Here is a 72,089-nt window from a genome sequence, read left to right as displayed (position 1 = left end):
AAAATTATTTACTGTATGTTCAGATTGCGTGCTGATGGGATAAATATGACTGACATTTTTGTTTTTGAGAGTAAAAATATTCTGCAAAATACGCTTAGTCTATGCTTTGAATTTAGCTGTGCAATACGTTTCCTGCTGATATGATATATAGAATAGCCTCCTTACCAATGTATTTATTTGTTCAGTACTAAATTCTAAACTTACATTGCATTATCTCATTAATATTTATAACATTGACCCAATAGTTGCCTTATGTTTATAAATAATTCAAAGAAAATATGTAATGTGGATAATTACACTTACAGGAAATCCCAAAACTTTGCAAACGGTTTTATTCAACATATATAGTGTGACTAGTGCTGAAATGAGAGGGAAGCATTTGCTCTATCCCTTAGAGCATGATCATACTTTTGTTGTGATATCAGTGTCTTTATCAGTGTCTTTCTTTCCATCTCTGTAGCTAGATCCTTCTGTATGTTACCTCTAACTGTTGGTTAAATACAAACTTAAATATAGTGCGAAATGGCCATTCTGCAAAATGCTGAAGCAAATGTGGAACTCGAAGAATCTAGAACTTTTAACCTGTTCCACCATAAAATATTATTTACGCAATTATTTTGCTGCACCTTTGCTTGCTGATTCCAAATGACAAACATCACAGCAAATAAAAACAAACAATGTTTGTCTCCTAAATCAAGATAATCCAAAGTAGTGGATCCCAGCATTCCGTCACAGTCAGCCATATGGTTCCCATACTGTAGGTCACACAGCTGAGTTATGATAATGAAGGAAGACTATATCAATCTATGGCTTCTACCACCAATTATGTTACCGGACAACTTTGAAAATATGTTAAGGGTAATCTCTGAAAAATAATAAATGCACTGGGCCTCTAGTGATGTAAACTCAGACGACTGCACCAGATAGATTAACCCAGATCCACCCATCGCAGTTACCACAGTAAATCAAACCAACACTACAATAAACATGGTAAAAATGGTTCATGTACACAATGACAGTCTATCAACTTGCCACATAATAAAATGACTAAGTATGTGTATGGAATAAAAAAAACACCGTTTTAGTTACTGGGCCAAGCCCTGTTCCGAGCCAGTTACAATTAAAGCCTTAACAGATTGACTGCTATGGAAAATAAAAATGTGTGCCAGTAAAGGCCCCCTCTCAGTGACACTGGTCTTTGCAAAATGTTCAATTTTTTTTGCTTTTTTAACGGAAGTGTATATATACAAAGTTCCCCCTGGGCATCACTGCTGTTAGTATTTTTTTCTTTCCTGTAGACAGAGTATGATACAGATGAAATTATACTTGAAAGGGGCTATATAACCTCCCTCTTTGTAAATGTCACTATTTCTTTTGACAGCGACCAGTGAAGTGACAAACATTGCTGTAAAGGGCAGCATATGATTGGGCGTGAGCCTAATTCCTTTTCAAAGCTCCGTTGCTGAACCTCTTCTCCAGCAAAGAGAGAGGCGTTTACAACCCCTTTAAAAGTTTATACCTAAGCTCACTCTGTAGTGTTTCTATCTTTTATTTTTAATTGGTAGAAGTCAACCTATAACTGTGCCTCCTTGTATAAAATGGACATGGTTGGTGCAAAAGACATCCCAATGAAAGTACAGATTGACGCTCTATCTTCACCTCGTTCGAGGTCTTGTAAAAGTGAAGTCTTTTTGTAAGGAGAAAAAAAAAAAAAAGACCAAGGCTACCACCTTATTTGGTACCTCTCCCTCCAAAATGGACAGCTTCCATCCCTAGATGCAAATTTCAATATCTGATCCCAATGTGGGCACAATAGAAGAGGCAATCCTGTGATTGTCCCACATTTAGCAAGAAACCCTGCCCAGCATGACCAATCAGAAGGAGCTTAATTTGCACTCTTGCAGTCAATGACATCTTGACACACTAATCTGTGTATTGTACTCACAAAGGGCCCAATAGCAAGTAAAGAAGCGAATGACATCACAAATTGCTATTTCCTCTAGGATTTTAGTTTTTATACCATCTTAAGAATCTCTTTCTTGCCCTTATTCATTTTGACTGTGATATGTCCATTTATGAACTGTATGGGTAACACACTTCACTGCATATTCAGGTTGAGCTTTTGTCTTAGAGGTTCATTCAGTTAGTATACAATATACTGTATATAATACTGGGCTGCTCACAGCTACATAAAAAAAGATTTACTTAAAAGTGCTACATTTGTTACATATACAACCGTTTTGTGAAATGCTTCAGTAATTCTGACTTTGTTTTACAGAAAAGGAACACAAAGATAATTGGATTGCTTGGCTAGATAATTGTCAGAATAGGAATGCAGATTCCAGTCTAAGTTAAGGTTTAAGAACCATAAAAATGGTGCAGAATCCACTTTGTGTGCAAGTATGCTCAACACATTACAAGGTGCACTCCCACTTTAGGAACTAGCTTTAAGGATTTGCTGATCAACCTGAAAATGCACCTTATGGAAAGATTTAAATACAAAAAGGGAAGAACGATGTAAAAAGACCATTTGCACTGCATTTGTAAATGATCCTTAGGGCTAGATTTACTAAAGAGCGGTTTGATGAAACCAACAAATTTTGCACCACTTTAAAACCGCCAGATTTGCTAAAGTCTAAACCACAGTTTAACAAGGCACCACATTACAAATCTCCATTACAATTTTTAATGTAAAAATACAAAGTGATTGATTTACTAAGCTGCCGTTTGCTAAACTGCTGAAAAAAACCACCAGAAAAAAAGTTGTGGTTGTGAGAGGTAAGATTACTCAAATAGCATTGCATGCTTCAGAACAGGAGCAGGTTAACCTGACTTATAAATGATGGGGGCAATCATTATGTATTGATTATGGAGACAAAATTTATTTATAATTAACTTATGGGGCAAATTAAAATGTTTATTATATTAAGGGGGCAATATGAATATATTTCTATAGATTGTAAGCTTGAGCGCAGGGTCCTCTTACCTCTCTGTCTGTATTACACAGTATTTTTTTATTATGGTGGTTGTTACCATTGTAAAGAACTACAGAATATGCTGGTGTTCTATAAATCGTTATGATGATAATTATATTAAGTGGGCAACATCATTATAACAATTATTTCATGAAGGCGGCACCATTTATACTATACACAGGTGGCACTACAAGTACCAGCATGCACATAGGCACATGTGGGGGCTTATTCTGAGAGAGGCTTATTCCCCTATAAGAGGGGTGTGTTCATGTGGCATGGGGTGCAGCATTGAAGGGGCATCTTCCAAAGTCCTGATCCACGAGATGGTGGGACTAGCCACCCTAAATTGGGACTGTTAGTAGGTACGGAATAAACAGGGTTACAACTATACCTATATATGCATTCTTGCCAACTTTAAATATCTCCCATCTGGGAGATCCCAGTAGAGAAATCAAGTGCCACGTGCAGGGGGGGGGGGCTTGTGTGGCACCAGAAATTGCATCATGTTGGCAACACCTTTACATGACAAACACTGCATATTAATTCGGGGTCGGGCAAAAATGGTACGTTTCGCAATAAATTATGTCATTGAGGCCCCCACTTCTCTAGAAAGTTGTCGGGATCCAGGATGAAGTCCTACTCTTACGGGTATCCTGGAGAAATACCCAAAATCCGGGAGTATTCAGACATTCGGGGACAGTAGGAAAGTATGCAAAAATGGCAATACACACAGGGATTATAAGACTAATACATACACAGAGGTACACATTCATACAAAGGGATAACAAAACATAAACAAACAATCACCTGAGGGCAGCCAACCTATTGTCAACACAAAAGAGAAAAGTCAGTACCAAGACTGGGGTACCGCGACATTACCCTCTTTGATGAGAACAGAACCTGTGGTTAAATAGACACAATATGCCAGATGTACAACATCCCCAAAAGATGGTACATGAGCCCTAGAATTCCTACCATCCAGCTCCCAGCCAGCCAAGCTGTGGCATGGGATGGTGTAATGTCCTGCTGCACAGCTTAGGGTGCTACCATTGCCTTTGCACAGGGTACATTCAGAGGGACACCACGCAGACCTGTAGCCTAATCGCGGTGGCCCAACTTCTGCAGACCATTTTTATAGATGAAGGTGCCTGGCCCTACCCTGATGAACCCAAGCAAGTGGAGGGAGTGTACTGCATGGGAATTGAGGCAACCAATTCCAGGCAAGTATGGAACTATGTAATACTGGTAAGGATGAACGACAAGACCGTATAGGGGGTTGAGGGACACTATCTTTTCCATCACCTTGATGAATACCCATCTCATTCCCCAGAGATTGAGGACCCAAAGGAAGATCATGCTGGTTGTTGGGACAGCAACAGGACATCTGCATGACATGTTCCACTTGGACTGGGGGCATAGCTGTAGAGGCCATTTTGCCATTTCTAGCAACCAAACTTGAAGAGGGACCACACTGAAACATGGCAACAACACAGCTATTCCACTGCTAGATGTGCAGCAGCGAGTAAGGTGACCAGCCAGCGGTAAGTAGAACCAACAAGGACCAGGGACTAGATCTGGGTAAAAGTGGACAGGGAGAGGTTTAGCCAGGAACAACGGGTGAAGAACCAGAGCTGTGCTGTGGCCCAGTCTGACAATGGATGAGGTGGGGCCTGGATAGTCTGAGACAAGAGGCTATTGCATCAAATTACAGAGGTGCAAAACATACTGTGGACTGCCAGTCGTAAGTTGTTAGCACCCCAGACATACCATGCCTAACTGACTGCACTGGCCCATGACACCCTGTCTGGCTGATCATCATCAGCGTATATTTGCCCCAGCTCTCATGCACCGCAAGTGTTACGTATACTGACAGATGTATGTGTGTCTCTGTGCATGTCTGCCTTAAATCACAATTGCACAACTTGTTCTTACTTTACCCTCTTTGCACAAACCTTCCCTCCCCCATCCTGCCTGTCCAAGAGCAAGAAGGCACAATATCAGATATGCATACGGAAGTAGGTGAACACCTTTTTTTCAAGGCATATACAGTACAAACTAGTGTAATTTATACTAAGCAAATGGTGTACTCCCAACTCAGCATGAATCTAGTGTGGATTTTTTTTACTAGAAGATACCCATCACCTGGGAGGCCCTGGAGCAGTCAGCCTTCACCATCCCATATGGGCTCCTGTAATTTATTGTGATGCCCTTCAGGATAAAGCATGCCCCTGCCAGCTTCCAGCGGATGGTAAACTCAATGCTAACAGGCTATATGAGGCACTGGGAGGAGGCTCCACCCAACCTGAGGCAGCTGTTTGCCTTCCTGGGCACTGCTGGGTACTATTGGAAGTTTGTGGCTCAGTACATCACCCTCACTAAACTTCTAATGTAGTGTGAGGAGGCTTTCAGGTGGCTGAAAGTGGCTCGGAAGGGAGGCACAATGGTGTTGGCTCAAGACTTCCTTAAAAGGTTTATTGTACAGACCGATGCCTCCTATTCTATCCCTGAAGCAGTGGTGGACACAGCACATAGGTACCCAATAGTCTACATCTTGCGGAAGCTCCTGGGACAAAAGATTGGCCCTCAAAAAGCAACAGCCCTACTTGTATGGCTGAGTTTTTATTAGTAACCAACCAAAACCCTCTTATTTGGCCAGGGCCATCTTAACAACATTATGGGCCCCTGGGCAAAGCAGTGCACCGGGGCCCCTAGATATTTAGATGTATACAGATACATATATAGATATAGATAGATAGATGTACTTGCTCAGTGACCCTTGTAGGTTTTTTTTTTGCAGGTTTTTTCTTTTGCAGGATTATTTATTCTCTTTAAGAGCCGTGCCTATGAGGCCCCCTTGCCCATGGGGCCCCCGGGCATCCGCCCATCGTGCCCAATGGAAAAGATGTCCCTGTATTTGGCTGCACTGAACTACTGGGGATAACAGGCAAATGCTCAGGTGGAGCATTGTCCTGCAAGAATTAAACTTTTAAATTTTTAATATAAAGGACACGTCCTTTACCATCAGGAAGAGCACAAACCTGCACCCAGGACCAGACAAGTCACAGTTGGACGAAATTCGACCAGCTGCTGGCTTAAGCAACGCCACCTGATTGGGTTTAAGAATGGATGTACTGGGCATTTCTAATAAAGGTTAAGCCCACCTGGGACCCCCCTCCAGACAGTTTGGCGCATAGTTCTCAAACTCACATATGTTCCAAAAGCTTTTTTATTTTTGCAAAAGAGTTGCATGTTACTACAGTGTCCTCCCCCCCTCATCCCTTTAGACCAGAAGTGCCCAAACTCAGTCCTCAAGGGCTACCAACAGTTTATGTTTTCAGTATTTCTTTAATCATGCACAGGTGAGTTACTTTATTTAGGTGGGTTAGTATTTATCCCACCTATTTCTACAGACAGAGATCCAGAAAACATGACCCGTTGGTAGCCTTTGAGGACTGAGTTTGCACACCTCTGCTTTAGACAATTGCATGGAATTAGCTTGCATAGTGAGAACTGGGCATAAGTGTAACCCAGGTGTTTGGACTGGCATTTTGACCTGTACTTGAGTGTTCCATTTACTATTCTGGTGTCGTTAGAACCTGTAAAGTATAGAATGAATTGTGTGTCTTGTAACACTACCATGTAAAAGCTAGATGAGCAGAGGAAGTGTGACATACATCACATCGCATCGAACGAGAATCTCATGCTGTAGACTGAATGACAGTGGTCATTCAAATACATACCACTGTCATACAGTCTACAGCATGAGATCAGGGCCATCTTAACAACATTATGGGCCCCCGGGCAAAGCAGTGCACCGGGGACCCTAGATATAGATGTATACAGATATAGATATATAGAGAGGTATAGATAGATGTACTTGCTCAGTGACCCTTGTAGGTTTTTTTCTTTTGCAGGATTATTTATTCTCATTAAGAGCCGTGCCTATGGGGCCCCCTTGCCCGTGGGGCCCCCGGGCAGCTGCCCATCGTGCCCAATGGAAAAGATGGCCCTGCATGGGATTCTCGTTCTCAACATACTGCTTTGTGATCCATCCATACACACAAATAAAGCAAACCAGCACTCACAGGTCTTGTAAAAGTGCAAAATGGTATAAAATTATTCATCAACGTTTTGGATATCTTCAGGGTCCTATTTCAAGACCGTCTTTGATCACACAGCAGTCTGTGGAGAGCTAGAACCACATTCAGCGTATTGCTAAGTACACCCCCATTTCCTATTAGCATGCAAGGCAGGCAGCTCTCCTTCACAATGAAATCACAGCTCCTTTGTGTTGGGTGTTTGATTCATGCCTTATTATCTCTCAATAAACAAGAGCAACAAAGTAGATATATCACAAATAAATGGCATAGCTTCCAAATTCTATTGACTATGTAAAATAAACTCTATAGAAAAACTATCCTATATATTTACATTTGATAACTGCACTATCCAAAAACACCAGTGCTAAATCCCATCACCTGCTCTTCAGGAAGCCGCAGCTTAGCAGAGGATTAACAATTAACTACAGCAAATGTCTAAGAACGCCTCAGAGAACGTCTCAGAAAGAGGATTCTGTTCTATCTTCTCTTCCCCGATGTCTGAGCGTTCCTAGGGTACCAACCAGCAGCTGATGCCAGCTCAGCCCAACGACGGCTGGATGCTTTCTAAGAACCGAGTTACTCTCATGGCAACTTCTAATAAACCATCGTCTAATCAGTGTGCGGTGATCACACTGCAGCCGTCCGGTACTAAGGACTGACGGGACCGGACGCCCTTACAGCCCGCGCTTTGGGAGCGACGTTACTAGGACAACGAGCGCCGCCTGGGTCCCTGACTGGTCAATGAGCAGAGCCGGTGCACGGAGGAGCTGAATGGCGGCTTTAGCTGCTCATTGTAGTACAGGGGGCAGACCGGCGGCCTCGGCATGTACACGCTGCACAGAGCTGGGGTATAGCTGCTGCCTACATAAGGTAACGTGTTGTCGGTGGAATTAGCTTTTGATTAATTGCGCGCTGATTTACATGATGGTATAAGGGAAGCCACAACTAAGTATTACAGAGAAATCAATTCTGTGCAGCTTACAGAATAAGGACTGCATTACTAATCTTAGACATTTTTTTCAATTTATTATTTTGGGTTTGTGCATAAGTCATGATAATATACATTTATTATTTTTCCTTTAGGATGGGAACAGGAATGATTTTTAGTTAATTAATTTTTTTATGTGCATTTTATGGTTAAAGGGGAGCAAAAGATCAATAAGTCTCATGTTTCTTTCCTTGAATAATTTTGCAGAAAAGAGGCCAAGTGTATTCACATATGGGTGCACTCTGATAGCAGCATGTTACTTATTCAATATTAAAATTCCATATTTTATTATTTGTTATTAATGTTCTAAATCTCACAAATACCAAATACATTTTCTTGTGTAGCCACCATAGTGTTGTGTATAATGAAAGAAAAAAGTGTCAAGGCACGATTAAAAAATACATTTTAAAAAAAAAAATTGGGAATCCTTTCCTTCAACCTCTAAATAACAAGATTCTAAAATATAAATTTAACAAAATTCTCTTATAGTTTATGTAAGACTAGGAGGGGGGGGAGAATTCAGTTAAACTCATTACACTCACGAGTTACGTGGCCCGCTCACTATTACCATTACTACAGTAATTTCAACGCTGATTTTTGTTCGCAGCTCAGAGAGAAGCGAGCAGAAATCCCCGTTAAAAGTACCAACACTGTTCTATCATTGAACTACATTTTTAGTTTGGTTTAAAGATCAAATAAAACGTTATGGTGTGTTTTGGAACGATAATTGTTTATCGTTGGAGTGTACAAACTAGTGCAATATCGGGCTGAACGGACATTTATCGTGTGATTGGCCTGATAATCGGCTGAAAACCCTGTAGTGTGTTTCCAGCCTAATTCAGGTGTGTTTCCTGTGTGATCTCCGGGTTCATTTATGGTGGACAAATCTATCTGTTTATTTCTGCAATATCAGGAATGTTGCGCCAAGTTCTAAAGCTTCTGCGTTTCACATTCCCATTTATGTGTGTGTCACAATATTGTAAGCGTCACAGTCTTTTGTGAGTCTGCACCTTAATACAAAGTGTATTCTCCACTATTTAGTGTTCTTATTCCAATTGTCTTTAATCCCACAGCATAAAGTATATCATACTAGCTTGTAATTAGTATAGGAGCACAATCCTGATTACAGTGTTTCCCATTCACATTACATTTTGCATTCAAGAAAACATTTCAATCACTGTTCAGTATCATGCGTTATTAGTGATTACAAATACCACACACTTTCCACTTTATTAAGTCTTTATTATATCAGAGAAATAAGTTAGAATGATATGTAATTCAGGTGACCTCAGAGTTCATTCACAGACAAATCTATTTAATTAATCTTGCAATATCAGGTGTGCCCAGGGCTGTCAAGAGGAATTCAGGGCCCCAGTACAACAAATTCATGGGGCCCCCCTCATAGTTGAGTAAGCTAAAAAATGTTGCGATGCCTTACGGCTGCAAAATTTTTCGGGGATGTCGTCATACGATTGGGTGCGTGTCAATGCGCCATTGGGGCGTGGCTAGCACATCAAAATCACTAGGTCCTGAATTCCCCAGAGTGGGACATATGTCCCAGCACTCCTGACTTTCAAGACATCTAGCACCACAGTGTAGTAGTGAAAGAATGCAGTGTGTACAGAAAGAGTTCAGTCTTGGCCTGCACCTTACATTGGGCACAACACTCACCAAAAATTGCCATTGTCCCTACTAGAATCACAACATTTCACACACTCTGCTGCTCTCTCCAACCTGTTCTCATTTTCACCACCTGTGGCTGCTGCTTTCTTTAGTTGCGACTTGTCTGGATGCTGGAATGTTGGAGGACCTATTTGAAAGAAAAAAAATGGCTACATTTAGAAAATTACAGCCAGACCCAGCGTTAAATCAATAGCACCCACAATTAATAATTAGGCCTTCCTCCAGCCCCAACATTAAAATCATAGTATTCACATTTAATAAAGGAACCTATTTCCCTTCCTGCAAACAGCCTAGCAATACCTATTTCCCGCAACCATCACTGCCATTAAATAATTCATAGTCACATTTAGTAAATATACCTCATTCTCCCCAAACTCACCCCCACATTCAATAGCCCCCAAACCACCCAATCTTAAATTAATAGTCCCCACTTTTAAATTGCCTCACCATCACCCTACAAACAAAACAGCACCCATTAATTAGCCAACACCTACCTCACACACACTACATTGCAACAAGCCCGTTGTGCCATTACACACACATTACTGTGCCCCTTCATCACAACTACACTATGCCCTCTTATGCTAACACTATGCCCTCCATGCTGCTCTCCCCCCTTCTTTTTTACTCTGTGCCTCTCAATCCCTTCTTTACTCTGTGCCTCTCCCCCCTTCTTTATAGCACTTTCCCTTTCTCCTTACCTCTCCGTTTCTTTACTTAACTTTTGTTAGCTTCTTTCTTTTCTTCTCTTCTTTCTTCATGCTTTGTCCTGGCAGCGGCGCTCCTCACCAACGAACGAAACGGACCCACACCCGACGGGATGGCATCTGCCGTCAGGCCAGTCCCATAGTGAGCTTCCTTGGGCTAAAATTTGTTAGTCCCTTACTATTCTCATAATATCATTCTAAATTTCTGGCACTTTAAGTGGTTATAACTGTACCATATATAAATGTATGATTTGTTGTTAGATCTATTTTCAAATAAGAGACTTCATAACTGTATAATTATCTTCAAAATGCAGCCAGACTCAATTGCTTTGACAGTCTACAAGTTACACTACTAGAGTCCTAGTATTAGGTGTATGTTTAAAGCACACTCACTGACAAGATTATAACCTTTCCCAGTCACATGATGTTAGAACTCCTGATAATTGTTGAGTGGTTTCGCTGATAACTGCCTGCTGTTATAGATTCATACTGGTATCCAGGGCAAGTTTTAGCCCAGTGAAGGGGGGATATGAAACTAGGCTCAGCAGCCAATTAGGAATATTTTGAAGGGGAAAAAAATGCAGTGACCCAGCCTAGGGGCAGATGCCCCCTATTGCCCAGCCAGCCCCTGCTGGTATCTAAATGTTGATGTATAACTTTCTGTCTTCTATATTTCAACATGACAGCAGGTCTCCTTAATGCTTAATAATCCATAATCTAAAATAATTGTATTCACATATCTCCTCCCTATAGCCAGTTTACATTTCACCTATTTGCTTCTTAAGTGGATTTTCTTAAACTTTTTGAGGATGCAAGAATGGAACCCTTTGGTTAGCTTTCTTACAAAATACTTTATTCTTTGTCTTCTACTCTCTTTAATACACTCTCTGCATAAGGTGTGCACTTGTTGATTCTTCACCATGTTTAATATAGGTTTGCTTTTTGTTTTGGATGCTTGTAATAAACTGTTATTTAAAAAAAAAATGGAACCCTCACTTTATTTAAAATTAAATTTTTAATCCAATCTTTGTCACTTTTGTTCAATGCTCACATTCTGGAAGCATCAAAAGGGGTTTAAAGACTGTACTGTATCAAATCATTTTGAGCTACATCATGACTGTTCAGTCTCTTCTCTAAAGAATTTTCTTGGAACGGAGATAAATAATCATCATTGGACGAGCAGGGATATTAATACAAAGTTGGCACACAGCGATGAGGTTGAATACCTTGATCCCCATTGGCCTAAATTCATACTTTAAAATAATGGTTTCTAAAATAAAGACTATTATCTGCTGTAGCATCATATTTCATATTCATATATCTACATTTTCAGTAGTTCAGTATAGTAGGTTAACCCATTGGAATATAAGTCGGTGTTAGGCGTTGTCATGGAAACAGGACATGCTGGTTAGCGGTACCTGGAGGTGAGATATCGTTGTGGATTTATTTGGCGATAGATTATCGGTTGCATTGCCTCTCAATATTACTATAGGATGATTGGAAGATCTATCTGAATTTGATAAGGTTAAAAATGCTTTGCATTTAACCGTTTATTTGATATTAAAGGGATGTAACTTAACAGTGTAGACATTATTAGTTTATTGTTTATATTTGTCATTATATATTTGTGTGAGTGAACAAATTCACTTAATTTATATAAATTATCTATTTTGGAATGTATATAAGTTTTGCCAGTTAACCAATACCTGACAGAGGCGATTAACTTGTTGAGGCCTACACTAGATATTCATTTTCACCATGGAGTTTCTAAGCCTTGAAAAAGATCACTGTTTGTGTCGAAACGCGTTGAAGACAAGCTAAAGATTTGAACAATCTATCTGCCAGTAGGACCGCCGATAGGAATCCTAAACCTGGGATAAAGACACTGATTTCTATGTGGTTACAGTTACTTCTTTCTGGTAGGAGAGCTCATCTGATCCCAGCTGGGAAACATTATATTGTTTTTATTCTATTTTAGAGTAGACTGATTTTATGATTAAAAGTGGATATCTTTTTCTTATTCCTTTTATGACTAAATTAGCTTATATGACTGAGGATTGGAAACTATGAGGCAGATACGCAAGGTTAAGGGTGATGTGCCTTTATTAATTAGTTTGAAAGTAAGCAAGACTACAAAAGGAGACTAGTTCTGATTGTTCGGGAGTTCACCATAGAATTTGTCAAGGTGATTTGCATTTCAAGGTCTACACTATTAGTTTTTGATGTAAATGGTGGATAAGGTGTTTGGAGATCCTCTGGGGTATTATGGTCTCCATAGTTACACCCTTGTAATTGTTAAGTGAAATTCAAATATATGTGTCTGCTTTACTTTTAAGATATTATTGAAGTACTACTCTAATATATATATAGCCACTATATAAATGCCTAGTGGCGTGTGTGAAAAAAACAAAACCAAGCTGCAGCACCACCTGCTGGGCAGAGTTATACACTGACCTATATATTTCTTGAAGGAGAAGTGACAGTTGGGAGTGGTTGCCGGGGGTGACAGTGGGGAGTTTTTAACACCTTAAGTAGCTTGATGAAGGATGTGGTGATGAAGATGAAGGATGAGGTGATGGAGAAAAATGATGAGGTGGTGACATGTGGACAAAACCACGTTAAAAAAGGGCGCTTGCGTCGGGAAGTAACGCTCTTCCCCTGAGGAGGCCTGGGCTAGGCCCAAATGCATGACAAGAACCTTTTTAACACCTTAAGTAGCTTGATTTGACTAGAATGCATGAGTATCATGCACGGGTTAACTTGTATTTTATATATATATTCTTGGAGTCATTTTTGGAGATCGTATACGGAAGAAAAGGACTGTTTGGGCATGTGATATTTTTGGACTAGTGTATGAATAAGAAACTTACTGTTTGCACCGGTGACATTCCTACTTGGTAATTACCTATACCGCCATCTTTGCCAGGTATCACTCGGTGGTATGGGCACTTTGAAGATGCATATGATTTTTTCTGCGAAACTGCAATATAAGTGTGGTGGCCCTTTCGTATCTACATTTCGAGGCAGCACAATATTGAGTGATCGTATATAGCATATTTTGAGTGCCTCAGTTTTGTTGTGTAAAAAACTATGGGGTGACTTAAACCATATTTTTATCCTTTAAAACCGTTTGAGCTGATACATCATGTAGCATTTAACACTGTTTTAATACTAGTTAACATATTGGCTTATATTAAATACTGTGTTGAGGTGGTCAGATTCCCGAGGTAACCAAGTATCTCTGGAACCAGAAACTATTCCAAATCACCAGTCAGCTCCATCAACAGCGACCCAATGCTTGAGGGAGAAGTGACATTACAGGCGCTGACCACAGTGTTTATCCTTCAGAGACCTGAAGGAACCCTCATATGTAATGGTTGTCTGAAATTTAATCGAGAGACCGTTTCTGAAACAATCTTTTCATTGAATGATTTGTACACCCTGCAGAAAAATCTAAATCTGCTAAACTTAATATAGTAAGTATCCGCCCAAAATAATCAATCACATAACTATAATTGTTAGTACTTAACTGTATTTCTGTGTTTGATCTAGAGATGCTCACTGACCCCTGTGTTTTGGTTTTGTTTTTGTTTTTGGATCTGGATTACCTTCGTGTTTTGGTTTTGCAAAACCGCCCTTGCGTGTTTTGGTTTTGGTTTTGTTTGGTTGTTTTGCTATTTTGATTTAAAATCAATGGTTTTTGGGCCTAAAATAACCAAATTTAGTGCTCCACCTGTTTCTTGGATAAGCAATGTAATTGTAAAACTAATAAATTATCCAAAAAACAGTTTCATTCCTGGTAGGCCTTCATTAATTCTACACACAAACCAGATTGTCTTCCTCTCCATCTATGAATATTGGCAATGCAGCCATCGTCTTTAGATGTATATTACACCCTACACTTATACTTAAATATGTAAAGAAATGGACAAAGGCAGTTTGGTTTCTGTATCTCTAGGCCCCCCTCCAGTTGTTGAAAATACAAAAAAATTCAGGCGTTATAGACTGTACAATATTAATTGAAATGGAGAAAGCCAGTTTGGTTTCTGTCTCACTAGGCCCCCCTCCACTTGTATAAAATACCAAAAAATTCAGCCATTATAGACTGTACAATATTAAGAGAAATGGACAAAGACAGTTTGGGGACACCCTACCCTTAAGGAGAAATTGCCCAAACAGCAGCCTTTCAAGACGGTACGTGATATGGAAATGCCCCAAGTCCCTTTCCTCTTTGGGGGGGTAGATTGCACCCTACACTTACATAGAAAGTTTTAAAAAGATGTTATCGTCATCATCTTCAGCTTCATCCTCGCCCTCATCAGTGTGTACGTCATCATAACAGACTATCAATTCATCGCCGCTTGAATCCGCCATTATAGAACAGTCAGCGCTTGGATGTCTTGGATGGTGAAGGCCTTCCTCGTGGAAGATGTAGTTCATTTTTATAAACATCATTTTCTCCACATTTTTGCGAAGTAACCTTCTACGGCGTTCACTGACTAAGTTCCCTGCTGTGCTGAACACTCGTTCAGAGTACACACTGGAGGGTGGGCAGCTTAAGTATTGCAAATCAAGTTTGTACATGTGTTTCCAAATGGCCTGCTTTTCTTCCCAGTAAGGAAAGGGACTGTCTGACATTTTCATATCAGTTACCTCTTGAAAGTAATCCTCCAACATCCTTTGCATGTTTATACTCATATTGGATGGAGTTATGGGCAAGGTCACACATTTTTGGGAAAAATCCTTCAAACCAGCCCAGATGTTAAACTGTTCTGGTCTGCCCTCTGCGTCCTCCCTGCTTTTTTTTAGGAAAACAACGACACTAAAAACTGAACTTTCGTTTGCAAAGCAATGGTAATCATATAAGCTATTTTACCCCAAAGTTTACTAGTCTCTTAAATGTTTTGAAGCAAAATATGCATTTGTTTATGGTTCTTTCTGAAGAAAAAAATGGAAGGAGCCTCAGGTTGTTTTCTAATTTCTAGCAATCATGCAATTGCCTGCACTCAGAATGTATAACATGGTTATTTGTGTTACTGTCACCTACCTGTCAGTTTGAACCAGTCTGGCCATTCTCCTCGGACCTCTCTCATTAACAAGGCAATTTCACCTACAGAACTGCTGCTCACTGGATGTTTTTTGTTTTTGTTTTGCTCACCATTCTTTTGTAAACTCTAAAGACGTGTGTTTGTGGTCAAAGTCGCTTGGATCACATTATTTTTCCAATTCTGTTTGGTCTGAACAACAACTGAACCTCTTGACCATGTCTACATGCTTTAATGCATTGAGTTGCTGCCACATGATTGGCTAATTAGATATTTGAATTAGCAAGCAGATATACCTGATAAAGTGGCCACTGTTTCTGTGTGTGTGTGTGTGTGTGTGTGTGTGTGTATATATAATTTCTTTACTCAGAAGTTTTGGGGGTAATTTTTGGTTATTCAACAAATTGTATAAAAGTACAAGTAAGTAAAGTATATCTTGCAAAATTATATTGCTTGATATTTCTATTATTTTGCTCCTGTTTGCCCTGAGTTCGATTCCAACCATGGCCCCAGTTTGTACATTCTCCATGTGCTTGCATAGGTTTCATTCCACAATACAAAGACTTATATGTAAGTTAATTGGCTTCTGAGAAAATTAGCCCCAGTGGGACAGGGACTGCTGTGAATGATTAAATATTTTTTACATTGTTTCATGTAACTGACTGTTTTTTGTTTTTTAAAAAATTACTATTTCTTTATTTTTGCTTTATAGGCAATAATGTGTCCTCGTGATCAACTTTGACACATCCCAGAATAGGGCTGGGTCTCACAAACATTCCAGATTGATAAGTGTCAACCCACACCTTTACACAGCAAAATGCTGAAAAATGGTCGTTCCTTAACGGGACTTCCGAAATTCGCAAATTTTCATCATTAACACTGTCAGATAGTATTGAGAGTAACCATAATAAAGATTTGTAAGAATGTAGGAACACCAATTTGAGATGATCTCTCACCAACTTAGGGTCATTAAAGATAAATGGTTTACATCTATCGTGATTCTTAAATTTGCGGGTTAGAATGGAGCAAATTTAAACTTGTGCTCACAAAATGTATAGCTTCGTAGTATTCCTTTTTAACAGTAAATTTTAAACAAAGTTCATCAATGGCGTATTAACACAGACTCTAATGAGAGCCGGAAGTTCTCCTCACAGCTCCATAATTAAAACACCTGTTATACCCTGTATGACAGTGTGCTCATTCTAACACTTTTTCTTAAATTGTAAAGGACACTCCTTTAAACACAAAGACACTTAAACAGTTGTAGTACCTTTTATGAAAGGTATCTAATCTAATGTCACCTTGTTTTCCGCAGTACATCTGGCAATACTTTTTGGTAGTAATTTTCCTTAAAGGGGAACTATAATTACATTTTAAAATATTCTTTTGCAACTTATCATTTTTTTTTATTTTTTGTTTTGTTTATTGCTTTCAAAAATGATGGTAGACTACGTCTATTTATTCGCAGCAATAACAACTTGTTAAAACTAAACTAATTCCATTGAATAAAAGTTTTTTTATATAAATTTTCAAGTGAAGTAATGTGCAAAGTCAAATTATATTTAATGTAGGCTAAGAAACTGTATTGTGATAAGTTTTCCTTTCCAAATAATATAATTTGATGGAATGCAAATACACATTTTTTTCTGTCCACAGGTGTTGTACACATTAGAACATGCATCTTATGTTGTGTGCCTTATTTAGGAAGTATCTTTTATTAGTATTTAATATATTTATTTTAAGTTCTATGTTCTTCCCAGCACAAATCTTGTTTGTTTCCTTTTACAGAACAAGCATATTCTCTACACAGAGATGATTCTACGAGTGCGAAGCCTTGTGGTCTACACTTTGTCTTTGTCAGTGTTTGTGCTTTTTATCTACTTTCACAAAGCAACTAAACCAACTCCAGACTCTGTTACCCCTGGAAAAGCAAAAACAGAAAGGCGAGAATTTCGCTTCTGGGCTCCTCCATCAAAAAGGGCCATGCAATGTTCTCTAAATACATCCGCTCACGGCGCCTTCTCAACCTTCCCTGAACCTCATCGTTTATTCTTGATGTACAAACACTGCCGGAATTTTTCAACTCTGCTCACGCCAAAAGAATGCGAGAAAGACACCTTCCTATTGTTGGCAATAAAGTCTCTGCCTATCCATATAGACAGGCGGATTGCCATAAGGAATACCTGGGGGAAAAGGCAGGAATTTCAGGGCAAGAAGATTAGGCTGGTGTTCTTAATTGGGAAGACTGAAGCCAGCATACCAGCTACGTCACTTGACCAGCTACTTTCTTATGAGCACAAAGAGTTTAATGACATCATCCAATGGGATTTTATTGACCATTTTTTTAACCTCACGCTTAAGGAGCTCCATTTTCTGAGATGGTTCACAAAAGGATGTAAACACACCAGCTTTATCCTGAAGGGCGACGACGATGTCTTTGTCAACACGTACAATATAATGGAATTCCTTGATGGAATGGATTCTGAACATGACCTTTTTGTTGGGGATGTGATCAGCAAAGCCATTCCCATCAGGAACACAAAAGTAAAATACTTCATTCCACATGAAATGTATAACAAGATTCACTATCCTTTATATGCTGGAGGAGGTGGTTACTTGATGTCCAGGAGGACTATCCAGCGTCTGCATAGCACAGCTGAAACCACCGAACTCTTTCCCATCGATGATGTATTTGTTGGGATGTGCCTTGAAAAGATGAATGTGGCCCCACAGTTTCATGCAGGTTTCAAAACATTTGGTATCCGTAAACCAGTTAACCCATTTGATCCATGCTTGTATAAAGGGCTGATGGTGGTGCATAAATTAACCCCTGCAGAGTTGTGGATCATGTGGACTTTAGTGAACGATAAAGGGATGCACTGTGCGCAGTCAGAAATCTTTGCAAAATAGAGATGAAGAGTTATACCCTCATACGTCATGGTTTATGGAGGCTACATAAAAATACTGTCTACTGTAGAAGTTGGAATTTGTTCCAAAAGTACATATTCCTATTTCCTAGAGAGATGATGGATGTGTTTAGACATAAAGCATTGTAGGAGATGTAGTTCAGCAATAGATGGTATCTAATGAGGTAACTTATTTCAAGAGTGAAAGAGTTAGGATTGGACTATAGGTGAAAGCAACACTAAAGAAAAACATTCTGTTTTGATAGGTTAATGTCTCGTATCACTAAAATGATGTAAATCAATGCAAAAGGGCTGGACATCCCAACTTTATACAACTGCTTCTAGTGCCAATGCTGTCAAATCGCTGACCAATACATCAGTGTTTCCTACAATGTAACAGTTTCCTTATACTGTCCATAACATGACAATGAATAAAATCATGTGAAATATTGAATTTGCAAAATCTTAAATCTTTATTTTTTTTTCTTAAATGAGTGTCACTTTAAGTGTAATACATTTGGTGTATGTGTGTTCGATTTTACAATGCAATTTAATATCTAAAATGCAACACATTTGTTAGAAGTGATTTAATCGCTGGTAAAAATGATTACCGAGTAGTATAGGCAACTGAACAACTGTAATACTTTTATAGAAGTCTTTTATTTGTTCCTACGCTGGACCAATCCTGCTTCAAGTTTTCTCCCAGATAAGGTCTCTGGATTATTATTATTATTATTAGAGAATGCATAATGATGTCAAATATTGAACTACCTATAGCATCCATCTGCATTGTTCAGAAACAGCATGCTTATTAGCTGATGCAGCAACCTGAAAATCTTCAACCTGCTCGACTGTAGCAGCACAGTCAATGTTATCCTACACATATTCTAAATGAAACCATAAGAAAAAGGCATTTATCACAGTGTTATTTTTAGTGTACTTTTTTTATGTGTTTTTGCTGTCTATTTCATGTGACTATAGACTTGCTGGTTCAGCCACGTGCACCTGCACACATGTGAAATAAACATGCTGCACACTTGTATGGTAAAAATGCTGCATGTGTAAATCCTGCACCTGTCTGTCATGTTCCATAAAATGTTCTGGGGAAATCCTTGTAGTTACAAGATCACTAACTTATAATTAATTAATTAATTTTGAGGTATAGCCCCTTAATATAATATTGTCACTGTCTTAATACTATGCCGTTACTGATCTATTTTAATAATTGTGATAGTAATGTCGCTTCAAGTGCACAGATTGTTAGAAAGTATTGACCTAACCTGCAAAGCACAATGACAACTGTGTGTAATGTATTCCAGTGACAAATGGGTGAATGGAAGTTTATTGTGGGAGCTTTTGGGAGAAGAGTAATGGATATGTCAATGTTGGTGTTTAAGGATGTAAATATTTGTGTTCTGGGAATGCAACAAGTGAGAATACAAATCATTAAGGGATGCAAGAGTTTTGAAGACTTGTGGTTTGGAAGTCGCTCTAATATAATGGCCAAAGTAAGCTGATCATTCTCAACCTGGGTTAGCAATGGGCAAGCAACTACAAATGTTGGTAATTGATCACCATACAACATCCTTCCATGCTGAAGACTACACTTTGTTGCACAACAAAATAAAAGCTAGTATAGTTTTTCTGTATACAGTGGAAGTTGTTCAGTTTATTTGTAACACTTTTACATAAAATGCCACAGCACACGGCTGCCAGTAGTAAAAAGACTAAATAAAGCTGTAGACTATTTGAAAATAAAATGCAGAAGTTATGGTTACACACATTTACAAATATGTGCTGACTTATCCTAAATTTGGAACTGTGTATAACTAAGACTTCTGCATTTTAATTGTACGAATAGGAGGCAATTTGTATTTTTCTATTCTCGCTGAATAACAAGTGTTTTGGGGGATTTTTTTTGTGTTTCTTTTATAGTTTCCCCGTATGTCTGATGGGAATGTTAGATCTAGAATTCTGACCCAAGTCTGCCTGTGGTGTCAAGTATATCTGGAAGCGCTTCAATCAGCTGGAGAGAATTGACACAGACCAAGTTCTGTATACAAGGAATATTCTCTAGTTTATTGATACAAAGATACAGGTTTTTATAGGCTACTGAATAAATGAATCCTACGTCATATGCATACAATAGTTTATACCACTAGTTTATGAGAAGCGCTACTGATTAACTTTCTCACGTATTCTTGAGGTGTTTACTTTTCTCCCCCTTCTAAGGACAGATGAGCCTATTATTTCTTATCTCAAGGGGAGTTGGAGATATGCTATGTGCAACACCATGGATACAGTTCCCATACTACCAGCTGGATATGAAGCTCATTATTGTTTTCATAACTGGTTACATTCTTCAGGTGTTCCCTATTAGTTCAACTTCAAGGCCATAGGCTCACATATTGCAAAACTGCAAGTTAACAGAAAAATGAATAATCTCTTCTAGCAAATAATATTTCTATACAAGTTACAATAAAATGGCTGAACAAAGGCCTTATGAGGCCTTAACAAAAAATCATATTTAACATTTCCCATCTTTTATTCAATTTTCGACCCTTTCTCCTCCTACCTACCTAATCCTATCTATAGAACCACATTCTTAATAAGCAGGTACTTATACACATGTAGGAGGCCACATGCATAGAGTTGGTCCCCTTAGGAATCTGTCAACTCATCCCCCACTAATAAGCCTGTGATCCTCCCTGTCCTAACTTGATTTATGAGGAGATGCATTTTGGCAAATGTCCATGTCTAGAAAAGATGGTTTCTTAGAAGATGGTTTCTTAAAAGATGGTTTCTTAAAAGATGGTTTCTTAGTAGGTAGTTAATGAGTCTATAGTAGTTCTGCAGGCCTTGCATGTCCTTTGTTCAATCTTTAGTAGTTTCTTGTTGCAAACTCTGCAGTTCTTTGGCTTTGCTAGTCCAAATAATTCATGACACTCATAGTCTGGTCAGGTTTCAGAAGTAATTTCTGTGATCATCAGAGGTTCGGGATTTTCAGTGGTTCCCTTTTTGGAGAGACAACAATCAAGTGTCAGTAACTTCTTAATCAGCCATATATTTAGTTTCATTATCACCTATACGATCAACAGGATTGCAAAACCATTTGCTACTAATGCCAATATTTCCAATATCCAACATGAATCATTACTGACAACTTTACCAATGAGGTTATGCATCTGCACAAAGACATTTTCAGAGTTTACTCTACTATGAGTGCAAATTGTTGAGCACTCCTTCCCATATGTTTCTCACAGTGGCATAGGCAATATGTCACTTAACTGTCTGTTTCATACTGGGTTAGGGAGGCCTTAATCCCTACTTCAGTCACAATTATTCTGGCAAGACATATCAATACAATGAGACAGTCATTTCTATTTATCAGAACAAGACTCCCCTGATTTGAAGACTTTGCAGTGTTATGCGTGAATCCAGGTGTCTCTTTCCTGTACTTTCACTGCCATGGGAGTCGTCAACAGGACTTGATAAGGACCCTTGTATCTGGGTTCAAGACTTCTCCTGATGTGCTTTCTCACGACCACCCAGCCCCCCAGGGTGCAGTTTATGGGTACCTGTATCAAAATTAGGGTTTGCAATGGAGGAGAATATTTGACCATGTATTTCAGTTAGTTGTTTCTATAATAAGGCAACATAATTCAACAAATCACTATATACATGGTGTAGTTGCTATGGAAAATAACAGCCTGTTCTGTTTGCTGTGCCAAACAATATCTCATATGGTGTTAAACCTGTGTCTTTCCTAGCAGTATTTTTTACTGAGTGCAGGTAAACATGAGATCCATGGCAGACCTGTTTCAGCCATTATTTTCTGCATTTTCAATTTCAGTGTACCATTAAGGCGCTCCATACATCCTGAACTTTGGGATCTGTAGGGGGTGTGATAGTTTCTGGAATCCTTGCCCCGTAAAGTGTATCCCTCTGTCACTTACAATGACCTCTGGTACACCATATCATCAGATTACCTCATTCGCAATTTTCTTGGATAATGCTTTAGCATTTGCTTTTCTATACAGCCATGTCTCCAGCCAGTGACTAAAGAAGTTGACACAGACAAGCACATTCTCAAAGCCCGAGCATTTGGGAAGTTATAAAGTCTATCTGTATCCTCTTATAGGGATATTATGTCTGGGGTGTGCTTTTCCATAAGACAGACTTACTCGGGTTACTTTGTGCACAGACTAGGCATTCTGCCACTAACGACTGTGCTGCTTGGGCGAACCCTGGTACTATCCATAAGCTGCTAGTGAGTACAACCATAGCATCTTTTCCCAGATGCACTTTCTCGTGTGCTATATTGGCCATAATGGTATAAACTACTTTTGGCAGACACAATCGCTGACCTTTACACCACTCCTTGCACTTCTAGTGCTCCATGTATTGCCCAAGTCTTTTTCTTATTTTCTGTTGCTTGTCTTTCCATAAGTTGGAGTGTGCTCTGGTCAAACAGGGGTCAGGGGGTCACCATGTAAATAGACTCCCCTTGGGGTACTGGGGCTATGGCGGCTTCTCGTGCGGCCTGGTCTATTTCACTTAGCTTCGGGGGTAGTATCTCTGTGTGTGTCTTCACCTTCATCACTGTTTGGAGGACAGCTGGAATGCAGTGAACAGTGCCCTGGTATGTTCATCATATTGACTGGTTTGCTTGCTGAACCCATAAGGTCCCTACTTTTCCATACAGGGCCATAATCATGCGCAATTACAAATGCATAACTTGAATCAGTGTAAATATTTACTCTTTGTCCTTTTGCATATATGCATGCAAGTGTCAGGGCCTTTAGTTCAGCTTCTTGTGCTGACATGTGACTCGGTAGAGTCTGTTGAATCACTATTTCTGTGTGTGTGGTTACAGCACACCCTGTATACGGGACAGGATCTATGTGATAGTGTGAACCATCTACAAAAAGAGTGATGTCTGCATCTGGTAATGGTTTATCTTTAATGTGAGATAAAACCAGAGATTCTTGTTTCATTAGTTCTATGCAATCATGTTCAGAAAAATTTTGTTTGCATTTTTTTTTTCCTTTCTTTCTGTTCAAGCTGGAATGGAATTCCCCCAAATCCCTAGGGTAACCCCAATATATACAGGTACTTCTCCCATCTTTTGAAACTTGCTGCAATAAGGCAGCAGGATTCAACATTGTGCACTGCTTAAGTGTAACGTTACTGGGAGTAAGCAGTGCTACTTCATTAGGATAGGCTTCAGTAAGGAGCATGTGGAATCCAAGGAAAAGGTTCTTGGTTTCTGAGTTCCACAAAGTTTACACTCATTAGATGGAGTGTACAGTACAACGGTTAAGACAGATGTGGTAACTTTAATTCTTCTGGAAGAGAAACACTTAGCTTAAATAACCTGTTAATAAGCCACATCATCAGTTCTATTAGTGTATATAATAATGTGTTGGGCCACAATACTCACAAACACATTCCTGCATTGGGTGTAAACCCCTGTAGTCATGGGTTGCTCTTTTCTTTATTTGGTTGGGTTAAACTTTCATATTAGAATTTTCTAATTATGTATAATGATCTATACATTACTATGGGCCTGAGTCTGGTTCTTCCAAACTTGGCTTTCCTTTCTAGTCTAGTACACATCTACAGCGCACAGCAAAGGAAAATAACGTGCAATCTATATTCCTCCTGCTAATATCAATGAACTCCCCTCTCTGGTCTCCCTTGGACCTTTAAAAAACTTAAAATACAGTTTACTCAGATTCCCCTTGTCTGAAGGTCTTAACATATATCTGTGAACATGAGAGGCTCTGGGGCCTCTTGTGCTTCCTTTTTTTTTTTTTGTCTTCTAATAAAAAAGGAAAGGGAGGAAGAAAATACACAGTGCGCTCGGCAAGTGTTATATGTCACTCATTTCACAATAGGAGGGAATGTCCTTTGTGCTGTATATCTTCATACTTAGTAAATCTGGCCGGTAACAAATGTTTTGCTTGTGCTTGGTTTCTGTCACAACGTACGATACCGTTAAGGTAACTGGGTGTCCTAGCACAATATCTATACTCTTTTCAAGCACTAAAGCAGAGTAGTATGCAAGTGACCTTAGCTTGCGACCATGTATTTGTGTCAGTACTCCTTGTACATGTGCACTGACTTCATAACAAAATAATGTGAAAGGCTTGTCATAATCTGGCAAAGCCAGTGCTGGCGCTGAAGTTATTTCAGCTTAAAATTGGTTAAACATTTGGTTCTGCTCAGAGGAGAGTATAAATGGCTTGCTATGATCCAGAAGTGCTAATGCAGGAGCACATACAATTGCTCTTAAAGTCTTAAATCTTTTTCATTTCTGTAAAAATATAGAATTCCCATCAATGCATTACCATACCCACAATAAAAAGAATTATTTACAGTATATGACAATTATAGCACAGTAAATAAGGGCAGTAAATGTCTTTACAAACACTGATTTACTCAAAACTGTAATGAGGATACAAATAAAAACCTTTTGCTTTCTGCACATACAGAAAAACCACCTAGTTCATGCATTTGCTATGCGAATAGCACATAAACTCTAATATCTCTTTCCAAAACAAGGTAATCATTACTCAGAAGAGTTTACGTTATTTAAATCCTTCATTAGTTTATACTTATGTTTGTTGTGGTGCAAAGATGGTGCATTGGAAGTTAAATCAATGCAATCTGGATTGCCTAATGGGTCTTTGCAGCTGGAGACCTGTGAATAAAAAAAACTTTTGCATAGAGATTAACATTTATTTACTAGGAATTACTGTAACTGTAACATGCGTGTATACTGTTATCAGGTAACCAGTGAACAGCTGCTAAAAGCTTAACTGTGACGCTATGCGTTCCATGCCTTGATTTCCTCAAAGGGGCAGTCCCTAATTTCACAAATAGAGAATGTCAAAGTGACGAGACCTGGGCGAGTGTTCAAAGCCACTCCTTTCTTATCATCTCTTAGTACAGCCCTTTTAAATGACACTAATTAAATTTCCGGGTTTAGAAACATTCAATCTGGAATCTTGGTTCCAAGTATTCAACCATTTTAAAAGCAGCACTGTCTCATAAATCAGAGTACTCTCGTTAGACACAATACATTGTGTCTGTAAATCATTCAACATTTTCTCAACAAAATCTCTCTCCCGTGACCAAATATTCACACATATTTCTAGATTCTGTGATTTTCGTGTTCAAAGTAAAAATATATTCACTTAAGTCTCGCTCACAGACGACATTTTATCTCGTAACATTTCTTTAAAGGCATAACAAACCCTCCTGATTTCTGAGAACATTCATCAGCGCCATTTTAACACAGATAAAAACAGCATGTAAGCTCACTCCCACAATTCTCAACTTCATTAAAGAGAAAGCTATATTTCTGAACTTCAGAAACAAAATTATTTTGTTCAAATACAGAAACGGCTTGTTGGATCCCAGCCAGCTTTATTCTGACACTAGTACTTATAGTGATAATGTACATTATTTACAATCTTGTCCGTGCAATCGGACCAAACATTTTAAAACTTCTTTTGTATCTTTTTAAAAGCTTATCATTAAGCAATGAATGTACAACTTTTTCAACCTTGAAACATGTCTCTTGTAAAAAACGGACAAGACAGACAAACATTGTGATTTAAAGTAAATCAAACATCTCTCTTATAGAGCACTAAGACAGAGAACAAACAATGTGAATTATCACGGATCTCTCTCACACGCAGTAAGACGGAGACAAAACTCACATACAGAGAAAGAAAACTTAACTGACATCTTCCAGCCTACTGCTGTGGAACTACAAGTCCCAGCATTACACTAAATACAAGTTAGCTTCAACATGTTATCATCAATCAGCACTCCGGACACATTTTTTTCAATTTTACATACATTGTCAAAAAACAAAAAACAGTGTGCTTCTTATCTCAACACACTGAAATCATTTACACAGAATAAGGGAGGGGCACATTTCACTTATTCAGCTGCACAGGATCAAACATACATTTATAATATACAACCTACTTGATTCATTATTCAGCTTCCGATGCATTTAGCATATCCACATATATTTCGACTTTTCAGATCTCTTAACTTTCCTGTGCCACCTCAAACAATCTCTTGGGGTTTGATCTCAATACCCCTTTGTTCTTGTCACATTACCACTTGCAACACCTTTGTTTCTCCATCCACACATATCTTTGGCTATCCCCGCTTTCTTGAAAAATTCCCTGCAGACCTTCTACTCCCCCATTTCCTTAAGTCTTTGTGCATCATATCTATGAGGGAGCTGCTGTCATTTGTTTACTATCTATATTACTCGTATTGACAGTATTCTGTTGAGTCCAAATCGGGACTCTTATCTAGTTTCTGTGGGTTGTCCTTGCACTGGACGTCCCGTTCTGTGGACTCCTTGTACTGGATGTCCGTGCTAAATAGCTTCTTTGACAGTATCTGGGACGAAGGTCTTTTGGAAATCTCTCTTACACAATTTGGGCAGATTACAGAATCTCCCTTCTTTGATATACCTCTGGGGATGGTGTCTAAAATGTTCACTCAATGTTCAAAACAATAACTCTCTAAATCCCTCTATTCCATTACATGCTTCTTTGATCAATGTCTTATGTGACTTTTATGCTTTATACATCATACATAGGTACAAACACATGCACTCAAAATTCAATCATCTTTCAAAAATCTAATCAACAATACAATTACAGTAAACAAATTGGGTTAATACTGTATTATATTAATCAGATGATACTTGAGACTCACAAATTCGCGTGTCAGGTGCCTCAGACAGACATGAGGTGACCCAGACTAGGAAGACCAACGAGTAGAAATCTACTGACCGCGGATGTTGGGGTTCAATGTGCTGGGAAACCTCCGTTGTCTGTCTTGTAGCCTGCTGGACAGCGAATCTCTGTGGCGACCTCCAAGTTGTTAGATCTAGAATTCTGACCCAAGTCTGCCTGTGGTGTCAAGTATATCTGGAAGCGCTTCAATCAGCTGGAGAGAATTGACACAGACCAAGTTCTGTATACAAGGAATATTCTCTAGTTTATTGATACAAAGATACAGGTTTTTATAGGCTACTGAATAAATGAATCCTACGTCATATGCATACAATAGTTTATACCACTAGTTTATGAGAAGCGCTACTGATTAACTTTCTCACGTATTCTTGAGGTGTTTACTTTTCTCCCCCTTCTAAGGACAGATGAGCCTATTATTTCTTATCTCAAGGGGAGTTGGAGATATGCTATGTGCAACACCATGGATACAGTTCCCATACTACCAGCTGGATATGAAGCTCATTATTGTTTTCATAACTGGTTACATTCTTCAGGTGTTCCCTATTAGTTCAACTTCAAGGCCATAGGCTCACATATTGCAAAACTGCAAGTTAACAGAAAAATGAATAATCTCTTCTAGCAAATAATATTTCTATACAAGTTACAATAAAATGGCTGAACAAAGGCCTTATGAGGCCTTAACAAAAAATCATATTTAACAGGAACATACATATTTTTTTACTGTATACCATTTAAATGGTGTTTGTTTTCTCTTCCCTCTCAATACTGATATATTAAATAACAGAGTACAGCAACAGGCTGGTAATGTATAGATACTGAGAGAAATGTGTATGTTGCTGAAACCCAACATACTAATCAGAGTGCTCATCTTCCTCCTCACAATAGATTACATATATTCAGAACTATGTATTTTGCTAATAAAATAACATCCTGTTCCATTTATCTTTACATTATGTAATGACTATTTCAATGATGCTCTCCACAACCTCTGCTTCCTACTGTAGTCCTCAGGAGCTGCTGCTGGATTCTCTAGCTGTGTTTCAGAGAGCATGGTGATCTTTACTGCTCAGCCTCCTGGTAACTGCAAAACGTCTCACATGAATAGCCAGACGGTATTTGAGGGAAGATGCATTTTTCTCCTCTTATTGCTCTTATAATTCATTTTTAATCTTCTTTTTTTATTTATTTATGGATGGATAATTCGGCCTCATCATCCATTGATAGAATATTGATACTATTGCGTTGTATGTGATGCGGCCTACATAGGCTGCCTGAACCGCTTTCACCACTGAACCACTTTGGATGTCCATTATGGGGAACATATACCCCCCCCACACACACACCTACCCAGTCTGCCCCTGATACAATCCATGCCACCAGACACAGCAGCACTTTCAATTCTATATGTCACGCCTGGCCAACCTGTAATTCTCCAGGTGTTGTGGATCTACAAGTCCCAGCATGCGCTACCTGCCTATCTACTGGCAAAGCATGCTGGGGCTTGTAGATTTAGAACACCTGGAGAGCCACGGGTTGACCAGGCCTGTTATATGTGAACGTGCACTAATGATTTCTATAAATGTGCTTGTAGTAGTGTTTTCACTTGTAGATGCTACTTGCTTTCTGTAATTACTTTGCTGTAGGTCTTCAGAAAACATCTTTGGCAGCCTGACTCACTGAATTGCAGATATCGAATGGAATTCTTTCACACCTGTTTATTTTCAATATGTCCTTATAGCACAAGCATATATATTTTGGGGTTTAATTTCTTAAATGTACCCTGTTTCCATTAAAATGCTTGTTAACAGACTAAACTATGGCTTGTGTAGAAAGTGTATGGTTTATCCATTCATAAAGGATGCTCATGGAATGCAAACTGAAATTGTCTTATCACTTTGGTTATCCAGTACATTATTTCTTCTAGCAGGCATATTTCAAATTATAGATTTCATTTCACACATTATTCACTGGTGCTGAGCATCTTGTTTTACACTGCACACACTACCTCTATAAATAAAATCACATCTACTGCCTTTACAGAAATTGCTAAATGTACAGTACTGTTGTAATTACTGTTGTCTTTTTACCGGTACTTTATACTTGTTAATATTTTCCCATGAGCTACAGATATTCAGTTTCATATTTATTTTGCCGATTCAAGAGATGTTACTTAAATGGGCTCTGTTCTTAACTTGGGTTGTCATTAAGCTATAATTGGTACACCTTTAAATTGTTAATGAAAATTCAATGGAATTTAGATACCCCAAAACTGCAGATTTAGAAGCTTGCAGGCCATATACTTGCAGCTTGATGTTTTATAGCCCTAAGGTGGATCCCCCTCCCCCCTCACAGACCCTGCTCTTATCAATAATATTTGGAAAATATATAAGCTTGAATACCCTACAAGCCTTATTCATAACCAGCCCAACTAATTTACATCCGTATGGAGTGCATGGACTGAGCATTTTGACTCATGAAGATTCTCCCTGTTTGAATCTCGCTATAAACACAGTGTAAAAACTCGGAACTCCTCTTGTTTCACCCCCCCTTCCTATGATTCTCGGTACTAACATCCCCGTTTCCCTCCCTTACAACTCCTTTTAAGATCTTACCTTTTTGTTTTACAAATTGGAATTTCCACAATAGCTAGTATGTCGCAAGTTACATTTTACTAAAGGATGATGTATTCATGTGTATGATGCTTCCTTACTTCTTTAGTCACCATCTTGTATTTCAGTCCTTATGTTGAAATTCGAATGAATACTGTTTAAAAAAAAAGTGTTTCAATGATTAAGATATGTGTTTTAGCATAAAAGGAACACATAGAAAATCCATAATAGTTATAGCAAAATAAATATAATTGTTTCATTAGTCAAATGGAAAAAATATATATTAAACTGTCTTTTCTATAAAATCATATACTCTGCAAATACAGATTATTTGGCTATAGAATTCTGTTGATGCAGCAGCAACCACCTAATAAGAATTGAAATGAAAGGTATATTGTGTGTGCCATAGAAGGTTATAAAGTCTGATTTTATCTTTTTGATTTCAAATAATGATCAGATTAAGATATTTAATATTTTCTGACCTCTAGTTTTTCAATTTCGCAATTATTTTCAATACTAATAAAGTAAGCCACAAAATTTCAGGGACTAACATGATTATCAACCAGGGTTGTTTAGTAGGAAAGAGGGAGGCAAAGGAGGGAAAGAGTGATGTTTAGGGGGAATCCTAAAAAGGTATTATGGATGAATGAATAATTAGGCCTAGGGTTCCCAGGTCTTAGAAAGGACTTTGCTAAGTTTTTATGATAATGGTGTTATTCCATATGATGCACTTACCATATTGTTTTAACTGTGGCAAAGGATGGGACAGCTTGGTGTTTCCAGTCTGCCGCTAGCTGGCAAGTGGTGCATAAATGTAATCTTTTGCTCAGTCGTTCCTGTGGGTGGCAGGGGAGCAAGTAGGATTTTGGGGGGGATCATTTTCCGTATGTTTTCTTTGATCTTCACGCAAATAGAGCTGGAGGCGGCGAGCAACCAGATTTTAGCGTAGACGTCTTTAAAGGAACCCCCACAATTAGACTCCCAAGCACGTTCATGAGGGTCTTCGGTCAGGGACCCAGGGAGAAATAGTTCTGCATATAGGGTGGAGACTAAGTCGTTGGTTGAAGCTTGTCTCAAACTGAGTGATTCAAAGGTCTTGCTGTTAGGTGTGACCTGTGAGATGCATGCAAATTTCTAAACTGTAAAAATAAGTCAAGACCTGGAGCAAAGAATGGGTTTCCAAAAATGGGGATCACTGGAGAGTGGTCTGGAGCGGGAGCATAAGACTTGTTGGCTCGATCCCAAACAGTCAGTGACCGTGCTTCCACCAGATAGGTCTTTGCAAGTCTGGGATGCGAACACAAGGTAGTCCGAGAAAGCAAGAGAGTGTGGATAGTTTGATGGTATCAGCTTCAATGGAAACTCATCCCTTTTAAGGACACCGCTGCATTCCGCTGGACACATTAGGGCCGCTGGATAATATCTTTTTAAAATTTGGGACTCCTAGTCTACCTGCCAAGGCAAGCAGAAATTGTGGCACAGAAAGGTGATTCACGAGAACTGTATAAATTTGCTAAAATACTGTCCAAAAAGGATTCTTTAAAAGCAGACTCGCAAGAAATAAGGCAGGTGAGCTACTCACAACTTAAGAAGAACAGATGCCCAAATGGAAGAAACACTTTTCTGAAGTTTCAAACAGATATGGGCCCATGAGTGGAGAGGAGGATCATGCTATATGGGATGAGCCAGCTGCATGCCCCATCCAAAGCAGAAATTAAAACGGCTCTTAGACATCTGGGAAAGGAAAAGTCTTAGTATCAACAACATCCATCCTGAAATCTTGAAGGTAGACCTTAACACTTCAGCTGCACAACAATATCTGGGTTGGGGGGAAAAAAAAATTCCGAGGAGTGGAGAAAGGGGATAATTGTTAAACTGCCCTTCCACCTGCAACAACTGGAGATGGATCTCTGTGACTAGTATGATGGTGGTAAGAGTGATCTTAAACTGCCTCAAACACACCGTTGAAGCTTGATTTTTGAAAGAGCTGGCTGTGTTCCGAAAATAATTGCAGTTGTGTTGTCCTACAACACACTCTGCATAATCTTTAAGCAAAGCAGCAAATGGCAAAACACCCTCTACCTAACGTTCATTGACTTTGAGAAAGCATTTGAATCTCTTAGCAGAAGAGTCATGTGGCATACCCTGGAAAAATGGGAGAAATTGTAATAAATATAGGATTCTGGGGAGGACCTTCATCTTGATGTTGTTGATACAGCCAACCCAAACGATAGTTTAGGGATAGCAGTTTACTAAATCGTTCATGTTGGGGATAATTAGCGTGATACAGCTGATGGTAATGTTTGATCAGGTCATTGTGATCTTTTGCTTTGGAATATCAGACGTTAGGTGATTTTCAAGAGTACAGATTTCCATTGCTGCCTGGTTGCAGGCTGCTGCAGTGCAGAGCCGTAACTAGGGTGGTGCGGGTGGTGCCGTCGCCCAGGGCGCAAGCCCAAAGTGGCGCAGCAGCCGCCCGCTACCTAGCTCTATATGTACATCCTTTGACTTCCGCAGTGGAACGCACAGGAAGTTCGGCATTTGGAACGCAAACTTGCGTTCCAAATGCCTGAGCTTCCTGTCAGTGTAATGCGTTCCACTGCGGAAGTAAGTAAAAGCGCTCTCCCTGATAATTCCACAGAAGGGATGTTTGTTAGTGGTCACTGCTCATTCTGACATTGTGCGCGACATTTGGGTCTGACAGAAGCCGCAGCGTCTGGCACACAGGTCACAAGGTGAAGGATTGTAAAGCTAATTCTGAACAATGTTCCTCATTACTTATACGTCACGCTGGCATTTTGCAGCCACAAACTAGTTCTTATTAAACCATGGATTTCACTCAAATTCACATCTTATGTCTCAGCTACTGATATCGTTTATCACATAAATGGAACCCAGGCCCAGGAGCTAAAAATGGTCCACTTTGTGCTACAGGAGGTAAAAGTTCATTTATTTCATAAGCTGATAGGGGATACCCAAAAATATTTGATATGACCATAGAAGTGTCACCAACGGTCAAGAGCACTGTCCCCACGTTAAGCCTTGTTTATGTAGATTGTAAGCTTTTGGGAAGGAGAAATATGACAAGATACAGACGCGGCTCCTAAAGTGGAAACTTGCAGAGTGCAGACAATAGAGGATTGGATTATGTTTCCTAAACCTAACTGAAATTATAACAAGACAGAACAAGGGTGGGAATTAAATGTGTCGTCTGTGTGCGATTGTATTGTTGTGTGTGAGCTCCATGTAATGTTGTATATATGTCCTACTGGTGTTAGTCTCAGCTCTGCAGAGTGGCTCTTCTGGGAGATAGGACTCACAGTAACTGATACATTTATGGACCTGCTGTTCCGGGTGATGTTTTGCAAAATACACGATCTTGGGGCGATCTGACCATATAACACTTGATCTTGGGGTGAATCTAGTTTTGTGTATCTCTTTTACTGTTCTTATTTGAGTATTAAGTGCATGAAATATTAGAATACCTTTCGGTACATATTTTTGCATACTTTAAATGGTCATTAGGGCAGAGAACTGGTTAATATATTTGAATCGCACCAATATATATATATATATATATATATATATATATATATATAGTATTTGCAAATATGTGTAACAGAATTCTTTCAGTAAAGTGCTAGCCACACCCCCACATTAGGTTGGTCACACCCATTTGACACATGTCACGCCCACTTAGATGGGGGGCGCCGGTGCCCTGCCTCGCCCAGGGCACAAAAAATGTCTAGTTACGGCACTGCTGCAATGATACTGATTAATATCTAGTTGCCTTATGGGCTTCCCAAATATGCCGGGCGAGATTATGTGGGAGGAGTTAAATTAAAAATATTCTACAATAAAGATTGTAATATCTTGGGTAATGGCGAAGTATCGAAGATGAGTGAGCCATCCAAATGCGATGGCGTGTGGTTGGATCACGCAAAGGGAACTATACCAGCGTTTAAGGAGACTTGTGTCAGAGAGGCATAATTGAAAGGAATTAATTACATGATGTTGTAAAATGCTTGGATGAACATATGTATATTTAAAGTGCACCAGTCACCTACACACACTAGATTAATAAGATTTTATCCTGTCAACTCATGAGGAACAAGTGACATTTGTGTCCTTATAAGCTACATCCTTGTGAATGTTCAGCACACAAGTGTCTGCGTGTAAGTGACAAGTGCACTTTCAGCTGTGATTTGAAATTCTTACATAGAGGTTGTTTCTCAGACTATATAGTCTGTCCAAAAGTGTGCCCACAATGTGAAAACAGTTTACACACTTCATAAAACAACCATTTTACATTTACAGATTTTCCTGTAACTAAGGCTTTAATTTATTTTTTTTGACACGGTCCCCTTATTCCCTAATTCAGTTTAATAGGTACATTTCCCTGATTTTACACTTCCTGTTCCTACATGTACCTTCATAATGGAAATAAGTCTGCTGTGCAGAATAACATCTCCGGGTAGCACTGTGCACCTTGATTACTACCAAGTGGAATAAGTTTGCATAGCAAGTTGGAGCACTGTGCACAGCAGAAGCTTGAAGAAGCCAATAAGAGGAGTTTTGCAAAGGAAATTAGAAAGAAAGCACCACGGTTTGCCTAATTTTGTGAGGCAGCGCATAAATGAGAATTAGGTTTAGGGAGCAAGCTGATTCAAACCAGATAAAGTTTGTAGGGGGAGGGTAATATTATTAGTAGTGTTGCTTCATTGAAAGATGCAGACATTTTCACTATTCAAAAACATTTATGTTTTGCATCAAACTGGAGGAGAGCAGGGGCTAGATTTACTAAAGGGCGGTTTGCTCAAACTGCCGCTTTTCAGCTATTTTTCCGGCGGTTTTGAAACCCCCGGATTTACTAAAGCCAAAACCGCCGTCAAAATGGCCAGAAATTACATTTTTCAAAACCACCACTTTACAAACTGCCATCCCGATTTTAACAATGATGAACATACAAACAGTCGGATTTACTAAGCTGGGGTTTTCAAAACAGCCAAAATAAAAGAGGTGGTTGTGAATGGCGAGATTGCTCAAACTGCTGCTGTTTGATCTATTTTGCCATTCAGAACATGAGAGAGCACCATTGACATTTAAAATATTTGGAAAATCATGATTTATTGATAAAGGGACAAAATAAATTTAATATTTACGGGGGATTTTTTAAAAATATTTTTTTAAAGGGACACTACATTATATTATGTGGAAATGTGAATATATAATATTTTTAACTGATTGTTAATAGATATAATTATTATATTTGTCATTACATTTTGTCTGAATAATATAATTTTATCCCCTTAATATAATAATTTTTTTTTGCCCTCATAAGTTATTATTTAATTGATTTTGCTCCTTAATCAATAAATAATGATTGCCGACCTAATTTAAGTGTCAATGGTGCTTCTCTTATGTTCTGAATGGCAAAGTAGTTCAAACAACATATTTAAGCTATCCAGCTTTTCTGAAGCAGGTATTAAAACTGTCCTGTGTTGTCTTTTCAATGGCGGTTTCATCCAACCTGCCGGCGGTTTGGACAAAACCGGTGACGGTTTAGCTTTTTCAATCCACCAAACATCGTCAGTCATTTTAAATTGAAGCCTCAAGCCGCCCTATAGTAAATGCGGCGGTTTGGACCACTAAACCGCCAGCGATGGGTGGCGGTTTCAAACTGGCACCAAACTCGATTCTTAGTAAATCTAAATCCCAGATCTTTTCTTGTAGTTTAGATGCATTCCAACTTCCAGTTGGACGTTGGCGCAGAAGCAAGTTTATAGGTGCATTATGCTCAATGTAACAAAGAAGATTAAAACATGTAACTGTGCTGGAAAGACTGTTGTAATATCTCATTCATTATTTTAAGCCATAAATGAGCCTTAATCTAGCAGTATTTTGGGAAATAAAAGTATAAAAAATTAACGAAAGAGGTGCTTTTAAAGTGTTAGGAAGGTGGAACCTGATGTGACGTGCGCATTTAATAGAGCTTGTAACAGAGGTCCACTATATCTTGTACTGTACTCTAGTTCTTTTATTTATTACTGCAAGTATTTAGTACATTAGTCCATGCTCAGTAAGAAGATATCCATTTTTGTAATCTCTGTTCTCAGCCGTAGAGGTTCAGTAGTTGGGCGTGATAGTTTCGGTGATTCAGCCTTACCAATCCTGACTCTCATTGGGTTAATCTTCTTCTGGTCACATCCTCTAGGGTTCCTGATCCTCATTTGTATTCGTGGACAGTCCAGAGGGAACCTTAATTCCCCAGTCATTCCTGGCTATACGTTTAAAAGGTTTTTATACAAAAGAAATTGTACTAATAAAGCACCTCCATCCTTTTAGGTTAAATACCTACCAAATGAAAGACTGTGGAGAAGCGCTGTGTAGAAAAAGAACTTGTTCAGACATCTTAATGTAGTTAAGGGGCATATTTGACAATAATAATTGTTTGGCACTACGACTTTCATTCCTTATTGCAATGATAAGGAAAGAAAGATCGTGATCAGTTATTAGAAGTTTTCTACCAAAACAGCAGTTGCGAGAAGCGACTGTCCCAGTGAACACCTAGCTCTTCTATGGTCACTATCGCAAAGTGGCCACCTTTGCAATAGTGACCGGAGGGGAGAGCAGTAAGATGTGGTGAGGGATTCGAAGATTCCTCTACTGCAATGCTCTCCCCATAGGCTTAAATGGCTAATGCCATCCTTGGGTGGTGTTAGCCATCAGGCACAAGTTGTTAAATCACGCAAAATAGTGTGGGGTTCGAAATCGGTTACAAATATGCTGCGATCCTTTAGTTATAAATAGAGGGGATACTTGAACTTGTTGTGGTGCCCCTAAAACGGCAGTTTTTGGGGGATTAGGAGCTTGTTAAATATGCCCCTAAATCACAACCCTGTGCTATTATTATCTATAACTTCAACGAGAACAGCCTGGAGTTCTACACTAATTTTACAAGTGGACTCGATTTTTTAAATGCTTACTAGATCCAACAGGATCATTTCATCCCACAGCGATTCTTAAAGAAAAACTTTACCCCATTACAGGGAATATGCATGTATTTTCACAATTCATACTCATCCTCATTGCAGTGAATACTGTATTTATTTCCCTTTTTGAGCATCTAATTGGAGGTATAGCACCCCTGAATAATCTGGATCTCGCTATATACAGGCATGTACATGTAATTTAGATATATCTAACATCTGACTTCTAATCCAGTGTTTATTATATGTACTTCTCTTTTTTGTTACACGTGAGACTCACCTTCACCTAACACAATGGATGATTTTGGAATCACTATTGGTAAAAGAGACCAATTTGAGAAGAGAACATTCCATAATTTGGGAGACTTTAAAGTTCCATCTCACTTTCACAAGGTGAGCACTAGTTATCACTGATAATTATACCTCATTATTACAGTGTACACTATAGTTTTTTTTCCTTTTTTTGTGCAAATTGTCCAACAACGAGTCCTCTTTATTCATATTAAGTCTAACACTTTTTTTTACATTGTAAAAGATTGAAAACCTAGAACAGGGAAGGTAGTTAGTAACACAGCTTCTAAAGTCAGATAATCCAGAGGAAGGGAGGGGGTAGCTGTCTGGAAACCAACACTCCTATACTTTCCAATAAGTTTACTATTTATGTAACAGTAGGGTAGTTACTGTTTAAACATCATTTGGTAAATTTGCTTTAATACCTTTTTAAAGGCTGAGGAATAGATAGCTTATTATTTTCTGTAGTATAGGTCATTGTTTGTTGATCACATATAATCAAACAATAACTACTAAGGAATGATATTATTTGAAAGTAGGGACTCATTTGTTTTCGGGGCCAGGATAGGGGGGGATCTGTGCTCTCTTTCATCACTGGGAGGCTATTTATTTCTGTAGTGTAGGGTATTATTGTCTGGTGATCACCAGACAATAACTTTTAATTGGATACCTCATTTGAAAGAGGAGACTTACCTCTTTTATACAAGGGTGCTCCTGAGTTTCTTGGGGCAGGATAAAGATAGGGCACTTGCCCTTTCCCTATTTCCTGGCTCTTCATTATTTTTCTGTGGATGAGGAGGCAGGGCTTAATGGCATAATTGTAATTATGTGCATCTCTGCCCTTATCCAGCTCAACCACACCGAGGGCCTGCATCTGAGTGTGATTGTCCTATGAATGATATATGCAAAGCCACAAAGCACGCTATATAGCCATCCATACCTAGGATGGGCAGCGAAGGTGCAGGAGGGGGCTGTCTATGCAGTAAATGGTGGGGGAGGTGGAGGTAGCACTGAAAGTGGGGTGGTCCACGGAAGGCCGGAGACTCTGTGAGCATGACCGATGCTCCCAAATCTCTCTGACCAGCTATCCTAACCATTGAAGACAGTTGTTCAATGGAAGCTGAATGGTAATAGAATAGAGCAGAAGTATTATATGTTAAACTTCCTTGCCCCTCTAACACTGCTGCAAAACGCATAACTAACCAATTAACAGTAGCCCTGCTGAGTTACATTGAAGCAGAAATATTGAATCGGATGTAATATACATTAGAGATGAGCGGGCTCGGATATCTGAAATCCGAGCCCACCCGAATGTTGCCGATCCGAGACAGATCCGGGTATTCCCGCCAATTGCAAAACTGAAACCGAGGCTCTGAGTCATAATCCCGCTGTTGGATCTCGCGATACTCGGATCCTATAAATTCCCCGTTAGCCACCGCCATCTTCACTCTGCCATTGATCAGGGTAGAGGGAGGTTGTGTTAGGTGGTCCTCTGTCCTGCTATATCTCGTGCTGTGCTGTGCTGGGGAAATAACAATGCCCTTAGAAGGGCACAGCACAGCACGAAAATTTTTAAAAAAAGTTATAAAAAAAAGAAATTAAAAAAGAAATTAAAAAAAATATCCAAAAACAATCCTGCAATAAGTCCATTGGTACTGCAATATTACAAAGTTCACTGATTCTGCAGAATAGACTGGGAATTAGTGGAAATGATTGTTATTGAATGTTATTGAGGTTAATAATAGCGTAGGAGTGAAAATAAACCAAAAAAACTTGATTTTAACACTTTTTATGTTTTTTTCAAAATAAATCCCAATCCAAAACCTTAAATTCGAACCAAAACCTTTCGTCAGGTGTTTTGTAAAACAAATCCGAAACCAAAACCTCAGGCAAATCTGAATCCAAAACACGAGACACCAAAAGTGGCCGGTGCACATCCCTAATATACATAAGCATTGAAAACACATTGTAAATTAGCCCTAGTACATGCCCCCTGTACACTTGACCATTCTACCAACAGACTGTAATAACATTGTATTCAAATACATATACTTTAATATGGAGTTGGTCCCCCTTTTGCAGCGATAACAGCTTCCACTCTTCTTGGAAGGCTTTCCACAAGATGTTGGGAGTGTTTCTGTGGGAATTTGTGCCCATTCATTCTGTACAGCATTTATGAGGTCATGCACTGATGTTGGACAAGAAGGCCTGGCTCGCAATATCCGTTCCAGTTCATCCCAAAGGTGTTCGATGGGGTTGAGATCAGGGCTCTGTGTGGGCCAGTTAAGTTCGTCCACACTGAACTCATCAAAGCATGTTTCTGTAGTCCTTGCTTTGTGCACTGGGGCACAGTTATGTTGGAATAGACAAGGGCCTTCCCCAAACTGTTGCCACAAAGTTGGAAGCATAGCATTGTCCAAATTCACTCCATATGCTGAGACATTAAGTTTGCCCTTCACTGGAGATAAGGAGCCTAGCCCAAACCCTGAAAAACAGCCCCATACCATTATCCCTTCTCCACCAAACTTCACAGTTGGCATAATGTAGTCAGGCAGGTAACGTTCTCCCGGCATCCACCAAGCCCAGACTCGCCCATCTGGCTGCCAAACAGAGAAGCGTGATTCGTCACTCCACAGACCACGTCTCCACAGTCCACTGTCTGTGTGCTTTACACCACTCCATCTGACGCTTAGCATTGGTCTTAGTGATGTGAAGCTTGCATGCAGCTACTCGGCTATGGAAACCCATTCCATTAAGCTCCCGCCGCACAATTTTTGTGCTTAAATTAATGTCAGTGGAAGTTCGGAAGTTTTCCGCTATGGAATCAACAGAGCGTTGGCAAGTTTTACGCACCATGCGCATTAGCAGTCGTTGACCCCGCTCTGTGATTTTACGTGGTCTTCCACTTCGTGATTGAGTTGCTATCGTTCCTAAAAGCTTTCACTTTAAGTAATATCATTTACAGTTAAACGTGGAATATCCAACAGGGATGAAATGTCACAAACCGTCTTATTGCAAAGGTGGCATCCTATCACAGTACCAGGCTTTAAGTCACTGAGCTCTTCAGAACAGCCCATTTTGTATCACATATGTTTGCAAATGGAGACTGCATGACTAGGTGCTTGATTTTGACTCTGATTGAAACACAGCAATTCAATAATTAACAGGTGTGGCCAAATACTTCTGTCCATAATATAAATATGTATATAATTTTTTTTTCTTGTTATTTTACCACTTTAATCTCATGATAATAATAAAGGGACCAACAGATAAACGTTCATATTATGCCACATAGCTGTCCCCCCAATTCAAAGTATGCCACATAGTTATATCCCCATAGTTGTACCACCAAATCATACCGTGCCTCATACTTACCTTTCAGCATACGAACGTCTTCTTTAATGCAACCGCAGAGCTGCTTCACTAAAGCAGCCGAAGATGGCCGAAACGGAACTGCGCGCTCGCAGCAGCTCCGTTTCGGCTATTTTCGGATGCTTAAATGAGGCTGGTGCAGAGCACAGTGTGCCAGACAAAAGTGGTCCGCATTCCAGGGGTTGCCGACCCCTGGTGTAGACAGATCCAATACTATACGTGGCAGTCGTCGTAACTTCTCATCTTTAGAACACACAACGCAGGAAGAAATACCAGTGAAGTCAGTGAGCATTTTCACGTTACTTTTCAGCAGGCCAATCATTAACTTTAACATTATCATTAACTTTACCGCCCATGATAGCTTTTCACGCTCACAATCACCATGAGCAGCTAGGAAATTGATGACAATCTCTCCAGAGGTTGTAGGGAAGGGCCCAGTGATATCCAGCCAGCAACAGGTGGAATAGATAGAAAGGTAGGAGAGTTACAGCACCAAGGTTAATAATCTCAAATCCTGAAACCAGTTGAGAAGAAAAAGGTAAGCATTACCTATCAAACAGGCAATTACCAATTAATCTTGGGTTCTCTTGGCCATAGCTAAATGGACTGTAAAACAATCTCCATGGTGGTTGAATGTCTGCTTGCACGATAGCCAAACCATAAGAACAGCTCAGGACATAACTACCTAATAAAAACAAAAACAAAATCTAATTACACAAGCCCATACTTTTCCCTGCCAATACAAACAAAACTAAGGATGTCTTCTTCTACCACTTGAGGGGAACAGTTCAGGGTCTTGGTTGTCCTGTCCACTGGTGGAGATGAAATTGTTAAAAATGATTAGAATGTGACTACAATTAGCACATAAAAATATGGTTTATTAGCAAATGTGGTATGATCACTATTATTAATGTAATCCGACAACAACGGACAAGACCATGTTGATCACCTAAACTCATGTAGTAGCCAATTTATCTATTTCTTTTAATTAAGATCACACTGCTTTACTTGCGTTTTGTATCAATCTAAAAAAAATCTCTATATATTGCATGAGTTGTGCTACTGAAATAACAAACGCACAGATTTGAAATATTCACAATCTGTATAACTAAGTCTGACTTTAATTATTTGCCCTTAGTCTCTTAAGGCTCAGATAGTTTGTAGAAAATGAAGACTATTCACAGTATGATGTTAGAACATTAACATGACAGTCAGTGTCAATTTTAATATAATTATCAATAAAAATATTTCCAGTGGTTGGCATCCAGGTAATTTATGGTTATGGCGAGTCCTGAGAAGAATAAACAGGATCTAATGTAATACAAGAATTGCTGTCTGCTCTACAAGTAATGCAGCACCAGCACGGTTGATAAATAAGGCAGTTAAACCTATCTGGAAAACCTGGATAATTAAGTGCATTTTAGTTCAGAATTTTTCAGCAATGACAGTGCGATAGACTGAAGTGGTGTATTTTAGTGAATATAGTGAAATCTATTGCATAAACTTAACACTGTACCACAAGCCTTAGTTCTACCTCTGCTGTGCTGCAGCACACTGCATGCAGAGGCATTATATAAAGGGTGAGAACAGTTTATTTCTGCTGAGTGAAGTAGCACTAAAAACAAGAGGACGATCACTGACAGCTGTCTGCTTTGTGGTACAGATCTTCTTGCTGTTCACTTAAGATTGATGAATAGGTAATATGGGTCATTATTCTTCAACTCCAGGGTATGCAGTCACCGACTATTGTTTTTCATTTATACACAAAAGGTGGGTGGAAGGGGTTTCTGTTTGAGGAGGTCTCCTGTTTCCTATTTTTTTTTTAGGCAGGGACTTCCACATAGGCACTGTCTCGATCATTAATACACATGTGATCCACAGTACTTGAAGAAAATGATTTAATCTTCACGCAGATACGCTTCAGGAATCTCCTCTACGTCTGAAAGACTGTTTATTGGGCTGTCTCCATCCGGGGGATGGCTTTTATCCTCTACAATTGTTTTCCTGATCTCCTCACACTGAGAGGCAGCCAGCAAGGCCTCTGCCTTCAGTGCATGTTCACGGCTCTCCTGTACTTGTGTCTGCACCAACTGGATGTGATTTCGTACTGTCACAGAGGCTTGATCTGCACCTACAGATTACAAAGATGCATTTTGTTTAGAAAAGCTTTCCAATGTCTTAAAAGATGAATTTTTACTGCACGTCAGAACAATTTTATGCTGTGTGCTATTTTGTGGTGCCTTACTAATAAACAATCATAATATAAATACTTTTTATGATAACAAAAAAAAAAAAAATATATATATTAAATCCATTTATCCGATTTCATCTGGGGGACACTTATCATGGGGATATACAGGCCTTCTCAGGAGCTGCGCACTTAGGGGGTCACAATTTTACAAAGCTTTGAATCCCTTTCCCGCTGTAGCACATAACTACTCCAATTTTAAAACTTACAAAGCCCTCAAAGGACAGGGTAAAAGTAAGAAATCAAGAACCAAAATACCTCACACTCTAAACAAGCAGTCAGAACTTAATAATAAGTGTAAGAAGTGGAATCGTAGTGTTCCCCAATTGGAATTAGTTAAAAGGATTTAACATGGTAGAAAAATCATTTTTCTCCATCATCCACTCTGGGGGACACTGCTACCATGGGATTGAATGAGGGCGCTTGGAGTTGGCACTTAAACAAAACTGAGGTGAGGAGTCAGCAGCAAGCCTAGTTAATTATTTAAGTGCCACGGAGTTGGGCTGTTTAGGTATTGCTCGACTTTAGTTGATTAGTGGAGGATTAGTGCTGCCGGCAACACTTATCCTCATAGAGGTGGACGTAACAGGAAAGCAGGGATAGCGATATCAAAGGAGCAGATACATCAGGACAGTGACAGGATCCTTCCTGGAGACTACGCAGCACTCTTTCAGTGTGGGGAGACACATATGCACCATAACTTACAGAGAGATGGACTTCTTGCAGACCTCACGAACGCACCATCTCTGTCTTCCTTGCAATTCCTTGGCCTCATTCAGCTAAGACATTTCTAGACATTTGACGAATACTCTATAATACTATAAAGTCTGTGTTGGGTCATGGGCACATAGGGTATTCTATATTGGACTCTATATGCATTTTAGGACAGTTTACTACAGTAGCTAGTTGTTCAGTGCCCGAGACATCTTTCTTAACACAAACATTACCTTTACTGTTTTGGGGCTCTTAGCAAGGTTCAAAACAAGTACACTCGGTTGTGAATGCTTGTTCTGTATTCCCTTCTCTCTTAGCTTATTAACCGACAAGCAGAGTCCACGGCCATTACAGCGCCCTCAAATGCAACCTCTTCCTCATGTCACTAGAGGTGGTCACTATAATGGCCTCAGATATCATGAAGGGGAGGGGGGACGGACCTCAGGTTCTCTTTCCCTCCTCTCAGGTTTTGCAGGCTGAACCCGCCTAGTCATCTTCTCTAGGGAAACGTTTGGACCACCTGAATAGGTTCCTTGATTCCCCTAAACTCTAGGCGGTTAGGGCTAAGTGTTCACGGCTTTCTCACACTTCTTTAGTTCTGATTCAGAGGGGGAACTAGTGGAAGACTCCGACTAACTGGGATGAGAATGGCAGAAATCAGGCAATACAGTACTTGGTGCTGGCAGTACATCAGACTCTGGACTTTGTGGAATTTTAAGACCAGGGATCCTCGGAGCAGGGATTATCCAAACGCAGGAAGCCTAAGACGGTTTGCTTTCCACAATCTGCGGAATTAACATAGCGGAATCTGCCTGAAAGCAACTGGACAGGAAATTTTCTATACCTCACAGGTTTGCTACACTTTATCTCCTGCAGGAACAAGAGGTGGCACGGTGGGAACAATTACCCAGGGTGGACACTCCGGTGGCCCACCATACAACCTTGCCGATACTCAGCTCAGCTGATACTTCAGGATCCCATGGACCGAAGGATAAAAGGTTTTCTCAAGGCCATCTTTATTGTGGCCAGTACCGCACTCAGGACCTTGTTCTCATCTGCTTGGGTTGCTAGAGCTATGAAATCTTGGGCTGACCGGTTGGTGTCAGGTTTGCAGGATTCTGAATTACTTCCCATAGTGCTACACTTGATGGAAGCTTCAGGTCATCTTTATGAAGTGGCTCAAAACGCAGCCTCCATTTCATCTTCAGCGGAGGCTGCCAGGAGGTTCTTTAGCTTTGTTCATGGGATGCAGATGTGGAATCAAAGTCTTTAGAAGCATTGCCATATTCTGGGTCGGTCCTTATCGGCCCGAAATTGGACAACATGATTAGTCGGGCAACGGGGGTAAGAGTACCTTACTGCCAGTGAATGTTCCCAAACCACCTGATGTTTGGTTCTTCTCGACAGTCCTTTTGTGGGAATTTGACCAGAAAGGACCAGTCCTCTAATAGGGGCAGACCCCTTGGATCCGGGGACAATCCCACAAAGACAGAAGTTTCTATTCCAAAAGACTTCCAAGGTCTCGGACAAGCCGTCGGCATGACGGGACTCCTCTTCACCTCGCGGCTGTGGGGGGGGGGGGGGGGGGAAGGGGGGGGGGTTGTCTGCCGTTATTCATAGATCAGTGGGCGGCATCATCTCAAGACAATTGGGGCTTGGGGATCATGTGCATAGGATATAATAGATATCTTGGGACCTGCTCCACCACCCTGAGAGTCTTCACGAAGATTATGGCGGTACGTTTGTGTGCTCTGGGGGTAAACATTGTCCCTTACTTGGACGATTTACTCATCAAGGCCTCATAGATTCACCACCTATTGGAACAGCATCTGACTCTTTCCATCCAGATCCTGGAACAGAACCGTTGGATAATTAGTTATCCCAAATCCCAGCTGGTTCCTTCTCAAAAGGATGATCGTAGGTCTTCTTATAGACACCATACTTCAAAGGATCTTTCTACCAGAACAGTAGGTTCGCTCTCTATAACTTTCCATATGGTCAATTCTCAATAACCCTTGTCCTTCCATGCACTATAAAGGTTCTGGGGTAGATGGTGTCGACCTTCAAAACTCTTCATATGGTCGGTTCCACCCTCGCAACTTCCAGTGGGATCTACCGAGTCAGTGGTCAGGATTCCCTTTTCATCTTGAATCCCAATGGTTCACACTCTCCACGGAGACTCATTGGCGGCCAGTTCATAGCCGTTTTACGACAGGGTGATCCTTCGTCCCATGGTCCCGGGCTCTGGTAACCACAGATGCCAGTCTGCGGGAATGGGGAGCGGTAGTACTCCAGCTTCATCTTCAAGATCTTTGGACTGGCAAGGAGGCTCTTCCACCGATAAATGTTCTCGAACTAAAAGCTATGCTCCTAGCCCTCCAGGGAGCTCAATCCCTCATACAGAGGAAACCAGTCTTCCTTGAATCCAACAATGCCACAGCCATACAAGTGGCGGCTCAGACATTTTCGTGGACGGAGACCTTTGTTTCGGCAGTGTTCATGTCTAGGGTGCACAAAGGAGGTGGATTACCTCTGCAGGCATGCAATCCTCCCACAAGAGTGTTCATTGCACCCTCAGGTTTTTCCGAGTTTCTGCGCAAGAACCAGGGACTTCTTGGCAGTTGCAGTGGACTAGATAACCATGCGGTGGGAATTTCAATTGTGGTACCTCTTTCCGCCAATTTCCATGATTCCGTGCATCCTCAGGCACATAAAGTTGGGAGGTCTTCCAGTAATTCTTGTGGAACCAAATTGGCCCAGGCGTGTTTGGTATGCCAACATCCAGTTAATGGCAGAAAAGCCAGGTTGGGCCCTTCCCCTAATACCCAACCTTCTCAGACAAGGGCCATTTCATCATCCGGACTTACCTCGGTTAGCTTTAACGGCGTGGCTGTTGAGGCTGGTCCCTGGCAGTCCAAGGGGTTCTCTACTAGAGTAGTTGAGACTCTGATGAGGGCCAGAAAACTTGTTTTGGCACGCATCTACCACAGAAGTGTGGCGGACCTATGTCCAATGATGCGAGCGCAAGTCTTACAATCCAGAATCTTTTAGGATGGCCAGGTTCCTCGCCTTCCAACAAGATAGTTTGAAAACGGTGCTTCGTCTTAGTTCTCTAAAAGTTCAAGTCTCTGCACGGTCTGTTTTTTTTCAGCATCGTCTAGCTATCTTACCGGACGTATGTACCTTTCTTCAGGGGGTGCTGCATGTTCAACCTCCTTATGTCCTGCCTTTTGCTCCCTGGGACTTTAACCTGGTTCTTGATGTTCTTCAAATGGCTCCTTTTGAGCCTCTGGATTCAGCCGATTTTCGTTTTTTGACGTGGAAGGTGGCATTCTTGCTGGCTTCTTCTGAGCGCAGGTTGTTGGAACTTGGGATTTTATTATGCAGGGTTCCTTACCTTTTGTTCCACAGACGGTACCCTTCCTTCCGTCCAAACGTGGTCTCTGTTTGGACATAAATCAGGCTATTGAGGTTCCAGCCTTTCGGGAGGGACTGTCTTCTTCAAGGCCCTCCTCTTCGACGTCTCTGGATGTTGTCAGGGCATTAAGGATTTATGTCGATAGGCTCTCAGTTTGTTGTAAGACCGTCTCTCTCTTTGTTCTCTTTGATTCCCACAAGCATGGATGGCCAGCAATCCATTGCCCGCTGGATTAAGTCTACGATTAACCAGGCTTATGTGAGTGTGGGCCATCCTGTGCCCCACACGTTCGGTGGGGGCCTCTGGCTGCACGTCATGGGGCCTCCGCGGATCAGCTTTGTCGGGCGGCCACCTGTTACTCTGTCCACACATTCACCCGATTTTACCAATTCAATGTCTTCTGGCGCCAGTTTTGGCCACAGGGTTCTGCGAGCCGTGCTATCAGAGCAACCCCTCCTTAGGATCAGTGTCCCCCAGAGTGGATGATGGGGAAAAAAAAGATTTTTGTACTTACATTAAATCTCGCTTTTGCTTCTCTGCTGTTGGTGGTGGTTGTGGGATTTCCCTTCCTTGGTGCTTTAGTATTACATTGAGGTAGGTAGGGGTCGCAAAGGGGAGGAGTCAGCAGCAAGCTTAGGTGTTAGCTATTTACTGACAACTCCATGTGCTCTCATACAACCCCATGGTAGCAGTGTCCCCCAGATGGACTCGGGAGAAAAAAAAAAAAAATCCTCTTACAAACTCAGGATCATTCCAAAGCTGCACCTAAGAGAGGGTATGCTCAGACAAAGCTGTGCACAAAACCTTTTGTCCAACCAACCATCTTTGCACGGTACAATTTTGTAAAGGTACTGCTAAGCTACTCTGACAGTTTAAGGCAATATAATGCTGCAGCGAGTACTTACCAGCCTGGTAAGCAGCTTCTGCCGCCATCTCTGATAGACTCACAGCACGCATCCAGCAAGCCTCATACTTCTGATTTTGTTCCTCCAGCTTCTTCATCTAGAACCAAAGTAAATTCAATATGCAGAATATGGTCAAATTAATTTGTAGTCGTATAAAACAATCATCCAATTACTGTGACCCACACAATGTGAGGGCTGGCGTGGACTAACATTTTTTTGTGGCACAAGATGCAAATAAAATGAAATGTTGGCAAAAAAGTAAGTATTTTAAGCAGGTTTCTAGTAAGCAAATTAAAACAATAGAATAACCTAAAATGCGATAAAAAAAAAAAAAAGAGGCCAGATTTGTAATTTTAGCATGAAGACTACGAGCAAAACTATCTGTTTTGATATGCACAGTGTTACAAGAGTATTGAATCTGTGCTTTTCCAGATATTATCAAACTACCGCGGTTCAGTGATTGGCAGAGCCTCAGAGATGACAATTTAGAAAACAAAGAAAAAGGGGATAGAATTGCACTGGAAACTGGTTGTGAAAATTGAAATCAACACTATATTAAAACAATTGTCGCAACTACTTATCAATAAAAGCAATTTATATTTATTATATAAAAATAACACCAAAGTAAATAAATATAATCGGCATATATAAAAATATAGGCACAAGGTAACGCTCAAGAGTGAACAGTAGTAGGTGTTTGGAATTGCGAGGTCGTCTCTTATTTGTTTATACCATTAAAAGCTGACAATTCGGTAATTTGAGACTATTATATCTCACATCCACCTACAGTATAACTTTCTCATACATTATATATATATATATATATATATATATATATATATATATATATATATATATATATATATATATATATATATATATATATATATATAAAAATCTGCTGACTATCTGTAACAATTTATAAAATGGCTACCACTGTTCACTCTTGAGCTTCACCCTGTACCTATTTGTTTTATTTTTTACATGAATATGTAAACTTTGGTGTTATTTTTATGTAATAAATATGAATTGCTTTTATTAATAAGTAGTTGTGACAAGTGTTTTTTTTATATAGCAAACCTACACCTCCCCTTTTATTATTATTATTTTTAATGCGAACTTCCACAAACCACTTAGGACAGCTGCTCACAATCTGGTTTTTAATTTTACACAAGTGTATGTACCGCCCAATGGAGTTCTTGTCTTGTGTTGTTGTCTCGAGCGAATAGTTGATGAAGCTATCGCAATAGCAACAAACAAATGCATTTCCAGGTTAGAAAGGAGGTAGGCTGTCAATCACAATCTGGCAAACTCCAGAATTACCTGCACACGTGCCCCAATGATCACCTGCCAGATGGCACTTTCTTCGCTCGAGTTCATTTGATCCAAGAGTGAGGTGTATTTCTGCTGAAGTGAGATAAGTATGTGTACAGCCTGCATACAAGAGGAGCAATGTTAATGTGCTGTAAGTCCACAAAAAGTAATACATACATGTCTTTAGAAATGAGAAAAACAAATTGTCTAATGTAACCAACATAATTATGGGAACATGTTGCATAGAAATAAGGAATATTTTCCTTACTGTTATGCATCCCAAAAAACATTACTCAAGATATTTACCACATTTCACTCCTGTAACATGCAATGTGTATAAGACATACTTTTGTATTCTGCACTAAACATTTACATATAGGTGTTAAAAGTAATTTACTAATGCTTTCAGTAACACTGAAGCGGCAATATTTTCACAGCCAGTAACTTACATTAAAACTAAAACAGCATTACAAACATTTTAGGATATAAACATGTTTTTATTTAAATGTGCTCAGAAGTAGGATTTTTAAGTACTTGGGGGCAAAAGATTTTTCTCTGATGACTACTGGTGGACAAAGACACTTATTGTGTAACATTTTCCTTGTGGGATGCAAAGCTCTTTCCCATTCCTCTACCTCCTGCCAATAATAGGTTAACACCAATGTAGATAGCACAGCACGAATAACAGAACACAAGTAAATACACTCCTGATTTAGAAGGTCTGCATTCCCCAAAAGGCCTTACAGGAAATACAGTTCAAGTCCTGTCTATATTACCTACACACTACAGGCCTGAGTCATGAAGGAGTAAATGTTCTCTGGGACAAACCATGCTACAATTTAAGGGGTGCAAATTAGTTTATTATTTTGCACATAAGTTAAATACTGTGTCACGGGCACTAGGAGTTCTGCCCAGTATTCACCAGTTGACTATGCTTACCGGAGGGGCGGAGTTTGCACAGCGGTTCTCTGGCAGCAGGGTGAATAGTGGAACGTATATAACAGCCGATGGAGAGAGGATGCCAATGGAATTGATGATAGTCAGTGACTTGCAGCTATACTGGTAGATGAGTCAGCGACTTACAGCTATAGTGGAAGGCAGGTTTCAACCACAGAGAGCAGGGTGGACGTGAGCAGGTGAAGGAAGGTAATGGGAGAGTCAGTGGTCTGCGTTCAGCAAGTTGTACCACTGCTGTGAAGGGAAGACTTGTTCAGGTGCAGGTAGGTAGAGGAGGCGTCAGTGGTCTGCACACAGCAAGTTGTACCACTGCGAGGAGGTGAGGACTTGTCCAGGTGAGGATAAGTGGAGGAATGAATAGAGTCAATAATTGTATGAATACAATGAGAGCACAGAGGAACTTGCTCCAGACAGATATGCAGCGTTATAGCTAATAGTCTATGGCGGTATGTACTGCTGCTGAGTAGAGAGGCTTGTACAAAGCGGATATACAGCGTATCAGCTAATAGTCTATAGCGGGTATGGATACCGCTGCTGAGTAGAGAAGCTTGTCCTAAGCGGATATGCAAGGTAACAGTTGAAAGTCAATAGCAAGTAAGCATACCGCTGATGAGTAGAGAAGCTTGTCCACAAAGATATGCAGGCACAGCAGGAGCGCTGAATGGCTGAAGCGGGTATGGGAACCGCAGGTGAGCAGAGCAGGTAATCCAACAGACAACTGAAGACACGCACAGGATACAAGAGTCAGTAGCGGGTATGAGAACCGCTGATGAGCGGAGCAGATAATCAGCAGGAAGCTGAAGACACGAGCAGGACACAGGAGACACCTTCAGAGACTCACAGGGAATGAGACTCAAGATCAGTCAACGATGTAATGAGCACAGGTGCCTTAAATAGGGAGAAGTGCCTGATCCACCAATTGGATTAAAAGCAAAGGTCATAAGAGTTCTTGGAGGCTGCACATGCGCAGTCCATCAAGATGGCGGACGGCCGCGGCTCAGGACAGGCGCCGGCAGGAAGGCTAGAGAACCACGCACCAGCGCAGAGGCACTCACGGTCCGGTGAGTGACAGTACCCCCCTTTTAAAGGTGGGCACAGAACACTTGGAGCTGAGTTTGCCCGGATACTTGGAATAAAATCTTTTTAGAAGAGCTGGAGAGTTGATCATCTGCGCGGATCCAAGAACGCTCCTCTGGACCAAAGCCCTTCCAATGCACAAGAAAACGAAGAACTCCTCGCGAAATTTTAGCATCTAAAATATGAGTAATTTCAAACTCTTCCTCTTGATGAACTTGTACTGGCCGAGGTGCTGAAGGAGGAACAGAGAAACGGTTGATGATAAGAGGCTTGAGTAATGACACATGGAAGGCGTTGGAGATACGAAGGTTCTTAGGTAATAGTAGTTTGAAGCACACCGGATTTATCACCTGAGTGATCTTGTATGGACCAATGAAACGGGGAGCGAACTTCATGGACGGAACCTTCAGGCGAATATTTTTGGTAGAAAGCCATACGCGGTCTCCAATTTTCAGTGGTGGAATAGCTCGCCTCTTTTTATCAGCAAAACATTTGTATCTGGCAGATGTCTTCTTCAGGCAGGAATTAACTTGAGACCAGATATTTTTGAAATTCTGACATACACTCTCCACTGCAGGAACTTGGGTGGGAGGGAGGGCAGGAAATTCTGGGAAAGACAGATGGTGACCGTATACCACAAAGAATGGACTTTTTGAAGATGACTCATGATACATATTGTTATGGGCGAATTCAGCCCATGGAAGTAAATCTACCCAGTTGTCTTGGTTGGCTGAGAACATCCTTATGAAAGTCTCAAGATCTTGGTTCACTCTCTCGGTCTGTCCATTTGATTGAGGATGGTAGGAGGATGATCGTGACAATTGGATACCCAAGGTCTTGCAAAGGGCTCGCCAGAATCTGGAGACGAACTGTACTCCTCGATCCGAAACAATCTCAGATGGACATCCATGAATTCGGAAGATCTCCTTGATAAAATGGTCAGCAAGGGTAGACGAGGAAGGTAAACCGGTCAAAAGGAACAAAATGTGCCATTTTCGAAAATCTATCCACCACTACCCAGATGGTATTGCACTTTTTACTAGGAGGAAGATCGGTGATAAAGTCCATACTAATATGGGTCCAAGGCTTGGAAGGAATGGGTAGTGGTTGAAGTAATCCCGCCGGTGTTCTGCGGGGGGTTTTAAACTGGGAACACACCTCACACGCGGCCACAAATTCTTTGACATCTCTCCTCATAGAAGACCACCAATAGCTTCGAGAAAGGACTTCTAACGTTTTGCGTTCACCCAAATGTCCAGAAAAGCGTGAAGAATGATACCACGATAATATTTTTTTACGAAGAGATGGAGGCACAAGGGTTCTCCTAAATGGTAGCACCTTGGTGGAGGAATTGGCCAGAGTCATACATTTGGGATCCAATATGGGATGATTAGGACAATCTTCAGCGTCTGAGGACGCCACAAACGCCCGAGATAAGGCGTCTGCTTTTCGATTCTTGGAAGCTGGTTTGAAGGTTATGATCAGCTCAAACCGGGAAAAGAAAAGTGACCATCTTGCTTGACGAGGATTCAAACATTGGGCTGACTGCAAATAACAGGTTTTTGTGATCCGTAAAAATAGTAACCGGATGACGAGCTCCCTCCAGCAGATATCTCCACTCCTCTAATGCTGCTTTTATGGCCAACAACTCCTTGTCCCCGATAGTGTAATTTCTCTCCGAAGGTAGAAGACCTCGAGAGTAGAAGGCACAAGGATGGAATTTTTGTTGCTACGATTTTTGAGATAGTATAGCCCCTAGGCCAACATTAGAGGCGTGTCACGGGCACTAGGAGTCTTTACCCAGGGATCACCAGGTGATAGGCTTACCAGAGCAGTATAGGTGGTAATATGGTACTCTGGTAGCAGGGTGATCACGGAACAGGAAATAGCAGATGATGAGATGCTCAGGAAAGTCTATGACTAGCAGCACTGGCAATATGGAGGTAGTAATACACGAGGAACTGTATGGACAAAGGACACGTGAAGGTAGTCAGTGGTCTGCGGTAGCAAGTTGTACCACTGCTATAGTGAGGAGGAATGTCCAACAGAAACGAGGAGGTGATGAGAGTCAGCGGTCTGCGGATAGCAAGTTGTACCGCTGTCGGAGTGAAGGAATGGAATCCAAGTGGAGGTATCCGGGGAGTCAGTGGTCTGCGTTAGCAAGTTGTACCACTGCTATGTGAGAGGATACTGGAACAGGTGAAACTGTAAACAGGAGTCAGTGGTCTGCCACTAGCAAGTTGTACTACTGAATATATATGTGAGGAGGTGCACGGGGAGAGACTGCAACACAATATATACACGGGCACCTTGACTTTGATCCACAGTAATATGCACAATATAAATGTATAAATGACTGAACAACACTGCCAATATAGAAAGTCTCTTGAAGTAATCCGGCATGAGATAACACAGTCAATGATGGCAGTAGAGTCAGCAGATAGTACACTCCAGAGGAGAACCAACACAGTCAATGATGGCAATAGACTCAGCGGATAGTACACTCCAGAGGAGAACCAACACAGTCCAGCAAGGTATGCAATACACAGCACAGTCAATGGGAAGTATGCATACCGTGGTTCAGGAGGCAGTCAGACAGGAGTGCAGAGATACCTGAACGGCAGGAGGCCGGCAGGATGCGAAGTCCCTGGATGGGTGAAGCGGTGGTCTAGTAGGTGCAGCGCACGGGTAGGTAGACCAGCAGGGAACACAGGAAAGCGTGGAGAGCGGATCAGCAGTAGATGGATGAGTAGTGCTGAGGAGTAGCAGCAGCGGGTCTCTGCGGGAACACGGAGGTAGCCAATAGCAACCAGCAGGTGCAGTAACGATGGGACACGGGAGAGCAGAGTTGAACAGGCACTGTTGATCACGGAGAATAGCGGGTAGCAATAGTGGAGGCAGACTCAAGGAAACACGGGAGAGTTGACAAGGACTGAAGACTGAAGCGCACAGAGGCAGCGGATAGGAATCACCCAAACAGTCACGATGAAACACAGACGGGTTGCAGGTTGAAGACTGTAGTGCACGGAGGCAGCGGATAGGAATCAGCTAGCAGTCACGATGATGAAACACAGACGAGTTGCAGGTTGAAGACTGTAGTGCACGGAGGCAGCGGATAGGAATCAGCTAGCAGTCACGATGATGAAACACAGACGAGTTGCAGGTTGAAGACTGTAGTGCACGGAGGCAGCGGATAGGCATCAGCTAACAGTCCCAATAATAAATGGTAGAGTAGAAGTGGTTAGAAGACTGTAGTGCACGGAGGCAGCGGATAGGAATCAGCTCACAGTCACGATGATACAGTAGATGGTAGAAGTGGTATGGGAACCACAGTAGTAGAAGTGGTTTGGAAACCACAGAGGTAGAAGTGGTTTGGAAACCACAGGAATCAGCTGGGCTGAATAAACGAGGAAACACAGGAACACCTTCAGAGACTCATGGGGAATGAGACTCCAAGATCAGGCAACGTGGTGTTGACCACAGGTGCTTAATATAGGGAGGTTGCCTGATCTGCCAATTAAGTTAAAGGAACATACACTGAAGGTTTGGAAAGGGCTGCGCATGCGCAGTCCCTCAGGATGGAGGACGGCCACGGTTCCTAAATGTCCGGGAAGAAGCACTCACAGTCCGGTGAGTGACAGTACCCCCCCTTTTAAAGGTGGGCACAGAACGCCTGGAACCGGGCTTGTCCGGATTTTTGGAATAAAACTTCTTCAGAAGGGCAGGAGCATTAAGATCTTCAGCTTTGATCCATGAACGCTCTTCAGGACCAAAGCCCTTCCAATGAACGAGGAAACGGAGGACTCCTCGCGAAATTTTTGCATCCAATACCTCAGTAATCTCGAAATCCTCCTCCTGATGAACTTGAACTGGCTGCGGTGCTGAGGAAGGAGTCGAGAAACGGTTGATGATGAGAGGTTTGAGCAAGGACACATGGAAGGCATTGGAGATCCGAAGATTCTTAGGAAGAAGAAGTTTAACACATACTGGATTGATAACTTGAATGATCCTATATGGACCAATAAAACGAGGGGCGAATTTCATAGATGGAACCTTCAAACGAATATTTTTGGTAGATAACCAGACACGATCTCCAATTTTTAGTGGTGGAATAGCCCGCCTCTTCTTATCTGCGAAAGACTTATATTTGTTAGATGTCTTCTTTAAACAGGTTTTGACCTGAGACCAGATATTTTTGAAGGTCTGACAAGCAGTCTCCACAGCAGGAACTTGGGTGGGCGGGAGGGCAGGAAATTCCGGAAAAGACGGATGGTGACCGTAAACCACAAAGAATGGAGTTTTGGATGATGACTCATGGTACATGTTGTTATGGGCGAATTCAGCCCAAGGGAGCAATTCTACCCAGTTGTCTTGGTTGGCTGAAGAGAACATCCTAATAAAAGTCTCAAGATCTTGATTGACTCGTTCCGTTTGTCCGTTAGATTGCGGATGGTAAGACGATGAGAGTGCTAATCGTATGCCCAAGGTTTTACAAAGGGCCCGCCAGAATCTGGAAACGAATTGTACTCCTCTATCTGACACAATCTCAGACGGACATCCATGGATGCGGAAGATTTCTTTAATGAAATGTTCAGCCAGAGTAGACGAGGAAGGTAAACCGGACAGAGGGACGAAATGAGCCATCTTCGAAAATCTGTCTACCACTACCCAAATAGTATTGTGATTCTTACTTGGTGGCAAATCAGTAACGAAATCCATACTAATATGGGTCCAAGGCTTGGACGGAATGGGTAGTGGTCGCAGCAACCCTGCTGGAGTTCTGCGGGAGGATTTGAACTGAGAACATAAATCACAGGAAGCAATAAACTCTTTGACGTCTCTCCTCATTGAAGGCCACCAGTAACTACGAGAGAGAATCTCAAAGGTCTTATGTTCACCGGCGTGTCCAGAAAAACGAGAGGCATGGAACCACGAAAGGATTTTCCTCCTCAGAGTAGGAGGCACGAGGGTCTTCCCAAATGGTAGCATTTTGGTGGATGAAGCAGCCAGAGAAATACATTTGGGGTCTAGAATAGCATGGTTGGGAACCTCTTCTACATCAGAGGACGTCACAAAAGCTCGAGATAGAGCGTCAGCTTTCTTGTTCTTAGCAGCTGGTTTGAAGGTTATAATTAATTCAAAACGGGAAAAGAAAAGAGACCATCTTGCTTGACGAGGGTTCAAGCATTGAGCAGATTGCAAATATGACAAGTTCTTATGATCCGTGAAGATCGTCACCGGATGGCAAGCTCCTTCCAACAAGTATCTCCATTCCTCTAATGCAGCTTTGATGGCCAGCAACTCCTTGTCCCCGATAGTATAGTTTTTCTCTGCGGGCAGAAGACCCCGAGAGTAGAAGGCACAAGGATGTAATTTTTGTTGCTCCGAGCGTTGGGAGAGAATAGCTCCTAAGCCCACATTAGAGGCATCTACTTCTAGGAAGAAGGGGAGTGTCACATCAGGTTGTCGCAGAATGGGAGCAGACGAGAAGGACTCTTTGAGGATTTGAAAGGCTTGGAGAGCCTCAGATGACCATTGCTTAGTATTAGCCCCTTTCCGAGTTAAGGCCACAATGGGAGATGCAATGGATGAGAAGTCTTGAATGAAGCGTCTATAGTAATTGGCAAAACCTAAAAAACGCTGGATGGCACGAAGAGTAGTTGGCTGAGGCCAATGTAGTACAGCATTTACTTTGTCTGGATCCATCTTCAGGCCAACTCCGGAAACTATATACCCCAAGAATGGAATCTGGGGTAACTCGAATGAACATTTTTCCAATTTACAGAACAACGAGTTTTTCCGTAGTCTGGAGAGGACCTCTGCCACATGTTGGTGATGAGAAGGCAGGTCCTGTGAGAAGATCAATATGTCGTCCAGGTAGACAACGACACATACATATAATAAGTCCCGAAAGATCTCATTGATGAAACCCTGGAAAACCGCGGGGGCATTACACAGCCCGAAGGGCATTACTAAATATTCGTAATGCCCATCTCTGGTGTTAAACGCGGTCTTCCATTCGTCACCGGAACGGATTCTAATTAAATTGTAGGCACCACGAAGATCCAACTTAGTAAATATCCGAGCTCCCTTGATGCGATCAAATAGCTCAGTGATCAGCGGAATGGGATACCGATTCTTGATAGTAATGGCGTTGAGTCCACGAAAATCTATACAAGGGCGTAATGATCCATCCTTCTTTTTGACGAAGAAGAACCCAGCTCCAGCGGGAGAGGTGGAAGGTCGAATGAACCCACGCTGGAGATTCTCCTGTATGTACTCAGATGTGGCTTGAGTTTCAGGTAACGAGAGAGGATAGACCCGACCCCTGGGAGGAGTCTTGCCAGGTAGAAGGTCGATCGGACAATCCCAAGAACGATGAGGAGGAAGACGTTCAGACTGAGCTTTATCAAACACATCGGCAAATGAAGCATACTGAGGAGGGAGTCCCGGGGAGGAAGATGAGATGGAAGATTGCTGTACTTTAAGAGGAATAACTTGAGAGAGACAACGATGGTGACATTCAGGCCCCCAAGACGTAACTTGAGGGGTGCGCCAGTCAATCTGGGGAGAGTGACATTGAAGCCATGGAAGGCCTAAGACAATCGGACTTGTCGTAACAGGAAGAATTAAAAACGAAATTTCTTCATGGTGTAGTACACCAATCTGAAGGGTTACTGGAGACGTACTCTGGGTGATGAGACCATTGATGAGACGTGATCCATCTATAGCCGTCACAGTAATGGGTGTTTTTAAAGTGATCACTGGTAGGGACCATTGATTCACTAGTGATTTAGAAATGAAATTTCCTGCTGCTCCGGAATCAATCAATGCCTGTGACTCAAAGGATTTGGTAGCAAAGGAAATCGTAACATCGAAAGCGCAGACTTTAGATTTCATAGACAATGGAGAGGACTCCAGGGACCCTAACTTCACCTCTCCAGAACTAGTTAGGGCCTGGCATTTCCCGATTTCTTAGGGCAAGAACTGAGCATATGTGTGGAATCAGCACAATAGATACAGAGTCTATTCTTTACTCTTCGTTTCCTCTCTTCTAAAGATAATTTGGAACGTCCTATCTCCATGGGAATCACAGAAGGTGAAACTGGACGAAATTGAGGGTTTAAACGAAGAGGTGCTTTAGCAGAAGTTGTTTTCTCAGATTCTCTTTCACGAAATCTCATGTCTACACGATGGCAAAGAGAGATCAAATCTTCTAGTGACGAAGGAAGCTCTTGGGTAGTCAGTGCATCTTTAATTTTATCGGAGAGCCCCTGCCAGAAGGCGGCAACTAATGCTTCAGTGTTCCACTGAAGTTCAGAGGCTAAGATCCTAAATTGAATGACATACTGTCCTACTGTATGGGAGCCTTGTCGCAAACGAAGAATGCTGGAAGCAGCGGAGGTCACACGACCTGGTTCATCGAACACACTTCGGAACGTGGAAATGAATTTGGCACTATCTTGTAGAATTGGATCGTTTCTTTCCCACAGAGGGGAGGCCCAAGCCAGGGCTTGTCCAGAAAACAATGAGATAAGATAGGCCACTCTGGAACGATGGGTAGAAAAATTTTGAGGTTGGAGTTCAAAATGGACTGAACATTGGTTAAGGAAACCTCTACAAGTTTTGGGGTCCCCGTCATATTTTGACGGAGTAGGCAGGTGAAGCGTAGGAGCTGTAGACACCTGGGATGGCACTGGGGAAACGGAGGAAAGCACAGGAGCTTCAATACTAGCTGTAACAGTCTGTCCAGATGTTCCTTGGGAGGTTAACGATTGGTAACATTGAAGTAACAGCTGTTGGCGAGCATCCTGTTGCTCCACACGGCTGACCAGATGCTGCAGCATCTCTTTAGCAGTAGGTTCCGTATCTGGGTCTGTCATGGCCTGATCTTACTGTCACGGGCACTAGGAGTCTTTACCCAGGGATCACCAGGTGATAGGCTTACCAGAGCAGTATAGGTGGTAATATGGTACTCTGGTAGCAGGGTGATCACGGAACAGGAAATAGCAGATGAGATGCTCAGGAAAGTCTATGACTAGCAGCACTGGCAATATGGAGGTAGTAATACACGAGGAACTGTATGGACAAAGGACACGTGAAGGTAGTCAGTGGTCTGCGGTAGCAAGTTGTACCACTGCTATAGTGAGGAGGAATGTCCAACAGAAACGAGGAGGTGATGAGAGTCAGCGGTCTGCGGATAGCAAGTTGTACCGCTGTCTGAGTGAAGGAATGGAATCCAAGTGGAGGTATCCGGGGAGTCAGTGGTCTGCGTTAGCAAGTTGTACCACTGCTATGTGAGAGGATACTGGAACAGGTGAAACTGTAAACAGGAGTCAGTGGTCTGCCACTAGCAAGTTGTACTACTGAATATATATGTGAGGAGGTGCACGGGGAGAGACTGCAACACAATATATACACGGGCACCTTGACTTTGATCCACAGTAATATGCACAATATAAATGTATAAATGACTGAACAACACTGCCAATATAGAAAGTCTCTTGAAGTAATCCGGCATGAGATAACACAGTCAATGATGGCAGTAGAGTCAGCAGATAGTACACTCCAGAGGAGAACCAACACAGTCAATGATGGCAATAGACTCAGCGGATAGTACACTCCAGAGGAGAACCAACACAGTCCAGCAAGGTATGCAATACACAGCACAGTCAATGGGAAGTATGCATACCGTGGTTCAGGAGGCAGTCAGACAGGAGTGCAGAGATACCTGAACGGCAGGAGGCCGGCAGGATGCGAAGTCCCTGGATGGGTGAAGCGGTGGTCTAGTAGGTGCAGCGCACGGGTAGGTAGACCAGCAGGGAACACAGGAAAGCGTGGAGAGCGGATCAGCAGTAGATGGATGAGTAGTGCTGAGGAGTAGCAGCAGCGGGTCTCTGCGGGAACACGGAGGTAGCCAATAGCAACCAGCAGGTGCAGTAACGATGGGACACGGGAGAGCAGAGTTGAACAGGCACTGTTGATCACGGAGAATAGCGGGTAGCAATAGTGGAGGCAGACTCAAGGAAACACGGGAGAGTTGACAAGGACTGAAGACTGAAGCGCACAGAGGCAGCGGATAGGAATCACCCAAACAGTCACGATGAAACACAGACGGGTTGCAGGTTGAAGACTGTAGTGCACGGAGGCAGCGGATAGGAATCAGCTAGCAGTCACGATGATGAAACACAGACGAGTTGCAGGTTGAAGACTGTAGTGCACGGAGGCAGCGGATAGGAATCAGCTAGCAGTCACGATGATGAAACACAGACGAGTTGCAGGTTGAAGACTGTAGTGCACGGAGGCAGCGGATAGGCATCAGCTAACAGTCCCAATAATAAATGGTAGAGTAGAAGTGGTTAGAAGACTGTAGTGCACGGAGGCAGCGGATAGGAATCAGCTCACAGTCACGATGATACAGTAGATGGTAGAAGTGGTATGGGAACCACAGTAGTAGAAGTGGTTTGGAAACCACAGAGGTAGAAGTGGTTTGGAAACCACAGGAATCAGCTGGGCTGAATAAACGAGGAAACACAGGAACACCTTCAGAGACTCATGGGGAATGAGACTCCAAGATCAGGCAACGTGGTGTTGACCACAGGTGCTTAATATAGGGAGGTTGCCTGATCTGCCAATTAAGTTAAAGGAACATACACTGAAGGTTTGGAAAGGGCTGCGCATGCGCAGTCCCTCAGGATGGAGGACGGCCACGGTTCCTAAATGTCCGGGAAGAAGCACTCACAGTCCGGTGAGTGACAAGGCGTCTACTTCCAAAAAGAAAGGAAGGGTCACGTCAGGCTGTCGAAGAACAGGAGCAGAGGAGAAGGACTTCATGAGGAACTGGAAAGCTTGAAGGGCCTCGGAGGACCATTGTTTAGTGTTAGCTCCCTTCCGGGTCAGAGCCACTATTGGAGAAGCGATGGAGGAAAAACCTTGAATGAAACATCTGTAGTTTGCAAAACCTAAAAAGCGTTGGATTGCTCTGAGAGTAGTTGGCTGGGGCCAACGTAGTACTGCGTTCACCTTTTCAGGATCCATCTTTAGACCAACTCCGGACACAATATATCCTAAGAATGGAATCTGGGATAGCTCAAAGGAACATTTTTCTAACTTGCAGAATAAAGAGTTTCTCCGGAGTCTGGAAAGGACCTCTGCCACATGTTGATGATGAGTGGGCAGATCCTGAGAAAAGATTAATATGTCGTCCAGGTAGACGACGACACAGACATACAACAAGTCCCGGAATCTCATTCACGAAACCCTGGAAGACAGCGGGGGCCTTACACAACCCGAAGGGCATAACTAGATATTCATAGTGACCATCCCTGGTGTTAAAAGCTGTCTTCCATTCGTCTCCAGACTTGATCCGGATTAAATTATAGGCGCCTTGAAGATCAAGTTTGGTGAATATCCGGGCTCCCTTAATGCGATCAAAGAGCTCGGTAATTAGTGGAATAGGGTACCGATTTTTGATAGTAATGGCATTGAGACCACGATAATCTATACAGGGTCGTAATGATCCATCCTTCTTCACAAAAAAGAACCCCGCTCCAGCGGGAGAAGTGGAAGGTCGGATAAATCCTCGCTGGAGGTTCTTCTGGATATACTCAGAAGTTGCTTGGGTTTCTGGTAGCAAGAGTGGATACACACGACCCCTAGGAGGGTTCTTGCCAGGTTATAAGTCAATCGGACAATCCCATGCCCGATGAGGAGGAAGGCGTTCAGACTGGATCTTATCGAACACATCCGCGAAGGAAGCATACTGTGGAGGAAGACCCGGTGGGCAGGGTGTAATGGAAGACTGATTTATTTTCAATGGAACGACTTGAGACAAACATCTATGATGACAATCCGGACCCCAGGAAGTGACTTGGAGTGTTCCAGTCAATCTGAGGAGAATGAAGTTGAAGCCATGGAAGGCCAAGTACGATGGGACTGGTGGTAACAGGAAGGACCAACAAGGAAATTTTCTCTTGGTGTAAGACTCCGATTTGAAGGGTCAATGGAGCCGTACATTGAGTGATGAGTCCATTAATTATGCGTGAACCATCGATAGCGGTGACCGCTACAGGTGCTTTTAAAGGAATCACTGGTAGGGATCATTGATTCACTAGAGAACTAGATATAAAGTTTCCAACAGCTCCAGAATCCAGAAGTGCTTGAGACAAAAACGATTTGGTGGCAAAGGAAACGGTAACATCAAAAGCACAGATTTTAGCATCCATAGAATTTGGAGAGGACTCCAGGGACCCTAACCTTACCTCTCCAGAACTGGCTAGGGCCTGGCATTTCCCGACCTTCTAGGGCATGAGTTCAGCATGTGAGTAGAGTCAGCGCAATAGATACAGAGTCTATTCTTCCCTCGTCGCTCCCTGTCTTCAGATTTTGCTCAGGGATGCCTCGGGAGGCTAGAGCCTGACAACATTGAAACAACTGTTGCTGTCGAACATCTTGTTGTTCAATCCGAGTAACCAGGTACTGCAGCATCTCTTTAGCTGTTGGTTCCGATCCTGGGTCTGTCATGGCCTGATCTTACTGTCACAGGCACTAGGAGTTCTGCCCAGGATTCACCAGTTGACTATGTTTACCAGAGGGGCGGAGTTTGCACAGCGGTCCTCTGGCAGCAGGGTGAATAGTGGAACGTATATAACAGCAGATGGAGAGAGGATGCCAATGGAATTGATGATAGTCAGTGACTTGCAGCTATACTGGTAGATGAGTCAGCGACTTGCAGCTATAGTGGAAGGCAGGTTTCAACCACGGAGAGCAGGGTGGACGTGAGCAGGTGAAGGAAGGTAATGGGAGAGTCAGTGGTCTGCGTTCAGCAAGTTGTACCACTGCAAGGAGGTGAGGACTTGTCCAGGTGAGGATAAGTGGAGGAATGAATAGAGTCAATAATTGTATGAATACAATGAGAGCACAGAGGAACTTGCTCCAAACAGATATGCAGCGTTATAGCTAATAGTCTATGGCGGTATGTACCGCTGCTGAGTAGGAGCAGCAGTAAGATAAAATTGTGAGAGTTGCTTTGTTTATGGTACACGGGTGCTCTGGGAGCCCACATATACTAGCCTAGGGAATGCAGTGTTCATACATCGTTCTTCCCTGTACATAGTAGGCAGTGTAAGCGTCAAGCTCCTGTCGCATGATTAAGGAAACACTCTATGAACGCTGCTGATGCCGCTCATGAAGCCTTCCCATGCTTGTCTAAAGGAACTCAGCCCATTCTGCATTGGGCAGGAAAACACAGCATCTGTGTGCTATTAGCTCTATGGGGGTACCCTCCTAGAAACAAAAGTTTTACCCCATAATTATATTGGTTTTATAGCTGTAGGAGAAAAATAGTTTGTTTATTCAATAAACATCACACAGAACCTGGCAATGCATAATTATCCAGCAAAAGGAAGGACACAAGTGTTAAAGTTGATCTTTACAGTATTTGTTTTATTGCACAAAGAGCCCAGGACCCAACAAGATCTTGGTCATTTGTGATATGGCCACTGTGTCTGGATCCACCTTTCTCCACGCAAAAATGGAAAGAGGTAACTTATTGCATACATTTATTTCTATTATCGGCACATCGCACCTTGGGTATATTAATGTATATGCAGATAGTATACGAAAGACTGAGGCAGGATAACTACAACATGTTTGTGTAACCCTGAGACAGGGTATTGCATATTAATTTGGTCAGCATTCCTTTGGTTAAGTACCTACTAGGGACTCTCCTGATCCAAGAAAAGAATAGTAGTGGAAACTGCCCCAATGATCAACCATGCAATTCTTTTAAATAGTATTTAAATCCCAGAGAAAATGCCTCATGCTACCCATTAATATGTAATATTTCTGCGTTGAAAGCTCTCCTGTTTGCAAGAGGAGAAATCTGCCATCATTTCTCCACAGGGGAGAAACAAACTGAACAGGAGCATAAAGTTCTTGTTCATTGGCCCAGTCAAATCTAGTCCTGATTGGTTGGCTCAGTGCAGCCTACCCCAATCTCCCTTATTGGCCACACTGCTCAAATCATCCACTAGGATTATTTTAATATTTCAAGATCGCATTTAAATTTATGACATTGGTGGAAATTGTTTTTGACTTTGTATAAATAGCAAGTTGCTATTTTCTATGATCTGTTTTCCATATGTATCATCATCATTACATATTAGTGATGTGTAACAACTGTTTTAAGGGCTACTATTAAGATACTCTTCTTAAAAATCCTACACTTCCCTATATCTGCTGAAATCCTGTCACCTAAAGAGAAGAGCTGGCACTCTAATACATCCACCGGTTGTAGGACACAGCACCCTGTGTCAATATTGTGCTTGCTACCCTGCAGTCCTGATCTAGAACAAGCAGTCAAGAGAACTAGTCACAGTCACCAGCAAAGAGGTGCTGCAGCACATAGACCAGCTGGAAGTGGTTCCAGGTGCCAGTAAAAAGGTTTAGGGGTGGCAGAGACACAAGGTGGCTTTGTAAGGCCATCTTGTCACATTCATGTTAGGGTAAACAAAACATAATATAATACTTACCTTTATATATTATAAATTCTCCACGTATTTTACCTACCTTTGTATATTCTGTAAGTGATTCAATAAGCGCATATGTAGTCTGTGACAGGAAGGTGTGTGTACTATCTGTTACCAAAGAAGCCGCCCTTCTTATCAGGGACTCATTTGATAGTAGTGGATCGGACCTCTTCAAAATAAATGTGAGATGAAGCAAAAAGTTGTTTAGTTGTAGTGGAAATGACACAATGTCTGGTGCTCAGAGAGAGCCTAAGAGTGATAGATCATATTTAAGCAAATACAAAATATATATTTGAAAGAAAACTTAAACATGAATTTACAGATATGAAAAGTTTTTCATGTGATTACTTGATAACGGGCTGCTGGTTTAATTTCACTTGAGCGAGTATGACGGACCTCACTTACATGTACCATGTAAAAACAGCGTGGCATGTGCTTGTTAACACAATTTCTGTGGTACCAAGTATCCACTGTTGCTTAATTGAACAGAAAAATGTCTACACATGGGTACAGCAGATAAGAGATGGAGCCATTAGATAAGGTAAATATATTTGGAATATGAAACAGTATTAAATATGACCATCATATTTTCTACAATATGGAGAATTTTTTTTTAAAGGTTTAACTTCATTTTAAAGAAAAAGATGTGACAATCCTAATTTGATATTTCTTAATGCTGTACGTAAACCTACTTGACTCAGATTTAAAAGAGCAATTCTATGTTTCACCAGATAATCTAAATATATTAGTTCTTTGGGTTGTCACAAATCTAAGTATTCCCACTAGAAATCTTGAATCCAGAAAACTTACTTTTCTTAATTCAGACTCTTTGTGCATCTGGATTAACAGACACACTGCTTTTTAACACAACTCATGGCACATAAACTCAGTGGCCACATTAGGTACAGCTTTCTAGTACTTGGTAGGACCATCATTTGCCCCCCAGAACAGCCTGAATTCCTTGTGGCATGATTTCCACTTAGGGGTGCTTGAGCAATTCCTTAGAGATTCTGGGCCATGGTGACATGATGGCATCACACAGTTGCTGCAGATTTTCCGGCTGTACATTCATGCTGCGCATCTCCCGCTCTACCACATCCCATAGATGCTCCATTGGATTGAGATCTGGTGACTGTGAACGCCATTGGAGTGCACTGAAAAACTCATTATCATGTCCGTTGAATCTGCTTGAGATCATGTGTGCTATGTGACATGACTAGTTTTCCTGCTGGAAGTAGCCATTAGAAGGTGGGTAGATTGTGGCCATAAAGGGATGCACATGGACAGTAACAATACTCAAGTAGGCTGTGGCATTTAAACAATGCTCAATTGGTATTAAGGGGCCTGATGGGTGCAAAGAAAACATTCCCCACACAATTACACCACCACCAGTCTGCACCATTGACCCTACGATCTGCATGTTGCAGCTTAAAGATGTCAGGCTAGGCAACATTTTTTTGTCAATCTGCAACTGTCCAGTTTTGGTAAACCTGCGCCAACTGTAGCCTTAATTTACTATTTTTAACCGACAGGAGTGGAACCGGATGTGGTTTTCTGTTGCTGTAGTCCATCCATTTTGAAGTGCTGTGCATTCAGAGATGTTCTTCTACATAGCACTGTTGAAACGTATGGTTATTTGAGTTACTGTCGCCTTCCTGTCAGCTTAAACCAGTCTGGACATTCATTATCCTCTGACCTCTCTCATTAGCAAAGTGTTTTCGCTCACAAAGCTGCCTCTTATTAGATGTTTTACGGTTTTGTGAATCATTCTGTAAACTTCAGAGACTGTTGAGCATGAAAATCCCAGGAAATCAGCAGCTTCTGAGAAAATCAAACCACTCCATCTGGCACCAATAATCATTACACTGTCAAAGTCACTTCTGATCACATTTCTTTCCAATTCTGGGTTTTTTTTATGAACAGCAACTGAACCTCTTGACCATGTCTGCATGCTTTTAAGCATTAAGCTGCTGCCACATGATTACCCATATTAGATACTTGCCTTAATGAACAGCTGTAAAGGTGTACCTAATAAAGTGGCCACTGAGTAATTCTGGTTTCAGCTTTTAGGGTATATACATGCTGGCATTTAGCCAAACACACACACACACACACACACTCTATAATGCATTGTGCTGCATTGATACACGAACACAGCTTGGACATCTGTAAAAATAAAAACAAATTATATCTGGAGTAAACCCAGCACCCTTGATGAACCATGAAAGCTTCAGGTTCTGTTTTTCGTCCGTCAATTGTTAGGGATATTGTCAGTGTGCACTGACATTGAGAAACCTTTACATAAATGTGTGTGTGTGTGTGTGTGTGTGTGTGTGTGTGTGTGTGTGTGTGTGTGTGTAAGGGGGGGGGGGGGGGGAATTGTGATGCTCACAGCCAGCACCCAATCAGATATTTGCTTTAAATTGTACACAGGGGAATATTCGTGCCACTTGAACCATTTCATAATGGGGCCTAAGGCAGAAGTGGAGTAGGGCATAATAGTCTCCATTTTTAAGCTGTACTGGATTTTTGAGATGAGTTTAGACAGGGTAGAAGGGGAAAGGGCTTTCCAATTTTGACCTATCACTGCACTAGTCACCACCAAGATATGGCCCAGAAGATATCGGTTGTGTTTAGGGATTTATTGTTATTTCTTAACCTGTGTTATATTATGTAGACTTACAGTGTGCCAAAGGATTGTGTTTCTTTTGTTATACTTGAGAAACTGATTGGTTGCTCTTAGCAACTACCAACTTTCTTTAACATGTCACCACTGTGCTCGTTATATGCATTGGTGATCCCCATTTTCACAGATGTCCAAGCTGCATTCACAGTGATCCCTGTACAGTCAAAAATAAAAGCATAATCCCGTAGCCAGGGCAGAAAGAGCAAAACACATTAGCTACTGGGGTACCTACGATTCATGGCCATAGCTGCAAAAAAGGGATGTAGTCGAAATGGCAACAATATAAATGTCGTCATTCAGAATGTTGACCCCATATGGTCGACAATCAGAATATCGACCCGTTCATTAGGTCGCCACAGTTAAAATGTCGACATGTTCATTATGTCATTACAATTTCACACACCTGTGACTGTCGACAGGCTAGAATATCAGGTCGTAATGTAATGACATAATGCAAAATTATTAAATGAGATAATGCTGCTGCCACTACTACATACAACAAAAAAGGCAGTAAATAATAATAAAAAATGGCCCACCTCTCAAACAGTTTAACCAACCTTAGTGCTGTCTAGGCTGGTAATAACAAAAATAACAAAATTGGGGGGCCAAAAAGCACCCCCCAATTTTAATAGTACCAGCACCAGGCTTTGCCAGCCGGGGCTGGTGGAACTATAGCAGAGGAACCCACAGCGTGGGGTTCCTGCCACAGTAACAAACCAGCCCCAGGTTGGTCTCTACAGTCTACACTGAAAATTCAACACTAACTTTTCAATTATAAACAAAGTCTGATCATGTTTAATTATGCAGGAATTACACAAAAAATATCAACTTCCCTGTACGACAACATCAAATAATGTTTTACTTTTCAACCCAGAAGAGAAATTATCATGTTACCTGCCCAACAGGAACAGCGCACAGACTTGTCCCAATTCCAACTGAAAGTACTTGACGCCATGAACCTTTAAAAAGGTTCAAAAAGTGCCCTTTATGAATTATTGGGAAGGTTTGCCTAAAATAGAAATATTAATATTTAAAAACAAAAACCTGATGAGATTCTGGCAATAATAATATTATAACAATACCACTTTATGTTAATGTTTGCAAATGCTGATGTTGTAACATTCACTAATTTGTATGTTTAATATGAAACTGTGACACATTAATATACAGCACTACTACAAAGTTCTGAGGAGTAGTGGACACCACAACACCAGCTGAGCTTGAGGAATTAATTATACTGGCAAGAAAACTCCCAACATCTTATTTCAGAAAGTTGCTGTTTTCCTTATCACAGTCAGCAGTTTATAGCTACTTACTCGCCACCAATTAACCTATGATAAACATGAACTGTATAAGTAAACAGCTAGTCTACATGAAAAATACTTCCTGTATGAAAACAAGTACGATATCGCTCCTTTGTCTTAGGAATAACACGATATAATGCCTTACGGGTTAATATCTACAACGCTAAGAACAACCTATAAGGGTGATATTGATCAGCTTTCCTGTACCTGAGGAGATAGGAAACACTCCATAGTACCCTTCTACTGAGAGCCGCCATCTTGCTGGTGGCAGCAGGATGTGATGTCTCCTCCCAGCCACAGGAACCTGTTATGTCTGAGGACACCAGGATGTGATGTCTCCTCCCTGCAATGTCTGAGGACACCAGGATGTGATGTCTGCCCCCAGCCACAGGAACCTGCAATGTCTGATGTACTCTGAGAACGGAAATGATTGCGGGAGGAGTGTGTATGTTGTAAGAGGCTGAAACACGGGCTTTATGTCAGCACCAGTTTAAATATTTAGATATTTAAGAGAGTGTTATAGTTTATATGGGACTAAGGTCTGTCGCACTCAGAGTAAATCTGAGTAACACGTTGCAGAGGACGTTAATCTTTCGTCAGCTGTCAGAAGTTCGCCGGTTGTATTGGTTGGTTGTGACTCTGTCACACGTCCCAAGATACTGACGCTGTTTGCTTTTGTTTATATTCTCTACAATATACTATATCGAAAAAAACATTAATAAACACTGCAAAATGCACATTTAGAAATGTGGATTTGTTTTCCTTAAAATGAGAAGCTGCCTAGAATAGAAGACAATGAAAGAAGGGTAAGAAAACAAGTGGAGAGAAAATAATGGAAAAGTAAAGATTGATGATAACAATAGAGGGTGAATAAGAGAAAAAAAAAGAACAGCTCTCAATAAAGGAATAATAGAAGAAAAATTGGAAGTACTAGACTAGTTATGGGCAACCTGAAAAACTTTAGGGGCCACATGTGACAGCCCTCTATCCTTCAAAAAGGCTGCACAGTACCCTTAATTTCAATAATAAGTTAAAATAATACATTTAATCCAAGAAAGAGACCCCTATCTGTAATATCATCATCAGATATTTTAAACAAGTGTTACAATCTATAACATCTGAAAAGAAAGCAGGAAGAAGCTGGGGTCGGCAGATGAGGGCCACCTCTTGTCCATCACTGTATTAGATAGACCATACAAGCAGCACACACCTCCCCGATCAATGGAGACATAATCTAGGTATTGGCCATAAGACTATTCAACTGCCCATTAGGCATAATAGGGGGCATTCACAAGCCAGTGACGAAGGAAACTTTTAAAGAGGTTACATGTGCCACTGAGTTGTCAAAGTGTAATTTGTATGTTTTTATCTAACTTTGTATTGAAGTTTGTGTCACAATGCAGAGTGAACAAATTTTGCAATAGGTGAGGGGGGCATTTCTCATGACTGCATTTAGACTATGAAGTGCTAGCTAAGCAAATAAGCAAAAGTGAGATTTTTAGGAGAGTCCATTCAATTAACTGTACAGGGTTCCTAGCTAGTTACATACATTTTATCCTAACATCTGTCTTGTGCTGGAGATGTGGTGCTGCCACGGACACTTTTATCTTCTGTGGAAAGATTTCTCAGTTTTGGCATCAGTAATTAAGCTTTCAAGAGGGTGGAGATGTACTCACTGACCCTGACTTTTGGTTTCTTTTGTGCTGCAAAATACCTCCAAAAATATTTCTTGAAGTATCTTAACAATGCTGCGAAAGTGTTTCGGTTCTCTGGCGATCCCCCTCTCGTTAAAAGAATGGTTTGATCACATTGACTTCTTTATGTCAGTGGAGAACATTTCTATTGCTGCGTTAGACAGATTCCCAGAATATGTGGTTCTACAGGCTGGACTTCAAGAACTCATCCTCATAGTTACTACATCTGACCCCATGGATGCCCCCTTGCTGGCCCGAACCGGATTAGCCCTCTATCAGACACTTGCAGCATCTTTTTGGCTCTGAGCTCTATTTAGTTTTATGTTAAAGTGTAAATTTATCATTTAAATATTGGAACTATATGATAATGTTTATTTGCTCTTTTGATGTAACCCCTCCAGTCCATCTTTCTAAAATTAGAATATATTTTAAAAAAAATAGAGATTTTATTTTGCAGGCCAGGATATTTAAATTATCAGAATTATATTGGTCAACTGTGAATAATATTAGAAAGTGGAAGTGTTTAGGAACAACAGCATCTCGGCCATGAAGTAGAAGGCCACGTAAAATCATAAAGCGGGGTCAACAACTGGTAAGGCACATGGTGCGTAAAAGTCGCCTACACACTGCTGATTCCATAGCTGAAGAGTTCCGAACTTCCACTGGCATTAATATAAGCACAAAAACTGCGGCGGAAGCTTAATGGAATGGGTTTCCATGGTCGAGTAGCTGTCTCACATCACCAAAACCAATGCCAAGCGTTGGATGGAGTGGTGTAAAGCACACCCACACTGGACTGTGGAGCAGTGGAAACGTGTTCTGTGGCGTGACGAATCACGCTTCTCTGTTTGACAGTCAGATGGGTGAGTCTGGGTTTGGCAGATGCCAGTAGAACGTTACCTGCCTGTCTGCATTATGCCAACTGTGAAGTTTGGTGGAGGAGGATTTGGACTAGGTCTCTTGACTCCAGTGAAGGGCAATCTTAATGCTTCAGCATACCAAGTCATTCCAACTTTGTGGCAACAGTTTGGGGAGGCCCTTTTGTATTCTTATTTTCCAACATGATTGTGCCCCAGTGCACAAAGCAAGGACTCCAAAGAACTGGTTTGATGAGTTCGGTGTGGAAAAACTTGACTGGTCCGGATATAACCTGACCTAATCCCCATCGAACACCTTTGGGATGAACTGCAATGGAGATTGCGAGCCAGGCCTTCTCGTCCAACATCAGTGCCTGATTTCAGAATGAATGGGCACAAATTCCTACAGAAACACTCCCAACATCTTGTTGAAATCCTTCCAAGAAGAGTGGAAGCTGTTATCGCTGCAAAAGGGGGACCAACTCCATATTAAAGTATATATATTTCAATACAATGTCACTACAGTCCCTGTTGGTGTAATGGTTAATTGTACGAATACTTTTGTCCATGTAGTGTGTTTGTATGTGTATATATATATATATATATATATATATATATATATATATATATATATATATATATATGTATGTATATATATATATATATATATATATATATATATGTATATATATATATATATATATATATATATATATATATATATATAAAGGAAACACGGCGCCACATAGTGTATTACCACAATAAAATTAGATAATGCAATGAGAGAAAATAAGGTGTGATGAGTCAGATACACACTCAAAAATGGCAGCTTCTCTCCAATAAGACTGATGAAACCGAAAGGGTGATAAGATATATGCAAGAGTGACAGCACACTATGTTCAATGCCACCAGTGAAATCACCAATA

At 41.1% G+C, this 72,089-nt stretch overlaps 3 protein-coding genes and 1 long non-coding RNA gene across 4 annotated transcripts in view; 2 read left to right on the top strand and 2 right to left on the bottom strand.

Moving 5' to 3' along the window:
- Window positions 1-148, top strand: part of LRRC43 (leucine rich repeat containing 43) — a 29,786-nt gene extending 29,638 nt beyond the window's left edge. The window contains exon 12 of the mRNA XM_075177964.1: window positions 1-148. This exon is cut by the window's left edge and continues 188 nt beyond it. The gene's annotated coding sequence lies outside the window, so the exon portion shown is untranslated.
- Window positions 149-7,251: 7,103 nt separating this feature from the next.
- Window positions 7,252-18,858, top strand: B3GNT4 (UDP-GlcNAc:betaGal beta-1,3-N-acetylglucosaminyltransferase 4). Its single transcript, XM_075192847.1, has 2 exons — window positions 7,252-7,945; window positions 17,287-18,858. Exons 1-2 carry the CDS (start codon window positions 7,847-7,849, stop codon window positions 18,406-18,408), a joined length of 1,221 nt encoding a protein of 406 aa, XP_075048948.1. The 5' UTR covers window positions 7,252-7,846; the 3' UTR covers window positions 18,409-18,858.
- A 1,597-nt stretch (window positions 18,859-20,455) lies between these two features.
- On the bottom strand, window positions 20,456-26,402 carry LOC142095139 (uncharacterized). The gene is made up of 2 exons (XR_012677747.1): window positions 24,479-26,402; window positions 20,456-23,766 (listed from the first exon to the last, which is right to left on the bottom strand). It is a non-coding gene; the product is annotated as an uncharacterized LOC142095139 (long non-coding RNA).
- A 14,915-nt stretch (window positions 26,403-41,317) lies between these two features.
- DIABLO (diablo IAP-binding mitochondrial protein) lies at window positions 41,318-68,978 on the bottom strand. Its single transcript, XM_075177944.1, has 6 exons — window positions 68,820-68,978; window positions 68,203-68,317; window positions 64,663-64,791; window positions 49,069-49,179; window positions 47,746-47,842; window positions 41,318-42,591 (listed from the first exon to the last, which is right to left on the bottom strand). Exons 1-6 carry the CDS (start codon window positions 68,867-68,869, stop codon window positions 42,359-42,361), a joined length of 735 nt encoding a protein of 244 aa, XP_075034045.1. The 5' UTR covers window positions 68,870-68,978; the 3' UTR covers window positions 41,318-42,358.
- Between the last annotated feature and the right edge of the window lie 3,111 nt (window positions 68,979-72,089).

This window comes from Mixophyes fleayi, chromosome 1 (assembly GCF_038048845.1).
Source record: "Mixophyes fleayi isolate aMixFle1 chromosome 1, aMixFle1.hap1, whole genome shotgun sequence".
NCBI lineage: Eukaryota > Metazoa > Chordata > Amphibia > Anura > Limnodynastidae > Mixophyes > Mixophyes fleayi.
The sequence above is the reverse complement of the archived record's forward strand: the minus strand, read 5'-3'. Positions and strand labels throughout refer to the sequence as shown.

Coding starts and splice junctions, on each gene's coding strand:
- DIABLO (XM_075177944.1), bottom strand. CDS start 68,869: ATGGCGGCTCTCAGTAGAAGGGTACTATGGAGTGTTTCCTATCTCCTC. Junction 68,318..68,819: donor AGTGTTTCCTATCTCCTCAG/GTACAGGAAAGC, acceptor TTTCTATTTTAG/GCAAACCTTCCCAATAATTC. Junction 49,180..64,662: donor CACTTACAGAATATACAAAG/GTAGGTAAAATA, acceptor TCTTGTATGCAG/GCTGTACACATACTTATCTC.
- B3GNT4 (XM_075192847.1), top strand. CDS start 7,847: ATGGCGGCTTTAGCTGCTCATTGTAGTACAGGGGGCAGACCGGCGGCC. Junction 7,946..17,286: donor ATAGCTGCTGCCTACATAAG/GTAACGTGTTGT, acceptor TTCCTTTTACAG/AACAAGCATATTCTCTACAC.